Source organism: Mytilus galloprovincialis, chromosome 10, assembly GCF_965363235.1.
Source record: "Mytilus galloprovincialis chromosome 10, xbMytGall1.hap1.1, whole genome shotgun sequence".
NCBI classification, from domain to species: Eukaryota; Metazoa; Mollusca; class Bivalvia; order Mytilida; family Mytilidae; genus Mytilus; species Mytilus galloprovincialis.
In genome coordinates this window covers 26,162,471-26,234,559 of record NC_134847.1, presented here as the reverse complement: position 1 = coordinate 26,234,559, position 72,089 = coordinate 26,162,471, and the positions used below count along the sequence as shown (strand labels likewise).

Below are 72,089 nucleotides of genomic sequence, written 5' to 3'. Positions count from 1 at the left end.
TGTTGTTTATCAATTTGACCTATCTTATATTTTTGCATGCACGACGGTTGCCATTAGTGAAACAGGACCTATTTACCTCATTCGGAACAACTAAGTTAAACACGGTTTCAGATAAGTTCTTGTTGCTCAATCTTTAGTTCTTCTGTGTTTGATTAATTGATGTTTGTTTTACGCAGCCTTAGCCCAAAAATCTATTTTTCGCCGAGAGTTCTTTTGCGTTATGATTTGTTATTGTAATTTGTCGGGTTTTTTTACCATGGTGTTGTCTATTTCATAAGTTATGATATAAATAAGTTAAGTGTTAGCATGAGCAGAATATGTCTGAACTAAACGTATGATAAAGCGAAGTACCGTATAGAACTATGATATTCTCTACGTTTATTGCACTAGTGTCCTGAATGGCGCTTCAACATGGCACTCTCTCTTACTACACATTAAAAGTTAAATGCTTTAACATGAATTAAAGAATACCCCTGTTACAGAATTATTACTTGCTCAACCTCTTGCTGTATTGTACACTCGTTGACTTGTTATGAGGAAATTGACATGTTGTTGTTCCCGATTTGATACCAACTTTTTTTGTAATCTTGATAATTTTTTATGGGGGACAGAGTTCCATCTACTAATGCATCAAATGTCTAATTAAAAAGTAATGTTTTGTATTTCAGATGGACAAAAACAGGAGAAAAACCAGTGGCTGCTGGAAAAACAATTTCTGATGTCATGAATGATGGCTATGTCAACAAAAGGTATGGATTTGGTAAAGACCAAAAAATATGCTGGGATGCCTCTAAGAATATAATGAAAAATGCGGATCGGCACAAGCGAAGTTGTTAGAATATACTCTGAATTGCCTCTTTTGTATGCATGCATATTTTCATTAATGTCATTAAATATAACTTTCAAAATATAATCATCTTGTTGTTGATATATATATTATTTGATTAAAATATGTTTAAAACAAAGATATAGATGTTACTTAGATATCGTTTAAGGTAAAGCTAATGGGCATACACAGTTTTGCCAAAAATACCAAATCGGTTCATATCTATAATACTAAAATTACGAGGTCCAATTTTTCAGCCGTCATCACGTAAAAACGATGAATCAAAGAGTTCAACTTTATACATAGCTAATATAGGACAGTGGTGTAGATTAAAAATTACACCACTCCAGACCCTTTTGTTTTCCACATAATTAATATTGCCAATAATTAACAAGTTCCGGGTCGAATCCGATACCGATACCAATAGTATATTCACCTGTTACCTATTACCTTATCTGTACGTTCCGCATCTGACAGGCACACCACCAAACGGTGTATTTAGGATTTTGCTATATACAAGAGTCATAATCACAGGGTTGACACTACTAAATTCATTCATTGTCAAAATATTCCCTACTGTAGTATTTTAATCAGTAAGACTTTCAAAGATAACAATATGAATGACCGGCTGTTTTCCAAATAATTAATATTACCTACCAATCATTCAAAATTTCCAGTTCGACGGGTTCAAACAGAAAGACTTGAAAACAGAGAAAACTGTGTATCTTATAATCGGCATGACTTTATCAGATGACAATACCAATACTAAAATAAGGCTTAATTCAGTCACGGACCCGCGATATCACGGGTGTGTTCTAGTAAGTATTAAAATATATGAAATCAATATGATGATGCAAACAACACCTTTAAAAAATAGTACAAATATGTCAGATGTAATGTTATTGTATTATCATAAACACGTCAATATTCAAAAGATTATTTTTTAATTACTTAGGAAAACACCATCATCTAATGAAGCTTTTTCTCTTTATAACCCTTTTCTTATTGACTAACATGAGTTATGCGAACAATCGTGATAGTCAGAGAATATGATCTTAAACATTTAACTTTTACATTAAAGGAAGATGTATCAGCAAAATTTTTATCGTATTATGAAAACTATTTAACGGATGAAATGTTAGAAACGTCGCACGATACTGGTGTCACCTAACGTTACACATTCAAAGACGTAAGCCAAAATAAAAACGTTGAAATGCATGTTGTTTCTTTTTACAATAAATTTAATAGGATTGATTTTTTTTCCTTAGAAAGGATTTTTTTTTTTTCTTAGATAAAACATGTTAAGCTATAGTTTTATTAACAAATTAAAAATAAAAAAGTAACTTGAATTGAAACTATTTGTTTTATATACATTTTAATTATAAAGGCAATCGATTTCTTTTTTATGGATAAACTATGCACTGCAAATGCACTCATTTTTGTACTCCAGAATGTCAAGGCGAAAGGACTACGGCATATCTAGCATGGCAGTTCTGCACAAATATATGCAAGGGAATTAGCGGAAACAATAATTATAGCTGCTTTTTTTTCTATTAATTTGTATCATAGCGGATCCAACTATCATAGTCCGGAAAACACTTCAGTTCCGCGAGGAAATCTCTCTCCCCACCCCCTCCTCTATGAATCGGTAGAGCTTCGACATTAAAATATTTAATTTTAAAGTTTTCTTATTAAGCAACAAAATATAATAGCCGTTTTCCAAATCGTCTGTGAAAACCGCAATAATGACAATTAGACGTTCCGTTCTGTATATTTTATTAAATAACGTCAAAATCGTATGTGGGGACATTGTATCGGACATTTTAGTCTTATCTGATATCTCGTATATTAGTTTTAATTTATGGGAATTTAATATCAAAATAGAGATAATTTTTTGTACTTTTATCCATTATAAAAAAAATTTATGTAGCGAATGGCACTGTATTAAATAAACATCATGAAAAAACAGAAAACGTAACCCTACGTTTAATTTGGTTTGAAGGGGACAAAATGTCGGACATTGCTATTCAACTAGAATAAAAAGAATTTGTTTTAAAAATTCCTGATTATTGCATGAGGCGAAAGTATGATCTTTGTACAAAATACTAGTATAAGAATTGTTTACTTTCGACAAGGGGATTGCTCTGGAATTCCATTTTTTGGGACAATTTAAAAAAAAATTACGGCAACGTTTCGTGCATGGGACACATAATTTGTATCATCTTGATCCCTTTTTTTCATATTTCCGTCTTTTCGAGAGAAAAAAAATCGACATTACGTCATCGCCAATTATGAATTGCTTGTTCTAGACAAACTTTTATATCGTTTGGTCAAAAAAAATATATGTTTTTTACGGTATTCAGAATTTCACAAAACTAAAAGTGTAACGCGGGACAAGGAAATCATATTGCAAAATTAAGGTTTTATTGAGTTTTGATTAATGAAAATGGTCTGTTACATAGACAAAATTGCAATAATCTGAAAGAAGATTTTAAAAGTTTTAAAATGATATACTACACTTTATAATATCAATTTTTATGTTTAAAAATTAATAAGATGAATGTGTCTTGTCCGTGATTTCACCAAAGTAACACCAGTAGCGTGCGACGTTTCTTAGCATTTATGTCAATCCCTTGGTCTGTAATGGGACGTTTTTTGTTTGCAGTGCATTACCGTTATTTTTAACTGTGTGCAAATTGTGCACGTAATACATGCTGTTATTGTTATGATTGTTATGCTATGTTGTGTTTATGTTATTCTGTCTTATTATAGATTGTGTCGCATAATTTACAAAATAGAGTGCCAAAGTAAAATAAAAATTGTGTATCTTATCTGATGTTATCTTATATATTCTCATCAATGTTTTCTTATTCTAAGTCATCGCTAAAATCCCCAAAGAACTAGTAGCTATCCCCATCTCGATACAATATACTAAAGACAATGGATAGGCTACGGATTCGAAAACTACTTGAATGATTTATTGTGAAATTTAATCCCTTACTATAGTTAGGTGAAAATAATAAAATTGAGAATGGAAATGGGGAATGTGTCAAAGAGACAACAACCCGACCATAGAGCAGACAACAGCCAAAGGCCACCAATGGGTCTTTAATGCAGCGAGAAACTCCCACTCCCGGAGTCCTTCAGATGGCCCCTAAACAAATATGTATACTAGTTCAGTGATAATGGACGTCATTCTAAACTCCGATTTAAACACAAGAAACTAAAATTAAAAATGAATATTTGCTATTCTGACACAGAGCGGACGTCATGATTACACATGACCTGCACTTCATTGTCTTACATAAATGGTTTATTATAAAGAACATGTTGGGTTGACGTTTACCAGGAATCTTAAACAAGATACTCTAATGTCACAATTTTCAAAGTTTCGATCAGCATGCAATATTGTCCAAATAAAATAATTAAATATAAACGGTACCAATTATTCTGCACAAGATGGGGTTTAGCTGTCTATAAATCAGGTTTAATCCACCATTTCCTACATAAGAAAATGCAAGTCAGGAATGTGACCGTTGTTTGCTATTTGTTTAATGTGCTTGAGCTTTTGATTTTGCCTTTTAATACGAACTCTATGTTTTGAACTACTTGGAGTTCGTTACTTTTAAAAAAATTGTTTCGTTGCTTTTCCTATATATATGAACATTAGCAAGCACGATAGAAGTAAAACAAACAGTTTAGTTTCTGACATATGCAGCTTGGTCCGATAAAAACCACTTAAACTTATGGAAAAATAATATTCTCACATTCAAGATTGTTCGTTGTCCCCAGGCGACTCATGCAACATCAGCATAATTATCTTTACATGATTTACAACACAAAACTTTTATTGAAGAATGTTTTGTATTGCTAACAATTAGGTAAACCATTTAGAACTACCACTTAAAACACATGCACATCAATAAAAAGCAGTTAGATACAATTTTCTTTAAATGTCAAAATAACATTGAATTTTTTTACATTTGATAAGGATGCTGGCTGGCACATTCTTCATGTCTTCATATTGCATTATTCAATGAGATACTAATATACAAACATATACCTCCTCCCTGAAAAGTATAGTTCGAAACAAGGAAAACGATACGGGTTACTAAATCAGATTTTAATCAGGATGACATCTCATTTTCGTATTTTTCATAATACACTTTTTTAATTATTTTCCTATAAAGAACATCCCAATGATCAGAGCCATCTTTGTTTTTCATAATTACTATTGATTGTAATTTGAATCATGAGACAACTTTATATTAGTGTTGTCAACGGTTAACCGGTCGAACGACCGAATACCGAATACCAAAATCACTAACCGGTTAACCGGACTTTTTATTCAATTTTGGTAGATTTGATATAAATTTGTATTGAAATCATTAAATAGTTATGTTTAATTTAAAAATTGTCGTCGTGGTAATTAATTAGACGGATCAATTGTCCAGTATATTGATTGCTATTGTTAATCCTAAAAACATAAAATTAATCAGAACTTGTCACTCAGCTCGGGGAAGGATCTTAAAGAAACATATAATTAGAATGCATGTTTTTTTAACGGTAACTTTAAATCAGTAATGCGATTAAATTACTTCATTAGTTCGTTTTTGATCTTATTTGTGTAGACCTACATCTAAATGTGCAACCTCCGTCGTGCAAGGCTTAGTCTTACTTCAAACGAAATGCTAACTCAAAAATTGTGAAATGCAAACCAATGTGAGTGTACTCAATGTTTACATGATAGAACGAGTAAAATGCTTAAAGAAACAAGTAAACAAAGCAAAGAAACAGGTCGTACGGAGACCTATAGTTGTTAATTTCTGTGTCATTTTGGTCTCTTGTCGAGAATTGTCTCATTGGCAATCATACCACATCTTCTTTTTTATAATTAATCATTTCAAATTGAAACACTCCACATTATTTTCGTAGACAACAAGAAAAAAAGGAAAGTATAATCGGTTTCAGACATATTCAATTCTACGAGATCAAGAAGTTTTTTGGTTTGTTTTTTTGCAATCTGAAGTTGGTACAGACGCTATAGTTCAAATGGTGTATTTGATTTATTTAAAGTCAAACTTCGCCAGGAATCCTCAAAGACAAACCTTATAATTCCAAAGGAATTCTAAAAGCGTAAATTTATGACTTGGATGAAAGGTTGTCAAATTGACACTCATACCACATCTTATATCTATTTGTAGGGTATTATTGATAAGCCTTTCAAACCCCAATTTAAATTATACCGGTTAACCGGTTAATCGGTCGAACGATTATCCGAGTAACCGGTTAGGCAAAAGTGTACGATTTGACAACACTACTTTATATAACACATTTTATTAAATTTAGAGCAGTCATCTGATCTACGGGTTATCGTTTATCCAATTCAACATTAATGCAGTATGCTTGATTTCGGATTTCAATTTAAAGTTTCTTTCTTGGCGTGACCCACCGACGCGCCTGATACTGCAAATCAATATGTTCATGTGTTTCTATTTGTTTCAAAGCTTTTTGTATATCAGTAATGGGTTCAAGAGTTTTGAATATCGGTATATGTTACTGTTCATTCTTACTTGAATCTGATGTTGTGTGTTGCTAAATACATTCATATGTTGAGTACCACTTATCTATGACTAGAATTTGCTTCATCAGTTTTTTTAGTAGCAGTTTATCTGCTTCCGTGTCTAGGTTGCTAACATCGTAAATTGTCACCAGTAGTCGTGTGTATTTCATTGTAATTTTTCGCTAATTTTGTCAATTCATTGTCTACACTCCAAAAGACAAGATTGTTTGTAATTTGTCATTAGATTTTGTTTGCAGTCAAGTCTATTAAAAAGTGTTCGTTTGGATCCTGAACAAGAAGTTCAAGCAAGAAATCAGTCCTTTTTTATGTTTTTTGTCATATTGTAAAGCTATTATCGAGCTTGTCAGTCAATGCCAGTCAATAGATATAGGAAGATTTGGTGTGAGTGCCAATGAGACAACTCTCCATCCAAATAACAATTTAAAAAAGTAAAGCATTATAGGTCAATGTACGGCCTTCAACACGGAACCTTGGCTCACACCGAACAACAAGCTATAAAGGGCCCCAAAATTACTAGTGTAAAACCATTCAAAGGGGAAAACCAACGGTCTAATCTATATAAAATAAAAAAAAAGAGAAACACGTATAAATTACATAAACAAACGACAACAACTGTACATCAGATTCCTGACTTAGAACAGGTGCAAACATTTGCAGCGGGATTCAACGTTTTAATGGATCCAAACCTTCTCCCTTTTTCTGAAACAATAGCATAACATCACAACATAGAAAAACACACGATAAAATATCAATTGGCAGGTTTAACTCAATCAAAAAACGTACATTAATACACTATAAACGAATAAATTTGATCTGTGATATCTGAATGCAAATGCACAGTTAATCAAATATTAGGGACAAACATTCAAAGCCAAAAAGCAAACTAATAAGTCCAAACAAAGCCATGTCAAGACAGATAACAGTTTGTTAAAAAAAATTGTGAGCTGTGAGATCATAAGTGCGCGTAAGGGTTCAGATCATGATCCCATTTGACAATGCCCCATTAATTATTTATGTTACTGTCCGTTCAAAGAAGTTGGGTTTTTTTGGTGATTGTAAGATTGAAAGTTTAAAATATGACCACTTCGGGCTTTTTAACATTCGGCCTTTCGGCTCAATAACTGTTTTTTTTTCTTTCAAATTTTATCAGCTTGTCTCAGGTCATTTCTATAAATTTGTTATTCCATACTTTTTATAAATTACTCTACGATACATTGTTTATTTCATTCTTGAAGGACATACGGTGACCTATACAGTTGTTCACATCCTTGTTCTTTATCCAATGAAAACTTTCAAATAAATACCAAATTATGCCGTTCCTCAATGTATATGCTTATAGTTATAAAAAAATAAGTATACAATGTAAAGAATTAAGTATTTGAAGTGTTTTGAAGATGAGCAATTATCCATTACTTAATAAGGCTCTCAACTAACCCCTTTTACCAAGTACCTTGTATTTAAATTATGCACAAAACGCGCTTTTTGTTATACATTTATTGTTAACGAGCTGTTCCTTTTTTTTTGTTATGACTTTCAAAATAGAAATTTAACAACGGTAAGATAACTTTAACAAGATAATTATAATAAATAGTTTTAAAACGTTAGGCAGAAATTTCTCCGTAGTAGTCCGTTTTAGAAAAACAAGTAGTAGTAATGTTTGATGTAAAAGATAGGATATTGAAAATAAATTTATGTCAGAACATCAAAAAACACTTCCTTAGAGACCGGTGCTAGGGTATAAAATGGAGACGATCTATGAAATATGGATATGTTTGAATTTAAGGCAGGGTTTCGGTCTATAGAGGATGAATATTACTCTTGATAAATCAACTCATCATAGAAACCAGGATTAAATTTTGTATTTACGCCAGACGCGTATTTCTTCTTCAAAAGACTTATCAGTGACGCTCGAATCCCTAAAAGTTAAAAAGGTCCCAAAATTTAGGAAGTTAAAGTGCATTGGGGACCAAAATTCTTTAAAGTTTTGCCAAATACAGCTAAGGTAATCTATTCCTAAGGTAGAAAAACCGTAGTATTTCAAAAAATCAAAAGTTTTGTAAACAGTTAATTTATAAATATGAACATATCAATGATAATTCATGTCAGCTTAGAAGTGCTGACTACTGGGCTGGTGATACCCTCGGGGAATTACATTTGTAAAACTCCATCAGCAGTGGCATCGACCCAGTGGTTGCAAATAAACTCATCATAGATATCAGGATTAAATTTTGATAAGATTGGTTCCGCACATTTCGTTGCTATCACTGTGCCAATAAACTTATTATAGATATTAGAATTGAAATTATGTATTTCAGACGCGCGTTTTGTCAACTAAAGAACCATGAATGACGCACACATGATAAAAGTTAAAATACTGTATCTACTGCTGCATCCATGTCATTTGGTCTGTTGTTGTCAATTGCTTCTAGGCAATCACGCCACATCTTCATATCGTTTATATAATTCGGATGTACTGCATATATGTAACCATTTCTATACATTACGGCAGAAGAAGTGTACATGTGTTCAAAAGTCATAAATCGATTGAGAGTAAACGTATCCGTGTGACAAACCAAAATTGGGAGAGAAACACATCAATTATTAGAGGTCAACAACGGAAGACCAAAAACACTGAAGTTCAACAAAAACAAATGCCAAAGGAACATACTAAGGAACGAACAGTTTTACAAAACAAAAAACAATGGTGGTTTCGTGGCTAGCTTAACCTCCCACTTATATATATATAAAAATGTGAAAAAAATACTGTTGAAATGACAAAAAGTATGTCGTACAGAAACTTGATTACTTTAAAACAATCTTATAAATATGGTGTATTTATCTTAGTTAACTTGTTTGAAGTAAACATCTATGGAAACTACAATGATCAGCGCATGCATTTTTCAACTTTTTTTTTTTGGTGGCGGAATCTATATCGCTATGAAAATTAAACACATCTAATGGAATGATACCAAATTATAAGTTCGCTCATTTTTTGTACCTTGATCTATATTTTATCTAAATTATTTTATGAGAAATGGGCATAAGAAAACTACTGATAACTCAAATTTATAAAAATTACAATCCATTCTATAATTAACACAAAAAAAATGTAATTTCTCATAAAAGTACTTCACAAACGACAAGTTGTAAACACTTATGAGTTATGAATAATATCCGGTTCGCTAAACTTCCTCATTGTAAACGCCGAATACCTCCCAAAGTTGAACAATTTTCCAAAAATGGTTTCTTCAATCATATTTTGACACCTGTATTTGAAGTGTCCCCCCCTGATGTATATATAAAGATAAGTTTTTCGAAGACGGTTCAACAACCGACACATTACAATTATATGAGTTGAAGGTAAGTGCATGAATTTTATTTATTTCCATACATATAACAAAGAAGATGTGGTATGATTACTAAAATTGAAGATATCAAAGTAAACATAATGTGGGGACAATTGTTTTAGAATATTTAGCAACTTTACAAAAAAATGCAAATGCAAAGGAACATGCATGAACTGCAAACATGATGATGTAAAAAATATTACGTAACTTGTATCACCTTGGGCGAGAGTACCAAAATAGGATTCAGATATACAATTAAACAAATATATATTTTCAATTGTTCGTTTGTTCATTTTATCTATCTAATTGTAATAATAACAATTTGTAAAACTTAAAATAAAGATTGTGATAGATGTTTGTTTAAATTTAACCCATATGATCCAATAACATGTATAATCAGCTCGTACTGGACCATACGCGTATACTCATACGATCCGACCGTACACGTATGGTCGGACCGTACGAGTAAACGTATACGGTCCGGAAAATTTAGTAAATTTCATAGGGGGTTCATGACGCGTTAATGGTGACGTCATCTATTAACGGCTGTTGTGTTTCATTGTTTATTTTTCAACAAAACGCAGCAGAAAAGGTATAGCGTGCGATAAATTCGTTATACACGGTAAACTACTGACCCCGTACGAACCATAGAGGGTGAATAAAATCAATAGGGGATTCGGCCTCCGGCCTCACCTCCTATGTGAGACCGTAGGCAGAATCCCCTATGGATTTTACTAATTCTCTATGGATCCGTAGGGGGTCGGTAGCAAACTATACAGCTTATAATATGGTCTGGAACATATATATCACTTAACTGTTTAACTGAGTACTTAAGAGACAGTGTTAGTAACTATCAAGTTTTGTCCTTATTATGACCGGCAAGTGAAAACAATTATTTTCTTTTAATGTTTTAATATGTGGTAGCATACATGATTGGTAATTCATATACATGTTACTGAATTTGTATATCCACTGTTTCCATGGTAACGGATACACAATATTGTTGAAAAATGTGAAATGTTACAGTATTGTGTTTTTATTTTGATATAGATTACAAATGAAATACATTTTGCGCAGACTGATTGAATGTGACATTTTCCTAGTGATAAATAGCCCAAAAATATATGTTAATTTGTTGTTTGTTAAATAAAATGGTCCTTTTTGATTCGTAATCAGATTTTTTTCTTGACTTCTGTGAAATGATTTAACTCAAATACGCAACACAGTTGTGTAAATATTTAATATGTACTCCAAAATAAATGATTTGGACTAATCAGTTCAAAAATAAAAATTGGTAGCCAGCAACTAGAAAAGACATACATAGTAGTAAAAGTGCATGTATTGAAGATGATTATCTCCCCTGATTGAACTCTTCGCCTTGAAATAAACTTAATGCACAGGAAGTTGACAAGAGTGTCATTGTCAATAGTCTGTTTCCCGGCCGTTATTGAAATGTCACAGAAAGATGGGAATATATTTCGTAAAGTTGTCACATCTTCAATTATATGAATTTCATATCATACACCATCAAACTATCCTAGCTGATAAAGTCAGTTTACATGATTTAAACATAAAATATAAAACATATTATGCTAACTTTATAACTATGTTGCAAATTTAACGTGTGGAATTTTTCCTCGTCTGAAAAGACAGTCAATATTATTATTATTCCATGCAATCACTCTTTGTGGTCACACATATTACATGTATAGAGTGTTCCAGTCAATGTCCTGTGAAATCAAATGTCATAAGTTTTCATCTCTAAAAACACTTTTTACGTCATTATTTCGAATACAAAAACATAATAAAAAATGTCACTGTGAAGGAAAGTAATTTTGAATTATCTTATTTTCTGAAAGGTATATATACAAGTAAATTGTCATTTTTAATGATAGGCTCACATCAAATAAGGAGTATTTACCTATAAATGTAAGTTTGATGTTATAACACATGCATATTATTTGTATATCTATATCTAATGAAAATAATTATAGACATAAAGCATACATATAATTTCATAATCAGATTAGCATTATTTTTGCTTAATTATCGCTACCCAAACTTGTAGTTTATGATTCACATTATTGTTTTCTTCTATGCACTTCTTTAGAATGACTGCAGCTTTGATTTAGTAAAAAATATTAAATCATATCATACTTTTGAAAAAAAAGTAGCTATATCAATTAAACGAGACAAAACATAAACGTCTATTTTGTTCTTGTTCCCGTCATATTTTATTTTTATTTTTCAGAATAAAGAAATTTTGCCACAGGAACTTATCATGCGCTGCAGTCGTATTTTAGTTATTCTGATACTGGTTTCTATCAGTGATGCATGGTTTTTCCGTCGTAATAAAAGTGTATGTATAAATTAAGATGTATAGGTTGCATTTCTGTAAATATTGACAATGAAATTTCCCATAGGAACTCCTTTTACAGCTAAAACTGTACGACTTTTACTATGAAGTCTTGAAAAAATCTTATCCTAGAATTGAAAGTTCATATGCACCACAATTTTTTTCAAAGGATAACAAATAGGGCTGTGCGGCATATTTTCAACGTTTATGTGCCCTGAACTTCTCAGAGTTTAAACTAACACTAATTTTCTTAACTACCCCTACCTCGAATGAAAGGTTACCACAGATGTCAATGTTAACAATATACACATGTTTATTTACTGGTAACTTTCCCAAGTTGTGACTCTGTGAGATGGAACACAGATAGCATAACTGGGAACCAGTATGTAAACAAAATTAATTTTCGATGAATATTCAATATATTGAAAAGAGGCGTGTTTTGAGAAACAGCTGTATTTCAGAGTGCATCCTATAAAAGGGGGAAATAATTTACTGTACGCAATAATCAATTTAGTTAATACTACAGACAACAACACAATAAAAGTGTGTGAAAGGCATCTGATGGTTTTTGACGAAGTGATCATGGTAAATATTTTTTGATGATATATATGTTCGTTTTGGCAGGTGACAGTAACTCTGTATACTAAATTATCATGCAGAAAATCTGGCCAAACAAACAATTTCCTATATCTAGTTATAGGTAAATCTGGATGTAACGATATCTGTTATTCTTTTTTTTATTATAAAACATATACTTAAACAATAAACTCATCATAGAAACGAGGATTGGCATTTTATATTTGCGCCAGACGGGCGTTTCGTCTACAAAAAACTCATCATCGACGCTCGAATCAAAAATATTTAAAGTACGAATTTGAAGAGCATTACTGAACAAAAATTCCTCCAACTTTTGCTAAATACAGCTAATGTAATCTATGAGGTAGAAAAGCCTTTAAGTAAGTATTTCGGAAATATAAAAAAAACACAACATCATCGAAAAACATTATTACTGTTTTTAACAACAAATACAATCTTATTTTTAGAAATCTAGTGGATCAGGAGGATCAAATGTTAAAAGGGTAAGTAAATGTTAATAATGCGACACAATATATTTTTAGAATGATAAAAGCTAAATTCTATCTATGTAATAAGGGTAAACATTACAAAATGTAACATCATGTATGGCCTGTTATCGCTAAGACTATTATACGTAAAAGAGTATAATAGTTATCATCGGTCGTGGTTTCAATTATTTTTGAAACACAAAAGCCGAATTTTGTCTGTCTCTTATGAAAAGGTTATTTGTTTTGTGCATCTTAAGCCAATTTATAAGACAATCGGCAAAGCTAAACACTACATCAAGAGTTCAATTATTGCTCCCAATTAAATTTTCAAGGGGTCTAAAACTGACTACAGGTAGTTTACATACTCAAGGTGTTTATTTTAAAACTGATATTTGCAGGGGGAATATCTACAGAGTAATCAGTGATTCAGTACTAGTTTTATTTTAAAGATGCACTATGCATGTACATTTTCAATCAAGTAACTGTACTTCATTGCTAAAACCTCAGTCAGGTTGACTTTGGACAGGTCGTTCTGTTTAGGCACTTTAGATTACAAACTTTCGAACGAAGTTTTTTTGTAATTTAACTTTTAGTTTTCAACAGTGCCTGTTTTAGAAATAACTCAGAGACATTACCGCGCGCACGAAAATCGGTATAGTATTCCTCTGCGGAAATACATATACATGTCAAAGTTAAACAGAAAACAAAACATCTGGAAACCCAGTTTTTAGTTCAACGATATCGTACTGTTTTTCTCAATGTAAGAGTTTTTATTATTTTTTATTCAAATTGAATTTTTATTTACAGCTCCCCCATGATATGAACAAGAAAAGTCTAACAAAACTGTACAATAGCAAAGTCACGAAAGTTGAAAGTGTTTCAAGGTATGTTATCTATTAAAGTAAAGAAATGGACATTATACCTTTTCTAGTAATTGTGTAACACAACACATGGTTATTTGGAATAGTAGTTTATTCAAGCCCGTCTGGACCAGTGTCCATAACGGACGGTCTCTCCTATACAGTCAAATACACAAGTATATATACAGAATATAAACAGTGTCAAGGTTTCTATTAATTTGACCATTATAGTCTTAAATCAAAAGATACAGGGATAGATATCTATTAGGTTGTCTCTAATTGACATGTTTTGACATGTTTTGACCAACCTGGAGATTGATGGTCAAAGAATGCACGTATTTCTCGTGTTTTAACTAATTGCTAGATGTCACCACCTGGTCCGCATGTAAACATGTTATATATATATGCAACCCATCGGTCAATTAAACAACCCTTTACAAGGTCATGTTTTTCTTAATAGATATTCTCCTATTTTTATTTTATTTAATTTAATAAACATTTTTGAGAATATATAATCCTAAATATAAATATAAATATATATAATATATATTTATATATATATTTTAAGCCATCATATTGTCACAACTGTCATTATACCAAACAACAGAATGAAACCAGTGAATTTGTTTAGATAACAGCCCTTTTTTTAAGTCTATACCGTACTACTAAAATGCTTATAAGTAGGTTTTGATGTTTTTTTACTATACGGTATTTATAAAGTACCTGTCATTACCGAAACCTTTTGTCATGTGTTGCTAGATGAAATTGAATGTATCTTCAGCTCATATATAAATTAGATTTGTATTGCCAGTCAGACGATTATCCATCAAAGGTCAAATCAAAGACAAAGGATTTTCAAACGACCTTGACTTTCATAGTCTTGTATAGTCGGAAAGGTCAAATGAAGCGGACATTACAGGCAACAGCATAACCTTCAATAATGGAGAAAAGCCTGACTGGTCTTTTTGTTTTCATTTGCCACGCAGGCGACATTATGCTTTCTATCGAGCAACCATTTTTTCAGCAGCATTAAAAATTACAACAGGTCGTCCTTGTCGACAGTGCTTGCTTATTTTTTCATGATAGATATGTTAAGAGAACGATAACATTGATCACAAAAACAACCTTTTGATAAATACAGCTATACTTGTAGCTCTACGGAACATGATATCAACAAATCCGATTTTTGCTACAAAATAAAATGCGTGAGACCTAAAAGGACAAATTTAGAAATGTTGTTCGATCCATGGACGCCATGTTTGGAGCATTACTTATTGATTGAACCTTATACTTTGTTATTCAATTTGCTGAAAGTTGAATCAGATACAACACTGAAACTGATTCTTTGTTCAATATAAACTCCATTTATTGACTATTTGTTAACGTAGTTATATGACTTATATATATTTTCAGTAAAACTAATGTAATCATTTTTTCCAGACCATTGAGCGGATTTTTTGGGAAAATTGGAATAAAACATACTGGAGTTGTAGCTACTACTAAAAATGGTGGCAAGTTTCTGGTCCACAAAGGTTCTGGTTATGGGAAGTCTTCAAGTACAATTGTTGTCAACGCCAAACATATGTCAAACAAGTAAGAATCTGTATTCTGTATTTATCATATGTAATTTGCTTATTTTTAAGGAATGTGTTTTACTACCAACATTATTGTTTTGATTATCGGTATTATTTTGATTTATTCATGTCGCTTATCGATCTGTCTATTGTTACAATTCCGAATTCTACCTATCTCCGTATCTGTATACGTAACAAGGATGGTGCCTGTAGTGGAACAGAACCTGCTTACACTTTCAGTGCACCGCGAGTTCACTTCTGGTATTTAATGGTCACGTATTGCTATTTTTTTGTTTTATATGCGTAATATTTGGTAACTGTTGTTTGTCTATTTGTTGTTTTCCTTGTAGTCTTGTTAGTTGTTGATTAGCTTTTATTTGATTTATTGATCAATCACTGTACCTTGGTATTTCCTTTCTATTTCACCCACGTCTCTTTATATTTCATATACTGATTCCTAATATAGTGCATTATAAACATTTATATTTTGACTGAAAAACAAAACTTATTAGATTTTGGTGAAATATTTTATGTGCTGATTTTTATTGATGTTGCTGCTTAATGGCGTTAATTCATCTCTCATTATGTGTAATAATTTATTGTTTACTTTTTGTGCACAATAAACACAAACCAAAAAAACTCGCGGCAGATATAGAAGACTGTTGTATACAATGATCTACGAAACAACATATCTTTTAACATGTTAATTATTGTATATACCATACATTTATGAGGGTCTGGTGTGGTTTACAGATATTTGTTATCCCGCTAACCACATATTTAAAAAATTGATACACAATCATATTACACGTTCAATCTCCTGCATAATAGTACACCCTTTCATTGATTATGAATGAAATGCTATGTTGTTGTTTCAGATTTAATACAAACTATTTTGATTTTCGTAACCTGACAAAGATCCATCGACGGATGTACCAATTTTACTGCAACACATTCAATAATAATGCTTTGTATTTCAGATGGAAAAAAACAGGAGAAAAAACAGTATCTGGTGGAAAAACAATTTCAGATGTCATGAAGGATGGCTATGTCAACAAAAAGTATGGATTACTTCCAAACCGAAAAATATGTTGGGGTGCTTCTAAGAATATAATGAAAAATGCGGATCGACAAAAGCGAAGTTGTTAAATATCAATTGAATTGGTTCTTTTTTTGTGTGCATGATAACTATTCTATATTAAAATCTTTTTAAACATGTAAAAATAATTATTTAAATAAGTACTCCAAAATCATTTTAGCTAAGATGTGCTTTATACAAAGATGTAGAGGTAACTTAAGTATATGTTTATAATCCTGGTATCTATGATGAGTTTATTTAGGTAAATCTAATGTTCATATGCTGTTTGTCAGATGCCATGTTTAGAAATACCAGGTGAAGTCAAGTATATAAATATATGAAAAAAAACATGGTGATATAAGCTACAGAAAATATGCAAGATCAATTTTTTTTTTATTATATCATTAAAACTTCGATATTCATAGAATTTTTATTTTTTAATTATGCAGGAAAACATCCTCATCTAATGAAGCTTTTTCTTTTTATAACCATTTTCTTATTGACTAGAATGAGTTATTCGAACAATCGTGACAGTCAAAGAATATGATCTTAATGATCTTAAACATTTAACTTTTACATTAAAGGAAGGTATATGAGCTTAGTTTTATCATATTATGGAAACTATTGGCGGAGGAAATGTTAGCATTTACGTCAAACCCTTGGTCTTTAATGGGACGTTTTTTTGTTTGAGTCGTTATTCTTTACTGTGTGTAAATTATGCACGTAAAGCATGCTGTTATTGTAATGATTGTTATGCTATGTTATGTTTATGCTATTTTTCTAGTCTTATTATATATTGTGTCGCATAATTTACAAAATAGAGTGCCAAAATAAAATAAAATATTTGTATCTGATCTGATGTTATCTAAAAGAGGGACGAAAGATACAAAAGGGACAGTCAAACTCATAAATCTAAAACAAAATGACAACGCCATGGCTAAAAATGAAAAAGACAAACAGAAAAACAATAGTACACATGACACAACATAGAAAACTAAAGAATAAACAACACGAACCCCACCAAAAACTAGGGGTGATCTCAGGTGCTCCGGAAGGGTAAGCAGATCCTGCTCCACATGTGGCACCATTCTCATCATTTTTATCTTATTCTAAGTCATCGCTAAAATCACCGAAGACCTAGTAGCTATCCCCATCTCGATACAATATACTGAAGACAATGACAGGCTATGGATTCGAAAACTACTTTTAAATTTATTGTGCAATTTAATCCCTTACTATAGCAAGGTGAATATAATGAATTTGCTATTCTGACACAGTGTGGACGACATAATTACATGACCCGCACTTTATTGGCTTATATAAATAGTTTATTATAAAGACGATGTTGGGTTGACGTTTACCAGGAATCTGAAACAAGATACTCTTGTGTCAGAACTTTCAAAGTTTCGATCAGCATACAATATTGTCAAAATCGAATAAGTATATATAAACGGTACCAATGTTTCTGCACAAGATGCGAATTTCGACGATCAATGTCACTATTTTAGATGCATTCACTTCTGTTTTGATCACATATTGGTGTCAATATAATGGAATTATATGCGAGTGTCATGCAAATGAGGTGTTTAGCTATCTATAAATCAGGTTTAATCCACCATTTTCTACATTAGAAAATGCAAGTCAGGAATATGACCGTTGTTTGCCTTTCGTTTAATATGTTCAAACTTTTGATTTTGCCTTTTGATACGAACTCTACGTTTTGAATTACTTGGAGTTTGGTACTTTTTAAAAAAAATCGTTGCTTTTCATATATGAACATCAGAAAGTGCAAGCACGAAAAAGTAAAACAAACAGTTTAGTTTCTGAGATATGCAGCTTTGGCCGATAAAATTAAAACCACTTAAACTTATTGAAAAATAATATTCTCACAATTCAAGATTGTTTGTTGTCCCCAGCCGTCTCAAGCCGCCTCAGCATAATTATCCTTACATGATTTACAACACAAAATTATTATTTAAGAATGTTTTGTATTGCGAACAATTAGGTTAACAATTTAAAACTACCACACAATACACATGTACATCAATAAAAAGCAGTTAGATACAATTTTCTATAAATTTCAAAATAACAATGCAATTTTTTACATTTGATAAGAAATACTGGAACGTTCTTCATGTATTCATATTTCATTAGATACTAATTGCAAAAGTAGTACAAACATCTAATTCTCCCTGAAAAGAATGGTTCAAAACAAGGAAAAAATTACGGGTTACTAAATCTGATTTTTAGTGTAATTTTGATTGACCTCTCATTTTCGTATTATTTCATTATTTTCGTATATAGAACATCCAAATAATCAGAGCCATCTTTGATTTTCATAATTAATAATGATGGTCGTTTCAATCATGATACAACTTTATATAACACATTTTCTTAAATCTTTAAAATATTAGAGAAGTCATCTTATCTATGGGTTTTCCGATTTTTTTAAATTCCCCATCGATACAGTATGCTTGTTTTTGGATTCCCATATAAAGTTCATTTGTAGCAATAGACGCGTGATCCATCTGTTTATTTATTGTAACCCTGTCGTGTAATGTTGTGATTTTAATGTTATAATTAACCCTGCCATTAAAGCGGGAGGTTTGGCATGCCATAAAGCCAGGTTCAACCCACCTTTTTTCACAAAATGCCCTGTACCAAGTCAGGAAAATGGCCATTGATATATTATAGTCCGTTTCTCTGTGTGTTACGTTTCGGTGATGTGTCTCTGTTGTGTCGTAGTTCTCTTATATTTGATACATTTCCCTCAGTTTTAGTTTGTAACCCGGACTTGTTTTTTTCTCTATCGATTTATGAATTTTGAACAGCGGTATACTACTGTTGCCTTTATCCATCGACGCGCCTGGTACTGTACTTCTATGTGTTCATGTGTTTCCATTGGTTTCAAATCTTGATTTGTATATTAAAAATGGATTCCAGAGTTTTGAATATCGGTATATTACTGTTCATTCTTACTTGTAACTTATGTTTATGTGTTGCTAAATACATTCACATGTTAAGTACCACTTATCTATAGATATAGGAAAATGTGGTATGAGTGCCAATGAGACAAATCTCCAGAATTTGCTTCATCAGATTGTATTAGTAGCAGTTAATCTGCTTCCGTGTCTATTTAACGTCATAAATTGTCACCAGCAGTCGTGTGTTTTTCGTTTTAAATTTTTTCGCTGACTTTGTCACTTCTGTGTTTAAACTCCAAAATACAATATTGCTTGTAATCTGTCATCATATTTTGTTTGCAGTCACGTGTATTAAAACATTGTTCGTTTGGATCCTGAACATTTAAATTTTTGCAAGAAGTGAGTCATTTAATGTTTTCGTCATTTGGTAAGTGTTTTTCTCATGCTTATTAGCGAGCTTGTCAGTCAATGTCTTTTTAACTGAAATAACAGTTCGTCCAAAATCATTTTGAGCTGTGAGTTCATAAGTGCGCGTAAGGGTTCAGATCATGATCCCATTTGACAATGCCCCATTAATTATTTATGTTACTGTCCGTTCAAAGGAGTTTTTTTTCGGTGATTGTAAGATTGAAAGTTGAAAAAATATGATCACTTCGGGCTTTTTTTAGCATCCGGCCTTTCGGTTCAATAACTGATTTTTTTCCATTTAAATATAATCAGCTCGTCTCAGGTCATATCTTTCAATTTGTTATTCCGTGCTTTTATAAAGTACTCTACGATATGTTGTTTATTTCATTCTTGAAAGACGTACGGTGACCTATACAGTTGTTCACATCCTTGTTCTTTATCCAATGAAAACTTTCAAATAAATACCAAATTATGCCGTTACTCAATGTGTATGCTTCAAAGTTATTAAAATTAAGTATACAATGTAAAGAATTAAGTGTTTGAAAATGTTTTTAAGATGAGCAATTATCCATTACTTAATTAGGCTCTCAACTAACAACTTTTACGAAGAACCTTGTATTGAAGTTACTATACGGATCATGTGAATAGAAACCAATTTATGTAGACAAAGACATCCTGGTTTGTTATAACCTAAATTAGAGCAAGACTATCTTTAGATTTCACCAGACCTTATAACGGTCAAAAAGCGTTTTTTGTTATATATTTATTGTTAACGAGCTTTCTTTTTTTTTGTTATGACTTTCAAAATAGAAATTTAAAAACGGTAAGCTAATTTAAACAAGAGATTTAGTTACTAGTATCCTTAAATTTAATAGATAAAGTGTTTTGTGGGTTTTCAATCGTTAGACAGAAAAACTTAGAAATTCTCCGTGGTGGTAGTTCTGTTTGATGTAAAAGATAGGACATGGAAAATACATTTATGTCACAGAACATAAAAAAGCCACTTCCTAAAAGACCGGGGTAGGGTATAAAATGGAGACAATCTATAAAAATATGGATAAATTTGAATATAAGGCAGGGTTTAGGTCTACGGAGGATGAATATTACTCTTGATAAATAAACTCATCATAGATATCAGATTAAATTTTGTATTTACGCCAGACGCGTGTTTCGTCTACAAAAGACTCATCAGTGACGCTCGAATCCCAAAAAGTTAAAAAGGCCCAAAAAAGTACGAAGTTGAAGAGCATTGAGGACCAAAATTCCTAAAAGTTTTGACAAATACAGCTAAGGTAATCTATTCCTTAGGTAAAAAAAAGCCTTAGTATTCAAAAAATTAAAAAGATTTGTAAACAGTTATTTATTAATCAATGATAATTGTTGTCAGTACAAAAGTGCTGACTACTGGGCTGGTGATACCCTCGGGGAATCAAATCTCCACCAGCAGTGGCATCGACCCAGTGGTTGTAAATAAACTCATCATAGATATCAGGATTAAATTTTGGTCACATTTCGTTGCTATTACTGTGCCAATAAACGTATAGATATTAGAATGGATCTTATGTATTTCAGACGCGTTTTGTCCACTAAAAATAAAGTACGAATTTGAAGAGCACTTAGGATCTCTGCTGTATGTCCTCGGGGGAATTGCTAGCCGAGTTTTTTTTTGTCATAGCACGATAACAGAGATACTGGTTGTTAGAAATGTAGTAATATATGAATTAAGGAAATGAATATTTCTCGTGTCTGAATAACGTCTCGTAGTTTTTCATAATCTTTTTTTTTTCTGTTTGTTTAAACTTATCCTCAACGATTTTATTTTGAAAAATATTTCCAAATATCGTTGACTCAAGCATTAATACTCAAAAGACATTAATTATTGAAATGCGTAAAATCTGGTACAGCTAATTTGGTACCGTTAATGTCATTTTGATTGCTGGGAACACAATCTCACTGGTATTTGTTTTTTTTAACATAGATCAAGAGGTAGTCATTTCTTGTTTGAATTGTTTATATTTTTTAATGTCGGGCATTTTTATAGCCTTCTATGCGGTATACATTTTTCCTCGTGACTAAAGGATCTACTGCTGGCATCTAACGTCATTTGGTGACAGGTCGGTGGTTGAAAATAGCTTCTAGGCCATCATACCACATCTTTATATCGTTTATATAATTCGGATGTACTGCATATATGTAATCATTTCTATATAACGGTGAAAGTAGTGTAGTGTACCGATGTTCAAAAGTCATAAATCGATTGAGAGTAAACCAAAAATGGGAGAGAAACACATCAACTATAGGAGGACAACAACGGAAGATCAGAAACACTGTTTTAACAAAAACAAATGCCAATGGAACGAACTATTATTATGTCGTACAGAAACTTGATTACTTCAAAACTTTCTTATAAATATGGTGTATACATCTTAGTTAACTTGTTTGAAGTAAACATCTATGGAAACTTCAATTCACTACAATGATCAGTGCACGAATTTTTCAACTTTTTTTTGGTGGCGGAATCAATATGAAAATTAAACTTTTTCCAATCAAATAATTACGAATTATAAGTTCGCTCATTTTTTGTAATTTGCTCTATATTTTTTATCTAAATATTTTTTTGAGAAATGGACATCAGGAAACTACTGATAGCTCAAATTTATAAAAATTACAATCCATTCTTTAATTAACACACTTAGGGATAAGGAGAGCAGGTGAATATGGTAAATTAAAAAAAGAATTATTTCTCGTAAAAAACTGCCCAAACGACAAGTTGTAAACACGTAATGAGTTCTTTGGTATTGAAATAATGTCCGTTTTGCTGAACTTCCTCATTGTAAACGCCGAATTCCTCCCAAAGTTGAACAATTTTCCATAAATGGTTTCTTCAATCATATTGACACGTGTATTTGAAGTGTTTCCCCCTGATGTATATATAAAGATATGTTTTTCGAAGACGCATCAACAACCGACACATTATAATTATACGAGTTGAAAGTAAGAGCATGAATTGTATTTATTTCCATATATACATTTGTATATGTATAGTTTTAATTTTATGTATTCAGTTGTGGTTGCTTCATTTTTTTTTCTCTGTTACTTAGTTTTTTGTTTGTATTTTGTAATTATGATTTCGCAGCATTACAAATTTTTATAAGAATATTTTACAATTTCCTATAATTGTTTTTGGAATAAGACAGTCACAAACTTACGAAAAGAAAAGTGAAGTATGGACCGAACGATATGGAGTTTATAGGGACATAATACCAAAAATGTTGGGGTTTTTTTTTTGGCTCAAGACAAGTTAAGGAGGTGGGGATAAATATCACGCTAAGAATAAACAAAAGATGGTTGCGAAGGTTTTTTTTTTAAAGTTTTTGTATCCTTTCGTGATTGAGCTAACAGCTATAAAATCTCACTCTCAAAATGCCTAATTTTTATACACCATATTGTTTATTAAATATTAATTATAATACACAACAAATTAGTTTAGATTATTTTGATTTGTTTTTCAGAACAAAGCAAATCAATCCAAGTTATAAGGTGCACGCTCCTATTAGTTTTGCTTGTAATGGTTTGTAAAACTGATGCCTGTTTTAGAAGCGGCGTATGCATGATTTTGTAAAGTATGATACAATACTATTTTCACACTTTTTAGCCTGCAAATATTATCGGTAACACAGATATTCAATGTACTATTTTTTCGGCAAGTCAGATAGATAAATCTGTTTGCATCTTTTACTTTTCCAAAGCTTTCTGGTCAAAAATTAATTTATTTCACGTTTTGACCATGCAATAGGTCACGTTTTTGGCGAATATGAACATGGAATTTAAAATATCAATGAATCAAGTCGTGTGTAAAGCTTTTATCCCTAAACAAAATTTCAAATATAGCAATTTTAATAAAAACTACGTTTGTCATATGTAAGGTTTCCTGAAGTAAAAGACCCTTTCTTTTTTACAACTGTTTTATAAACGGTTGCATTGTTCAATCAACTTTTTTATGCTCAAGTGTACAGCTGCCGGAGACCTCTTTTTCAAACGTGTTTGTATATTAAGATACGCAGTTATTGTACCATTGCTTATCCTGGGAACAACGTTTTTGTGTAGCCGAAATATGAAACTTCTGTTGAAAATGTCAATAAGTGAAGAAAGCTACAGATTGAATAAACATTTTGCATTCTTTATCACTGAATGATATAAGAACTAAAGATACTAGTAGCCATAGGTTTATTAAGATAGCAGAAAAAATTAAGGTTTAAAAATGTCAAAAAAAGTTTCACTTTCTCTTTTATTATGAACTTACCGATGCAGAAAATACATTACAATCAATCTTATAAATCCGAGGCCACGTTACCAACTTACCATCTACAACAACAGAATTTAAACAGCAAATAGCAATTAAGTTTGAATAAGTAAAGTTAATAAAAGACTGACAGTGCATCCTTCCCGAACATAACTTTAATTATGTATATTGTACAAATGTGGTTTGGAACACAAAATCATAATGTAATCGATTTAACTCTAACTGGAGATCATGATACTACAAAACTATTTTGGGCCGGTTCGTTTCTGGCATCCAATGTATACCCAATGCATACGAAGCAACAGGTTTACGTTCGTTTCTAAAAAAAAACAGTATATACCGGAAAACATCGTTTTAATTTGACCGACGATTCATTTCCAAGATTTATACTTGTGGTTACATTTGACTGAGAAAACCAATATTTTGGGGATACGAGATTTTAATATTCTTAAAAAAAAGCTCACAAATGTCATATATATATACCAAAGACCTACAAATTTAAAACTTCCAATCATTTTCAAAGAATCAGTACTGCGATGGTATATAACGAAATAAAATCCACACAAAAATAGCTAGCCGGCTACCTGAGATCAATTTGAATGGGAATATCGTTGTAATCTACAATAAATATGAAAAGGTTGGGTATGCATGTACCTTGGATGTAACACACAACCCCTCGCTTACATATACATATAGAAAAAATGCAATAAAGTAACTCGAGGAACTATATTTCGTTTCAAAACACGTCAAAACCACAAAACACACATGTGGTGGCACAATAGCGCTGCAATCGACCACTACGTATAAGTTTGTTCGTATTTTCTTTCGTTTGAACCGGTGTATGTCGACCAAGTGGTCGGTGTACACCTAATAGGTAAAAAAAAACAATCCACATCTTTGTCTCCATAAGACTCAAACTTCCGGAATCTCTGCGATACAAAACAGGGCTGATCTTAAACAGTACTTCGTCAGCGTGACCCCTTTCGGCTGACTAAGTAGTTTCTACTGAAGGGAGTCAATTCTTTCGAATAAGAACACGGAGTTTAAAATATCAAAGAATCAAGTCGAGTGTCAAGGTGTTTGCTCCCCCCAAAAAAAATCAAATCTTGCAATATTTATAAAAAAAAAACTACAATTGCTTGGTATTTGTAAGGTTTTCTGAAGAAGAAAACACTTTCTTCTATTTGACTACTGTATTAAAATGATAGCATGGGCGATTTCACCTTTTCATGCTTACGTGTACAGCTGTCTTTGACCTCTTTTTCAAACGTTTTTCCATATAAAGATACGCAATTGTTGTATCATTGCTTAATCTGGCAAAAAAAGTTTTCGTGTATCAGAAATATGAAACTTATGTTGAAAATGTCAATCAGTTAAGAAGGCTGCATCATTTTTAATAATTATCACTGCATTATAAAAGACCTCAAGGCCCTGTGGTCTTATGTTTATGAAGAAAATGTGTACCGGAAGGGTAAGCAGATTCTGTTCCATATGAGACTTACGTTGCGTTGTTCATGGTTGGCGAAGAAAAGTTGAACAGTGAAATTTTGTGATTCCACAATCAAGAAAAAAGGATGTGATTGTGGCTACGATAATTAGAACATATTATTCACATATGCTACCATTTAATTTCAGGGGTCATCAAGCTCGGGGTCCGGATAGGCAGGTAATACAATATAATTAGTTTTGACAATTAAGAATGAAAAGAGTGAAAAAGGGGAACGAAAATCGCAATTATGTTAAAAATACTTTTCATTGCAAGTGTAAGCCTGAAGTAGCCATTCCGTAATGCACGATCTCTAAGCATTCTAGCGATAAAATCCTTTCAAAATCAGGTTGAAACAATCGTTTTCTCAATTTTCCAATTATTTTGGGGGATTTTCTTAAATGAATGGTTAGGGTTAACTTTAACAACATTTTGCAAGTAAAAAGTCTAAGTTGTAGTTATATTGGAGAGAAAACCGTTATCATCCACAAAAAGAAGTGATGCTAAAAACAAATAAAACAAAGTTGTCAACATTACAACCGAAAAAATAATAGTTAAATGATAATGGCTTTATTTCAAATTACATGCATTCCTTTATTTCGATGTGTAACAATCAGAATATCTTCCCTTTTTTTCTGAATAATTCTATGAGATTTACACAAGATGGTTTGGAGGATACATCAATGAGACACCAAACCAAAAGAAGCAAAACATCCAAAATAATGCATCACAAGGAAACTTACGGACTTTACCAACAGACTAGTGTCAAAACAATAGATCTGAATCACCCTGAATTTAATAAAAAATATATCATTTTGACACCTATTCGTGTTTATTGTGTGTACATATGTTCGAGAAATAAATAGTAAACCATGATAACTGTGCCAGTAGTCAGCCCGTCTGGCTAAACCACGTGTAGTTGGTTGGTGCGAGACCACAATTGTCGTCCCTTATTTAGTCCCTAGTGTTGACAGTGAGTTACTTGCTAAATTTTTGTATTTCCCTTCCAAATTTAGTTATCCATGTTTTATGCCTCAAATTGCAAGTAGGGGGTGAAATTACACTGTAAAAAATGTGGGTCCAGAGTTTTAAAGGAAAGTAGTGATTTGGTCCAGCTGAAAAGGGTTAAAAATTAGTACTTCGGAAGCTGTCAAAAGATTTCAAGACCCCCTTAACATAAAATCGTTCATATTTTAAGTTAGAGCCGATGCAGTTTTCTATAATTTTGATATAAGTTGTTCCAAAAGTAGTACAACACACTGTAAAAAAATTAATGAGAAAGCGCAGGTGGGATTTTTTAAATTTTTATTTATGTTCTAAAGGAAATGCACTACGAAATAATTGTGGTCTCGGACCGGTTGTAGTTTGTCTTGGTTTTTAGGGTCTATAAGAATCGCATTGTAAGTCGAATGTTGTTTCGGCAATTCATTTATTGGTCTTTTCATTAAGGAATGACTGATATAAATTTTTTTAGTTGAATATTACAAATCTAAAACAATTGATAATATAATCAATTTTGTGCAATTTATAAATTTTTAAAGACCCAAACAACAACTATACATAGTTTTACGTAGAAAGTTAAATCATAAGATACTGAACTCCTAGATAAATTCAAAACAAAAGTCCCTAATCAAATGTCAAAATCAAAAGCTCAAAGACATCAAACGAATGGATAACAACTGTGATACTCCTGACTTGGTACAGGCATTAAATTTAAAACTAGCTAACCTCTCACTTCGCATCAAATTCCATTATATTGACAACGATGTGTGAAAAAAACACCAGACATAATAGTCAAAAATGTCACAAATAGGGTTACATCCGTCAACTTTGTGTTATAATCCTAATCACTATAAAAACAAACAAATATGTATCAAAGAAGCACAACATGACATATAGACAAATCACATCGGCAAAAATAAAAGACAAGAATGAAAAATTTATAATAGCACAATAACACAATGACGGGATGTAAAAGTACAGAGCCATGTCATATGTATCAAAGAGACACATCATGGCTTATAGACACATCACATTAGCAAAACAGAAATACAAGAATACAAAAACAAATAAAACTAGTACAATGACAGGATGTATAAGTACAGTGTCACGTCATTCGTTTAAAAAATGCATATAAGCAAAGCATATTAACAAATAAGACAAAAATACAAAAGGAATCCATTGTGATTTGGTTGACCGTTATTGAACTATATCTATGTCGTAGCCACTTATAACAATAAAGAATAAGAATATGAGTTATCAATGTTGAAAAGTTATAGTTTTAATACACACCCAGGCATACATTTCTGATAGGAAGTTTCGGTTTTAAATCCCTTTCAACTTTTTTACCAATCTAAAAAAAACAAGAGCATTCTATGAAAATAAAAGACAGTTATCTTGCAGTACTGATTTATTTTATGTTAATTTCAGTTTTTAACAGTATCTTTCAATCATGTTCCACATTCCGTTTGCTGCTGTTTGACAGTTTGGACCTGTCAACCTGTAATCAGAATGTATTCTTGCTGCCCTGAGGAAGTCATTCACTATCTTTTTACAAGCGCCAACACCTCTTGATTTGGTTCGAGTCCACGTTCTGTTAAAACATAAATAATGAATTAACAAAAGTACAAAGAGATTTTCTAAGATTCTAATTAATTTTGAAACGCAAAACACTCTAAAAAAATAAATACTGGTAAATCTATTGAAGACTTAGCCTCATTATTTTTGTAAATCGAAAATCGATACAATTCTAAAATTTATAAATAGTGACGACGACTTAGGTGTATTGTTAATGTGCGTATTGTTATGCGTTTACTTTACTACATTGGTTAGAGGTATAGGGGGAGGGTTGAGATCTCACAAACATGTTTAACCCCGCCGCATTTTTGCGCCTGTCCCAAGTCAGGAGCCTCTGGCCTTTGTTAGTCTTGTATTATTTTAATTTTAGTTTCTTGTGTACAATTTGGAAATTAGTATGGCGTTCATTACCACTGGACTAGTATATATTTGTTTAGGGGCCAGCTGAAGGACGCCTCCGGGTGCGGGAATTTTTCGCTACATTGAAGACCTGTTGGTGACCCTCTGCTGTTGTTTTTTATTTGGGCGGGTTGTTGTCTCTTTGACACATTCCCCATTTCCATTCTCAATTTCATTCTCAATTTTATTAAATGTGTTTTATGAATTTATTTCAATCTTAATCATCAATTTCTTGGTCTGTTGAAACCTTTAAGATTTTTTCTCAGTACCGTTTTGTTTTTATAAAGGGACGTTACACCACTACTTATCGTGTATGAAATAAGCCCCACCTCCCTTCTAACCTAATATGAAATATAAAGGGACGTAACACCCTTACTAACCGTGTATGAAATAATCCCCGCCTCCCTACTAACCTATTACGAAATATACAAGGTCTCTACGAGGGCGCTTTTAACCAATCATATTCTTAGAAATGTATAGGAGGTAAGATAAAATGTGATTCCCGCCTCAGGGTGCAGAATTTCTTGCTGTGTTGAAGACCCATAAGTGGTCTTGGGATGATTTCTACTCCTTGGTCGGGTTGTTGTCTCTTTGACACATTCCCCGTTTCCATCAGAGGCGGATCCAGGGGGTGGTCACCCGGTGCCGGTGACCACCCCCTGAGTTTGCAAAAATGGTGCACCTTGAACATTTTGAAAAGTAAATTCCTGGATCCGCCCCTGTCCATTCTCACTTTTATTCTCTTCTCATTGACGTTCATACAATGTCTCTTTTTTTTAATTAATGTGTATTTTTTAATTACTTTTTGTATGGAAAATTATAGTCAGTTATTTGTATTGAGTTCAGCACTATTTTTATCTACAACATTTCATTTGACTATGAGACAGTATGCAAAAAAAAGCATAAATCTCCTACTAAAAAAATAGGTATCCGGTTTATACACAATGTCTATAATAAATAGTTTTTAAAGGAATCAGGTTTAAAATTTGATTTAATAGCACTCGCCTGCTGTCCATATTTTGTGCGTCTGTGATAACGGTGTCCCATTTATCGCCATAGTTACTTCCTTTATGTATTAGCCAACGATTTCTTCCAACAACATATCGATCGATGGTGACTACTACACCTGCATGATGGAGATGATAATCCCAGTCTCTCTTCCCAAACCACCTGCTAGATCTAGACGAAGACCGTCGGCGCCAAAACCACCCTCCACTAGAAGAGCCAGATGACGGTTTAGACGAACCCGAAGAACTGGAACCAAGTGGTCTACAGTAAACACAAACATAAGCTATAATTACTCTGTATTAACATGAATATTTGAACTCAGATTAAGTGATTGTTTGATTAATTAGATATACGAAGATGTGGTATAGTGCCAATGATACAACTCTCCATCCTATATATCTTTATTCCTATAAAGCCAATGCATTACATCGGTACAGATATAACAAATACAAACAATAGATATTTACAATATGTACAAAACAAGTGAGAGAGGTTACATTAGTCACATCAAAGTAACAATTTGTAAAGGTAAATCATTATAGGTCAAAGTGCGGTCTTCAACACGGACCCTTGACTCACACCGAACAGCGAATAATATTTGTCATGTCTAATAAATCATATATTATATACAGGTGTCACATGTGGAGTTAGATCTGCTTACCATTCCGGAGCACCTGATATCACTCAAGTGTTTGGTGGATTTTGTGTTGCTCTGTCTATCAGTTGTCTCTTTTTCTATGTTGTGTTTCGTGAACTGTTGTTTTGGTTTTTTTGGTTGCTTTTTAAAGCCATGGCGTTGTCAGTTTATTTTCGACTAATACGTTTGAATGTCCCTTGTGTATCTTTCGTCACTCTTTTGTGACGAAGGCTTATAGATATCACTTAACGTGTGGTTCAAAAAATCAAACAACAGTCGTTCATTTTAGTTATACTTGGGTTTAATGCGAAATAACTTTAACAAATATAATGTTTAATACTTGGACTGTGTGTTATAAAAAGCAGCATAGCACATACTGAAATATGAACAAAGCTCTTTCGAAACAGAAACAATTCAAGTTGATAAGTCTGTAACAAAATTAAATTTTGATTTTGTATGAGGTTGCTCAAATATAAATGATTCAGTAAAACAATACTGTTGTCTTTATCATATCTTAATTCTACAATAAACAAGAATGTGTCCAAAGTACACGGATGCCCCACTTGCACTATCATTTTCCATGTTCAATGGACCGTGAAAATGGGTAAAAAATATAATTAGGCATTAAAATTAAAAAGATCATATCATAGGAAACATTTGTACTAAGTTTCAAGTTGATTGATCTTCAACTTCATCAAAAACTACCTTGACCAAAAACTTTAACCTGAAACTCGCACTTTCATTTTCTATGTTCAGTGGACGGTGAAATAGGGGTCAAAAGTTTTATTTGTCTTTAAAATTAGAAAGATTATATCATAAGGAACCTATGTACTAAGTTTCAAGTTGATTGGACTTCAGCTTCATCAAAAACTACCTCGACCAAAAACTTTAACCTGAAGCGGGACAGACGGACGAACGGACAGACGAACGGACGCACAGACCAGAAAACATAATGCCCCTCTACTATCGTAGGTGGGGCATAAAAAACAAATGAATATAAAAAACATACCTGGTAAAGTATTCAGCACTTAGTACTTTTGAATTGTACAACCGAGTTAAGCACGCTTGAGTAGAACAATCTGCACTTTCTACAATAGAATGAAGACAATTGACAAACAGTAAGAGAAAACAATTCTTTCAAAACCATTGTTACGGCCCAGAATGATCGGTTAATATGCAATGGATTACTTGTTATTAGGAACTGGGTGTGTTTGATAACGTATAATATTGTAAAAAAATAACGTTTCCAAGAATATGTATCGTTTTAGCCAACTACGTTTCAAAGTTTTCAATGTCATTTTTATGAAAAATCCAATACTCACAATATGGTACAAACATTCGAATACATCTAAAATTACACAAAATGTCAATAAACGTGTCACTAAATTCATAATATAGAAAACATTGATGAAAAAAATTAAAGTTGTTTGTAAGAAAGTTTATAGTTTGATTTTATTAAAGTACACCAAACTTTACATATTAAAACTTTATACCAAAACTAAGAACTAGTGACTGATATAAAATAAAAATTAAAAAAAATATCAATTAGGTAAGTCAAAAAAGCTTTTGATAATTCAAGGACCCCCATTCAAACACTCATGTAAGCAATAATACAAAATGTACTTCATTCAGTATTACCGTCATATAATTACTCTATACATATATAAATCTAACATGTCCGATCTTTCTTTCTAAGTGTCTTTTTTATCTTAACTTTTCCGTATACTAATAGTATGTATCGAATATTACTTTCAGCTAGATTTTCAAAGACAAATTTTGATTTTCTTTTGGAGTCTGTTTTTTTTTTTTTTTTTTATTTTATTTTAACTTTTTCCGTATAATACGTATCAAAGTTTGATGCTCTTAGATATTCAAGGAAAACTTTTGAAGAATGACTTTAAGAAATAGCGTGACGGCTTACATTACCGACTTTGTACCTGGTCAGCTGACAAAGATGTAAAATGGGGTAAATGATAAAACATTGTTGATCGGTATAAATAAAGAAATAGTTTGACAAATAATTGACGTAGAAATGTTAAAAAACATTTTACACAGGTATTGAAGGATCATAGGTCCTAACCGTTAAACAGGTTATTTACAAAAAAATGTGTATTGTATATCCGGTTACTGTTTAAGATATTGAACAAAGACGTGGAAATTGGAACTCGAAACTAACATTTCACAGAAAAATAACTTTTCCTTGTAATATTTGTAAAACAGGGATTGAAAATGGATGTAAGTATTTGTAATTCAGTAATTATTTTACGGTCAGCCACTGTATTAATGTTACATATATAACAAATTGTATATATGAAAAGGCAAAAAGGCATCGATGATACACCCGGTTTTTTTTATTTATGCCTCGGTCACACCGTCCATTTTTAATTCGAATTGATTCGATTTAGCTTAATCGCATTTTCCAATTCACATAAATTCCTGACCGGTTCATACGTACATTTAATTCGAATTGAATTCGATCGAATGCGAATCGAATTCGCTAATCGCGTTCACACACTCTTCTTTTTTTAATTCGAATTGATTCGAATTGGCTAATTCGCATTATCCAATTTGCATTAGAAATACGTTTTTATAATGCAAATTAAAATTTATCGTCGTTCGGATAGTAAAGCGAATTTGACGCGCATTGCAATTCGTATTAGAATTAACGTTCGGACGTAAAACGTTTCGAATACGAATTAAACTAATTCAACACTATGTGCTATTGCATGGCGGTCAGTTTTTATTGGTAGAGTAAGCTGGAGTACGCGGAGACAACCACTACTTCGGTAAGAAAAATAACAATCCTAGTAAGTTAAAATTGGAGTCACTATCACGTGCGGATTCGAACTCCCAGCACCAGTGTTGACAGGCTAGTGATACAGTAGTTCAACCAATAAGATCATTCGACCACAGAGACCCTACTTAACATCATAAAGGGACTCCCATCCTGACCCTCATGAAACCAATGATACAAAATGTAATTTACTCAGTCTTCACATATAAATACTCTATTTCTTTCATTTGAAATGCCTTTTTTTTTTTTTTAAATTTTCCGTATTTGTTTGACTTTAACAATAACGTGACGGCTAACATAACCGAATTTGTACCAGGCTTTTGGTCGCTAGCATTCTGGTCCTTATCGTGATTCGTGTTGGTCTCTAGAATTGGTTGCTAGTTTTCTGTTCCTTATCTTTATCATTATCAATTTTGGTCTCTAGAATTGGATGCTAACGGGTGTGTTCGCTAGACAGTGGCAGATTCAGAGTTGGGCTGTAGACATCAAATGTCTCCTATAATTGATTTTATTTTTTTTCCGCATAAAGTCGTATAAAAAATTGTCGACTCGCTAGGCCTGATTGTATTTCTTCATTTTTTATTGAAATACCCCCTCCTTTTAAATAGTCTTGGTGTGTTGTTGCTATGTATATATACCTGAATGAGATGGTCACTACATTAATTAACTTCGCACGACTATTTGTTGCTGCATATAATAAGAAAATGAAATTTACTAAATGCTTCAAATTCAAGATTCAATTAACCTTTCTCTCATCATCCATTGATTCTAATCCTATGGTGTTGGTATGTGCATATATATGCAACACGTCTAGTCATAATGGACGCTTAATCCGATGCCTCTTTTTAAGAGAGTGACACACTCTTTGTACGTTAAGAACCCTTGCAACTCTTCGAGGGGTCCGTAGGTGGCCTGTTACAAGGCAAAATTTCTATCCCTATCCAATATACCCTCATTTTCCAGTGGCAGTCCTAATTTCACAGACTATCATCCCGGATGGCCTCTATTATTACAAGACCTACCTTTTGTATTTATTGTTAACTTGTTCTCGTCCAGAACATGCATGAAATATTTGCCACTGGACGTAAAGCAACCAATAATCAATCAATAAATGTTGATAAGTTTACTGATATCAATAACATAATATTACTTCACTATTTACCTCAGTAGAATATTCTGAAAGGTTGCCGATGATTGTCTTATGAATTTAATTTTTTTTTAAAACCCGAGCATAGTAGTACATGTATGCAGCTTGTCCAGTTCTCAAATAAAAAAAATTTAGTCAACACTTCTGACGCTCAGTCTAATTATACCAGTAGGTCATGTACTAATAAGTATAAACCTATACATACAAGTCGAAATTTTTTAAATAACTTTTTTGTGTTAACAAATACTTCCCTTTAATTTGAATAGTTCAACGATAAATGTGTTTTACATATTTAATAGCCAAGGTAGATGTAAAACGAGGAAGAAATATACACTAACCTACTTCGGTTATCGATTTCATTGAAATTGTATATGTTCTGGTGATAAATCAACACTGCGTAAGTTACCTTTAGTTCTTCACAAACGATAGTAAATAATATTTAATTTTAGTTATTGTTTTCCATATTTTCTTTAAATTGAAATAAATTCATGTTAAAGCTGGCAAAAAGTATTTAAAATGATTTTATCATCTTTATCTTCCTAAAATACTAAGTAAGAGGCGATATTTTTGTGAAGGTATGGGGATGAATTTTGAACGGTTTGACAATTCATTTTCGTCTGTTGTTACTCATACTACATAGCACTATATATAGCTAATTCTTATTTTCTCTTTTGTACACAATTTGCAGAATATTCATTTTTATATGCTGTCTTTCGATACGAAATTTAGCATACGAATATTGTTATAACGGGGTATTAGGCAACAAGACAATACCATACCAACGATCAATAAAAACATTTAACGAACTCGACATCATTCAAGTATAAACAAAAAAGGAAGATGCAACTCAGGATTGCCAATGAGACAACTCTCTACAAGAGACCAAATGTTGTATTCTTGTTATATGTAACAACTATAGTTCAACCAACGGCCTTCCACCATGAATAAAACCCATACCGCATAGCAAGCTTTAAAAAGCCATACAATGAAAAATGTAGTCTTCGTTTACAGAATTCTGCCAAATAAGCTTGCGTCAGTCATCCTCACACTTGCTGTTTAATCGGAGAACTCAAAATAATTATGTCTTTAGGTGTCTCAGAAATTTCCGGCATACAATTACATCAATTAGAGTAAAACACATTTTGAAATTTGATTGTCCAAAAGACTTTTTAAGTCGTCACTTGTATTAACTTACAAGTGTATCAACTTTTTCAATGATAATGGACTTAATTGTCTTTCTACTTTTTTATTATTTTTTTTTTTTTGGGGGGGGGGGGGCTTAAATTATTCTGTTTTCCTTCCTTTTCCTTTCTTTCTCTTTTTCATAATTGTTTGAAATTTTTGTTGTTTAATTGGTTGGTTGATTGTTTTCTTTGCATCTTTCACATGCAGTTCCTGAAACGTACGCATGTCATCTTCGGAGCAAATCAGTTAGCTTAATTGCACAGTAATTAACTTATAACTTATTTTCAGCCTATGCCATTTGTCAAACGCAAGTCGGATCCAGTCCGAATAAGCCAGGTGGAGCTTCACAAAGATAACAATATCCGAGATGAACTCGAATGCATATCTAACCACACCCTCTGTGGAATAATACAACAACTCAGTAACCTTAACCATCATGCCTCGGACATGTTTGACGACCTTTTTACAGAGACTTTACATGTCGTCAATAGATCAAACAAACTTAAAGACAAACTCAACGAAATGAAAGAAAAATATAAGAAGTGGAATAAGAAAAAGATTGGAGGTAAGAAAAATTGATACAGGATTGCATATTGCTTCTATGACAGTCCTGTTCTATTTCAAATATACTGTTTATATATATATATAGATATGAGAAGATGTAGTATAAGTGCCAATATAACAACTCTCGATCCAAGTCACAATTTGTAAAAGTAAACCATGATAGGTCAAAGTACGGTCTTCATGAAGCCTTGCAGGCCCCAAAAAGGACTAGTGTAAAACCAATCAAACGGGAAAAACCAACGGTCTAATCTATATATGGGAAACGAGGAACACTTAAAATGAACCACATCAACAAACGACAGAAAGAGAGGCGTATCGTTTAGTGCATCGGACTACTAACACCACAAAGGTTCCTGTTTCCATTTACGAGTACGGTCTTGAGAAGCGTTGATAGTCTGTCGGAAGGGGACCCGTTTTGAGAGAGAGCCATGTCTTTTGCACGTAAAAGAGACACCATTGTAGATTTCGAAAAAGAGCAGGCTAATGCCGCTACGAGGTAGCGCTTGCACCTGCAAATAGGAATTAATATACATGTAACTTGTTTCCCAATTCACTAAAATAAATATGTTTGAACTAAGCAAACAACAAGTACTTAAAATCAGATTCCTGGCTTATGACAGGTGCAAACAAATGCAGCATAGTTAAACGTTTATGTATATATCTTATTTATCATTTACTTGATTATTCTTTTATCATTCATGACCTGTTTTTACATGAAATATAGTTAGACAAATATATTGGAAATAGATCTATAGTGTATAAGGTTTATTTTACTTACTCCGGTATCACGTACCCTGTGTTATCTATTGATTAGTTTTGTCGTCAGTTTTTAATTTAACATTTTCCGTCCTTGTTTCGTTTTTTAATATGTACATTCCATTAAAGATCTCAATTTTAAACTTCGAAACATTATAAAAAGATATTTCACACTTAGCGATGTTCTCCTTTTTCTTTTATCAAAATTTTTAAAGATATTTCACACTTAGTGTTGTACTCCTTTTTTATATTTTATCTTGACAACAGGTTCTTTGAATGACAATGAAAATGAAAATGCGCTTTCGCAGCATTTTGATCAGCAAATCTTTAGTGTGCAAAGTAGACCCAATGCCATAGTGTCCATGTACAAGGCAGCCAACCTCCCTCCGGCCATTTCAAAGACTGACCAATTCAGGTATAATAAAAATGAAGCAACATGCTAAGCTACAATGTCATAAAAGAGATCGTAAAGTTCCCCTGCAGCCAATTTAAGAAGGCAAAATTCAACATAGACAGAAGATAGCGTAATGAAAGAAGATCTTGCTGGGGTTAACAGAATCGAAAATAAATGACACAAACAAAACGATTAATGAAACATGGGGTGTTAGAATATAAAGAGAACATAATAGTAAGGGGCTGAAATGAAGAATAAAAAAAAGATGGCATAAAATCAGGAATATTGAGCAGTGACGGAACCACCAACAAGACTCTCAGACAATGTCTATTTTTCCAGAATAAATAATTGAATAAATAAACAAAAGTGACTTTTTCATACACCAAACAATCCTTCAATAGTTGGCATCTTCCACTTTTTAAATGGACATTTTTTCGTCTCTACAAATTTAATAGCTTCTGAACGACATGTATTGATTTACATTCATTTTTTCTTAATATGAACTGTAGAGAAGATGGGAAAAGTGGATTAAAACTGTATACCAACCCAGACTTTTTCTTTGCCCATTGGTCTTCACAAATGGAGAAAAAGGAAACAGATTATAGCCACCGAAAGATAAAGGTATCAATTTTGTTTTAATAATTAGGCAGCAGTCATTTCGCGCCAATTGTTATTTTTGAGATTTCATTTTCATCAAATATTATTTTTGAAAGTATAAATTGGACCTATGTACATGTATACGGAATTCCTTTGATGAACACAAGTCAAACCAAACAATTACAGATTTATTTTAGGACCCTTAGAAGTAGAACTCATGTAAGAAATGGGACTATTGTTGCAAAATTATGTGGATGGTTTTATTTATTTTTTTATTTATAATAGAAAATACCAAAATCTAAAATAAAATTTTAAAAAACATTTGCATTACTTAAATTTTAAAGTTAAATTAAAACAAACAAACGAAAAAAAACTGTTGTTAATGCATACACATTTTAACGAAAAAAAGTAGACATCAAGTCAGAAAGAAAAATTCAAGCAAACAGGAAAAATAAAGCCATCTAAAAAGAATGGGTTATGATTAATATAATACTAGTTTGCATACCGATCTTGGTTGTCATAAAAAGATATCAAAAATGCTGAAATTTTATTATAGAGAGCAGAAAGAAAAAATCGTCGACAGGATAAAGGAGGAGGTCCGAGACAAGTTAGGAGAATACAAGATAAAATGAGAGACAAAGCAAAAGGTGCAGAATTTAGCACACAGTTTGTTCAACCAAGTCATGGGAAACGTAAGAAGGAGAAAAAGAAAAAGATGGAAGGAATTTCTAGTAAACAATGGGAAAAACAACATCCTAACCAGAAACTTGAAAATGTTCAGGAAAAGGACGAAATGGAAGAATCAGCGAAAATACATGATAGGGTAATTTTTATAGATTTATTTGCATACACAATTACACAATTACACATTATTTTTATTGAGTCAAGGCAGTTGTTGAAGCTTAATTCCTTTTAACTGGTGTATTTTGAAAACATAAGATTGAGCGAGCAACACGAATTCGACAAAATCGAAGGTGAATTTATGTTCTCTATCGGTTGCACCCGTTCTGTGGTTCTTGGCAAGAACAACTATGATTGATAAAGTCGTCTTCGGTTACATCATAAAGATAAAACACTAAACGGCTATGACAACATAATTTAAAGTTCATATTGTTGATACCAGATTTTGGAACGGTAATATTTTACTAAAACCTAAAATCTCAGACAAAATATAACTTTAATTTGTGGTATAAAATTCTGTAATTGTAGGATGAAAATGGAAAGGTTGACCCAGATTCTAGTATACAGGCAGAATTGCCCAAAGAAAATGATGCACCGCCACCTGTACCTATGCGTAAACACAGCGTCATTTCCAATCACACTAATTCGGCATTACCACCACCGCCTGACGATCGATACAGTGATTTACCGCCGCCACCTCCTGATCCGCCTGTTGTTATGACGAATGGACCTATACAAAGTGTTGCATTTCCACCTGCTCCTCACGAATTTTATCACTCAGCAATTGACGAGCGTGAATCATTTTACCCTTTGCCTCCACCGCCCGATGAGTCGGACAGTAATGAAGGAAGGGACAGCATAATTGAACCTCCTCCTCCACTAGAAATAAATCCACAACTGCTACGAGCCTCTCAGAAGCTCAGAGCCAATAGAATAAGTACATTTGTCTTTCCATCAGCCGTGGAAAATGGCAACAATATTAACAGCAGAAAAAATATCCCACCTACTCCTGTTATTCAAAACACTGACAAAGCTTCCGTTCCAAATGCACCGCCACCACCGCCACCTCCGCCACCTCCGGGAATAGCTCTTCCACCAAATACGTCGACGACAACGTCGACGACAACGTCTACATCTGTTAGTGTTGAAACTACGTCTGCAACAGGGATGTTTTCGGAAAACTCATTACTTGCAAGTTAGTAGTTTACACATATTCAGTATAGATTTTATCTTTATAATTGGCGGGAAAATAGCAATAGCAAATAATGACAAGCATACATTTTGTACGTTGTTGAAAACGAATTTTGTGTGCTATTAAATGGAAACGTTTTTGAAAAAGAGTGGCGAAATATACCAAAGAGACATTCAAACTTATAAGTCGAAAATAAACTGACAACGTCGTGGCTAAATAAAAAAGAAATGTCCAACAACAGTCCACAATACAAAACATATAGAAAAAGAAAAGACTAAGTAACACGAACCCTACCAAAAGAAAAGGAGAGATGCCAGGTGCTCCGGAAGAGATGGCAAATCTTTCTTCACAGGAAGCATCTGTCATGTTGCTTTTATGAATACGAACCCTATGATAAGTCTTATTTGGTAGGTCACATTCGGGAAACAGTGGACGGGATTGCAGTAATGACCATTGGAGCATATCTGTGTCGTTATCTGTGAAACAGATATTCCATAATGGTCAACCAACTCGTGATTAAAAAAAACATTGTAGTTTAAGTTCTTATATATGAAGGTCTGTCTAGATATGGTTTACAGAATAGGTAATATATAGCAAAAAGTGCTAAATAAATTGTAAAAAAAAAATAAGAATAGAGAAACATTGCCCAAATATACTGAGAGTTTAGAGAGTATTGGCTTGCCGAAATATATAGAGTTTAGAAAGTATTGGCTTGCTGAAATATATAGAGTTTAGAGAATATTGGCTTGCTGAAATATATAGAGTTAAGAGAGTATTGGCTGGCTGAAATATATAGAGTTTAGAGAGTATTGGCTTGCTGAAATATATAGGGTTTAGAGAGTATTGGCTTGCCGAAATATATAGAGTTTAGAGAGTATTGGCTTGCTGAAATATATAGAGTTTAGAGAGTATTGGTTTGCTGAGATATATAAAGTTTAGAGAGTATTGGCTTGCTGAAATATATAGAGTTTAGAGAGTATTGGCTTGCTGAAATATATAGAGTTTAGAGAGTATTGGCTTGCTGAAATATTAACAAAAGAGAAGAATAATCGAAATAATGATGAATAGGGAAAGATGGTAAAAAAAAGTTAAAGACAACGAAATAGAAGCTCCCCTAAAGACCCTCATATATTGAAAACTACATGTATTTTTTTACCATATCATATCATTCAGCTATATATCAATACATTAATTAATAAGTTTATAAAATATAAAATGCATTTCACAATTTCAGTGAAAAAGAATTTGAAACAGTCAAAAGACAGAAAAACACCAACAGAGTCAGTCAAATCTAGTTCGAATCATATGGATGTTACCACCATAATGAACAGAGCTTTAGAGAATCGCCGAAAGTTTACAGAAGACAGTTCAAGTGATGGCGATGACTCCGAATTTTCTGACAGCGATTGTGAATGGGATGAATAATTCTAATTGAAGCTACATGTAGTAGTGTAGTGACGTAATTGCTGCAATAAAGTTTGAAACATATATATAGTTGATATAGTCATTTTGAAAAGGGAAGATTGACCTTTTTCTTTAAAACGCATTTGCAAGAATTCAAAAGAAAAGTGTATTCGCAATTTTATATTGGACCAGTTGTTAGGGGGCGGGGCCCTAAAATAAAAATCAGTCGCTTTGTTGCAACCGAAAATAATCATAACTTCGGAATAACAGGCTGGAACCAGACAATCGGTCCTGCTAGAAAATTTGAACTTTAAAATTGTTAATTTACTATCTCGATTGGATGACTTGTATCAATGTAATAATCTATATGTATATTTCGACATCTTTTTACGATCTTGGTTATATTTCTAAATTCTTCCTTGACCCTTGAAAAAGCTAAATTGTTGTTCCGGTAATGACAATATATCAAGGGTATTGTGCATATTCATTAAATTTTAATCAAAGGTCAACATGGTTAAAGTGTTCATTTCCGATATAACTTAATTAATTTATAAAAAAAAATGTATGATGTCAATAGTGTATTTTACACGGAGAGTTGATAAAGTGCATACAGAGTATATAATAAGAAGAATTATATTAATTTATTCAGAATTGATAAGAAATTATAATATCAATGTGTAGATATGGAATATATATGATTATTGCTTATACAATGCATCATCAAAAAATATTATACAACCGCAAAAACATATCGCACATTAAAGCACATGCGCAACAGAGCTATACATTGTATATTTACTCGATGGAAACGTGACTTACAGAAATAGTCAGGAAACTACAAACACATTTTATCTGTACGTGCTTCCACAATACATACAGTACGAACATAACTACTCAAATAATCTATCTTTAGGTTATTTCCCCACAAAACGCCCCCCCCCCCCAAAAAAAAACCAACAAATAAATGTAGTGCGAAATTGCTTTGACGTCTGACGTAATTTTGAAATTTTTGGGACCACGGGACGTCCTATCAAAACAGCCTCAAATAACTAAGTGTATGATATAGCTGCATGGGGATTATTTTCTTCAGGAAACAATACAATATTATAGACTCAAGAAATTCAATCCATATTTGTCTATATTCTTGTTCCTTCTGAAACAACATGCTCTAACTTACCGGGACACTACAAGCATTATATATCTATAGAATATTTTCATGCATAGAAGCTTCTTATTCCATGTACCTACAATATAGTATTTCGGCAGGGAGCAAGACAAAACAAAAAAATCTCAGGCAGCTACACCTTTGCGATGTTTATAGATAACTTCCTAGTTCGTAGCACATATTTCTGAGACTACGAACCTAAACAAAAAGAAATGATTTCCTAAAGTATGTGGTATATACCAGCGTGTTGTTGTCCCTGTTATCTTAGGAAATAATTGATAGATATCTCAGCTTCCGCTGTTTTTTGTCGAAATATTGCGTAGGTTCGTTTGTTTGTTTTACATCCGCAAGATATAATAGATATCTGCTTTTGCTGCATTTTTTTCATAAGGAAATAATGTTCACAAACCACCTGTGAACCGGAGATTGTATTTGTTCCTTTGGAGTATACGTAATTTATTTCTTAGAAAATGCTTCCGTTCTAAAAAGTCTTTTTTTTTCAATTTTTTTGAATACCCGTCTTTGTTACCCTGTTACTTTAGGTTTTCTACATCGTCTTCTGAATATTGTAATTCTTAAGACTCCTGAATTAGATTTATATTTCATCACATTAAAAACATTAAAACACAAATGAATAACAATCAATAACAAACATGTTTTATTTCTTAGTCCCATGTAAAGGCAAATCAAGAGCGTATGAGCGTTGCGGAAAGCGAGGCTGTTTTGACACCCAATCCAACCCACACCCACATCCAACTTTTTGCAAAAAATGTTGAAAATGAGAGAGAACACAGACTCACTTCTAGACTTTGAGATGTAATTTTCTTTCTTTCTTTCTTTCTTTCTTTTTTTCTTTCTTTCTTTCTTTCTTTCTTTTTTTCTTTCTTTTTCTTTCTTTTTCTTTCTATATCTCTCTCTCTCAACTCAATTGTTTCTTATATGTAACTACCAGTCCATTTCCTTTCAATATTTATTTTACACATATGATTTGCAATTGGTTTGTTCTTTTATTACGCTTCTTATCGCATAGGAAACCTTATCACATAAATAGGATTTAAGGCTTGTAATATGTGACAACCAGTCTGGTCAAGGAATCCTGAATATATACATTAAGAATTATTTTCACACGAAAATTCATCACGTGCATTCAATTTTGCTCCGTCTGGTAAACCCAAATTTATAAACGCAGAATTTGGATCATTGGAAGGAAATTGAGCCCTGCTACACACAAGTCTTTTCTTGTCGTTGCTAAGATTATAGTTTATACACATCAGAGCACTCCGGCTTTGTTTAATTGTAGAGCAACTGACAATGAGAGCTCAAAGCTACCGGACATTTTAACTTCGAACTTCAGATCTTGTGTATTGTAAGATAAACTATCACATTTCGCATCCACAAAAGGAATATATGAAGAATTAACCAACGAGTTTAGTTTTATTTGATCCAGCTTCAAAACGCAAAGTTCGGAATGAGTTTCTGATGTAGTATCTCTTGGCCTGTTCATGACATAACATACACTAAATGAGATGCAGACACAAAGAATCACAATAAATATGAAAGTTCGTACTTTATTCATTATAGCCAGTTTTTTCCGATATACTGAAACAGCTGGACTGTTATCGCTAGATATTCGGTTTGAAGAGAAAGACAGCATTTTCTGTTGTAATAGTTCTTGCATCGAATTGACTTTGGTTTTATCTAGTATGTTTTTGTTCTTGAGTTTCAATTGTATATCCAAGCAACACCGTTGGACGTTTTATAAAAAAAGATTATGTCTGATCACAAAAATTAATGATTGAGTAAAAGGTCATAGAGTTTTCAAAATTTCATTTTTTTGGGCAAATCACTTTTACCGGGAAATATCAATTACTTTAATTTTGCATATATGGGTCAATTGCGAACAAAAGAAAAAATATATAAGTTGTATAATTATCATATTTAAAATAATATTATTTAACACATGACATGGGTAAAATCTCTTTGTTCTTACTGTGCTATAATCTGAATAATACACAGCTAAGGTGTGCATTAACTACCTCAGATATACTGTACAGTTCAAATCTATTTTTACCTTTAGGGGCGTTTCCTGGATTCTGAAAGAGGGTGTGACATGTATTCTATAAAATTAAAAAATATCAACGATTGTAGCGATCCTAAAAACGTAGTTTATAACCCCTCCCCTCCCCCCCCCCCCAAAAAAACCAACAACAACAAACAAAAACAAACGAATCCGCCATCTGACTTGAAGTTACAAAAAATTTGAAAAATTAAACACTTTGTACAAACATCGTCGTTTCAAAATAAGAAAAAAATGATGGATTGATTGCTGATGTTTTAACGTCACTGTTAAGCACAACATTTCGGTTATTTCGTGGCGCCCAGTTTTTATTGGTAGAGGGAGCCGGAGTGCCCGGAGAAAACCACACACATTTGATAGGAAATCTGACAGTCCTAATCAATAAATATTGGAGTCGAAAACCCCAGCACGGGCGGAGTTCGCCCTCAAACCCTCAGTGTTGACTGTCTAGTGATTACTGTAGAAGAACTACTTGGACTTCTTTGCAAACGAGTCCCCTGATGAAAAAAGAAAGGTTTCTCCTTCCTTTTTTATTATCTAAACTGGGACATGAAATATTTATTTTATTTTGTGTACACAGTGTAAATTTTAAATCAGTGTTTCAAAGTCAGAACAGATATTAAATAACGAATTTTTTTGTAGTTTCTGCCAAAAAAGAAATCATGCACTTAAGAATATTCAAATAAATGAAATCTGATTTGAATAATTTTTACACTCAATGAATTTCATTACGAATTTTGGAATATTTTGGTATCGAACTTAAATTTGGGGTCGGGGGAGAGGGAGGGGGAGGGGTTAAAGATTGGATAGCGAATCGTTGTTTCTGTTTATTTCACATTTTAAAATTATGTACTAAAATTTTCCTCGTTTCATCTTTCTCTAAGCATATCATTAAGGAAAGAAAAGCAATTAATTTTTACTCCATAACACCGATTTGAAAGTACAATATGTCAAAGTATTAATCGTCACTGATTGCAAGAAAAAAAATTACGAATAAATTTAACAGAAACCATACAAAAATTTTACAATTAAATCGCAAATAATGTAAAAATTGAGGAAGAAGCCTAAATATAAAAAAAAAAAATAATTTAAAACTTACCAACCTCTTACTTCATGAAGGCTCATCATGTTTCCCCCTTTCTTTACTCTACAAGAAACTTTTGATTCAGGAGCCGTGGATTGCGACACATCGTTTGCATATTGCCAAAACGTTCACGTTAATTGATGGCGTCATGTGTTAAAACAGTTATTGGCCAATCAAATCGGTATATTGGATTTAATCTGCACGCTCGTGTGACCCTTTAACCCGAACTCCTACGTCGTACGGGTTAATCAGGGTCACCCAAGCTGTGCAGATTAAATCCAATATACCGACTTGCTTTGTCAATAACTATAACATATATATATATATATATATATATATATATATATATATATATATATATATATATATATATATATATATATATATATATATATATATATCTGTCGTTGAAATCGCTAAAATAAACCGGGAGTTAATTAAAAGAGGGACGAAGATACCAGAGGGACAGTCAAACTCATAAATCGAAAATAAACTGACAACGCCATGGCTAAAAATGAAAACGACAAACAGACAAACAATAGTACACATGACACAACATAGAAATCTAAAGAATAAACAACACGAACAGTTCCTTGTATCAAGGTTATGGCACTGTGTCTAAACCACACCGGCAAAATTTGCTCGGACTCGATGGTATCTAACATCCGGCACAATGACGGAACACCAATAGACAAAAGAAAGGTAGGTTTCTCCTTATTTTTTTATTCTTTTTATGATATCGAAGAATATATATACATATACAACTATTTTCTATTGTGAGATGTAATATTTTCTACAACCGTTCTATATTAACGGAGAAATAAGTCAAAATGCATGTCAAAATGACGAATTGAGTGAACCTTGCCTCGAAATTGTTTAATTTCTCGTTAAATTGTTCACATTGTACGGAAAGAAAGGTACGGGGAGATAGATATTGACACGGAGATTGCAAATTTAGTTATTATGAGCATCTCAATAATTGTATTTCTGTGTATGGAACGAAAGAAAAGGGTAATGTCAAATTAAAATAAACCGGTTTCGTCAATGTTGTTACTACACAATCACCCGGTTTCGTCTATATATATCACCCGGTTTTTTTTGGGGGTTTTTTTAACAAACAATTTATGAAAAGAAACTTTGGCACGGATCTGAAAATTGTCTTTCGAGAAATTAAATATTGTAAAGTAAACTTGGCGTGTTAAAATCTATTTTAAACGGGCACTTTTGGACATAGTTAATTATGATAATTAATACACATTTTCCTAATGAAAGCTGTATCCCTTATTTCACTTAACTTTAAAGTAATTTTAAATGGAATATTCTGAAAAGCTGGCATTACAATAAGTGCAATGATACAGTAAAGCAACATTCATCAGTACCCTGAAACAAAAACAAAGTTTATAAATGGCCGATCATGTTGGTTTTCAGACCAGATACCCAAATAATTCGTATGGCAAAGTTTAATCCAATTTGTTAAAGAGGGGAATTTTGTACCATAATTGGCAATAATTAGCTGCGCCATGACCGCATGATACGCCCGTCGTTTTATGTGTGAAGTAATATGCAATAATCAGAAATAGTGTCTGAGATTGGGAGCACCATGTGAAAACCGCTATTCTTTTTTACGAAAAACTCAATAACTCCAAAATAAAAGTTTGAATAATCACCAAAAAGTATAGAGATCTTAAGATTAATATTAATAAGAAGTGAGTAAAATTTAAACAATAATCATAAACAGGTTTTGAGATACGTCGCTATAAGTGATCCCCCCCCTTTTTTTGTTTTACCAAAAAAAAAAATTCAATCACTCTAAATCAAAATCTTAAACATCACCAAAAAGTAAACAGAAGTTTAAAATATTTATATAACTAAGAAGTGTATAAAGTTTAAAGCCGTTATAATACTTCGTTTTTGAGATATGGCGCGACATGTTAAAAAAACCCACATTCCTGTTTCACTTACATTTTCTGTAACTCAAAAAGATTTAATTCTGAATTAAGAAATTCTTCGGCAAAACTAAGTTTCCCTGTAGAATGTTTGAATTGATTTAAGTAAAATCAGGAAATCCTTAAAATTTGAGATGTTTTATGAATCCAAAATAAGTCTCTTCATAAGAGGTCCCAATCAATTGCATGCCAAGACAGCTTCAAATACGAATTGAGAATATAAAGGCATTCATGTAGGAAACAAAATATAAAGATATAATAGATGAAATAAATGCATCCAGAATTCCAGATTATAAAGCAAACTGAGTGCATAAATTTATAATGCGATAGGTTTGTGCAATTTGCATAAATCATCCGGTTAGTAGAAATTAGGATTTGCCAAAGGGTTATAATCGAGAAAATTATGTACATTCCCAAGTAATAAATAAAATAGTCGAGCTTTAAAATAACTATTCAAATAGAAGCTGTAAATATATATTTTCAACTGGCTTCTTCTATTCACAGTCAATTATTTCAATTCAAAAGCAAACACAAATTCAGCAACAATCTTTTGGTGACCCGGTCTTAGGTTCATGTATTGCTTTTCTTTTTTTAAAGAAAGCCACTTGTTTACCTTCACAACACATTAGAATAAAGGGGTAAATTTTCTAAAACAAATATAACAATGTAAATGTTATGAAATAGTTTTCGGTCAGAGTTTCTCAAGAGGCTGTAGACACATGTTTCCCATTCTTCCCATTTTTTGATCTGGGCGTCATTGATGGTTCTTTATATATATGTAGACGAAACGCGCGTCTGGTGTATCAAGTTATAAGCCTGGTGCCTGTGATAACTATGTCAATAATGTCTTGCTTTTGTGCTGATATATGTTTATACATTTTGTATACGAAATAAAGGTTATTCCCAACGATGTCACATACTTTAGATTGTCTCACTACTTGATGATATAAGTTTTGTATTTGGTGGCTGATCTTAATGCATCTCAATCATATGTTTTCTAGTTATGTTTTGAAATATCGGGATAAACAATGTGCTATTAATTCGGATTAAAAGTGATAAACATAGCTACGATAAAATGGTTGTTACATTGAAAGGGATCTAAATTTTGATTGTTTTAAGTACAAAATCGGCTGATCTTGATATAGTTATCAAATTGAACTACATGACCGTACAAGCCAGTTTTATAAATGGTAAAGATATCACCCGAAAATTATGCCACACTTTTAGGAAAAGGACCGTCCGGAAAACTTTGGTTAGTAGAATTAAACCATTATATTTTGTCTACTTATTATAGTCCAGTTAAGCTTATGTTTATGTGGCATAATTAATCAAATAGTTCCAAGCAAGATCTTTAGTGTCAAGATGAGCATATAGGAGGATTAAAAATGCTGAATATAAAGTATTTATATAGGAACTGAAACATACACGGATAAGAAGATTGAATAGCTTAAATTAAAGATGCGGCTTGAATCTCTTTAATTTTGTTAAGCAAATACATTTTCATAAAACTAAGAAATATTTGACTTCTAAATAATTTTTGGCAGGAGTTTTAATTCTGACTCAAGTGTTAATTATCAAAATTGCGCCAAATTTGGAGCACAATAAGCTTCTGATATTCATGTCATGTCAAGATTTTCAACAAAAAAATGATTTATACCTAATATTTTACAGTGTAACGGAAGGATATAATCATTGAAATCTATTAATATTGAACTGATAGAGAAATATTTAAACACATTACTGCCCTTCAATACAAGCAAGTTCTTTGAATCTAAAACGAAAACAACATTATTTGAGAAAAACTTTAACTTGACAAACAAAAACACTCTTGTTCTACAAAATACACAAGAAACAAAGCTGTGGTGATTCAAGTATAGAATTTTCCAACGAACTTCGTGAACTAAAGGTGAAGATGAATAACAGTTACCAGTAGTCAGCACTTCTGTGTTGACTTGAGTTATCATTGATATGTTCATAATCATAAATTAACTGTTAGCAAAATTTAGAATTTTTGAACTACTAAGGCTTTTCCACCTCAGGAATAGATTACCTTAGCTGTATTTGGCAAAACTTTTAGGAATTTTTGGTCTTCAATGCTCTTCAACTTCGTACTTTATTTGGCCTTTTAACAATTTTTGATACGAGCGTCACTGATGAGTCTTTAGTAGACGAAACGCGTGTATGGCGTATACACAAAATTTCAATCTAGTTTATTTATAGACGGATTTCAAACGAGGAACAAGGTCTTCTTACCTGTCTGGAGCACCTGAGACCACCTATGTGTTATGGGAGATTCGCGTTATCCAGTCTTTATACCACATCTTCTTATATCTATTTAGTTTTGTATACTGTGTTTTACATATATACTAGTGTTTGTCTTTTGATCGTATTTCGTTTCCTGTCATGGTGTTGTCAGTTTGTCATATATAGACATATGAGTTTGAATATCGCTTTGATATATCGTGCCTCTCTTTGTTACTGTACACATGTGTTCTTTTTTTTTTTTTTTTTCTTTTTTTTTAATGAGTCCGTTGATTTTCTCGTTTGAATTGTTTTACATTATGTAAGTCGGGGTCTTTTATATTTTGGTGACCTGTATTATCGTTACCACTTACATCATTTGGTCTGTGTTGGATAGTTGTCTCATTGACAAATCCACTTATTTTATACTAATCGAGTAGTGAACTATATTTGTATTTTCATGAAGTAAACAATAAGATAACTTCTCATTTTTAATTTGAACACTGTATTACAAGAGCATTTTAAAACCTTATGTAAATTTCTTATTTTAACTTAATACTTTAACAAGGAGAGTGAAATAAAGAACGTCTACATTGTTTACTGTTCTATCTCTTTTAAATGAAGGTATGTTTATAGAAAGATGAATATATATCCTAATTACACCTTATGTAAGAATCCTGGGTATTGATTGGTTGATAGCCAGTGTATTTTTCACCAATTTTCTGTTATCAAATGAATATCGTTCATTTTTTAATGCCGCCGGGGTATTTGCAAAAAGGAAATGCCTTTTTCACCCTCTCTGCCGTGGTATTTGCCAAACAATACTCTATCCGATTGGACGATTGTAACGTCAAGATCATAAATGCGTTTTTCAACGTTAACATTCGGCTCGTGAAATTTTACATTCTCTCGACTGGTATTTTTCGCAAATACCCCTCCTTAACATGATATATCTGTTCAATATATCATATTTCGCTATCTTAGGTTCATATTGGCCTTTCTAATGAGCTAAATAATTGGTATGGTAAAGTATGAAAAATGTTTAATAGAATACATTACTTTCATATTTTTCTGGTTAATTCTTTTGCAGACTGAATCAGATTTCCATTCTAACAATGAGTTTACCAAAAGGAATTTAAATTTTGTATTTGTTCCTATTTTCGCCTCGATGATTTTTCAAAAGTATGTTTAAGTGGTTTCCTTTGCTAATCATGCATACAAAAGATGTTTTCCTGGAACGCCTTCATTTTATTTAATATAAATTACTGGAATGTTAAAACAATCAATTTGAAAGATGTTGTTTTAGATAGAACTCATTTTATTTAGAAAAATAGTATTCACCCTTCAGAGTTCAAATATCTACATTATGTTGAACCTGAACACTATTCCGGCTTTTATAAATAAAATATGTTCCAATTATTTTTGGTATAAAACCTTAAAAATTAAATGAAAGAATTTGTACTTTAAAAAATGATTTTAACAAAAATAAACATTTAATAGATAAAATAAAATGATTGTAATGAATTCGAAATTATGAGGAAAATCGTGTAAAAGTTTTAAGGTATTTTTATGAACCTAAACATGCATACTTTTTTTCTGAAAAATTCAATTAAAAGTATCTTGAATTTGAAATGCTTACAATAATGGCAGAAAAAAACACTAATGGATGCTTCTTTCACTACTGAAAAATCGACTGTAGAAAACACACGAGTAATTTCAAAAACCTCATAACATGAATGAACTTTCCTCTTCTGGTACAACGGTATACGTTACCAAAGATGCATGTGTTTGTTGATTTTATTTTATGAATTGATGTTAAGAAGGAAATATGTTTGAGGATACCCCCTGTATTGGTGAATATTTCGTGCATGTTCAGGACAAAAACAAATCACAATAAAAACGAAAGGTATGTTTTGTAATATTGGGGTCCGGGATGAAATGCCTTTGGAAAATGAGAGTATATGGGATAGGGACAAAAGTTTATCTGACAACAGGCCACGAATGTACATTCATAGAGCTGTTGTTAAGGTTCTCAATGTGAAGAGAGCGTGGCACTCTCTCCACATGCACGAGGCACCGGATTTAACGTTTACTGTCTTACCTGGCGTGACTTGGAAAGTATACCGTTATTTAAAAGCGATGTCGGTGACCCCTATTATTTTCACATCATTGAAATTGAAATTAACAGAGCTTAAATTTATCATTTTACGGAATTTTGAGGGAAAAAAACACAATTTGATTTTTTTTAAATATTTCTAACACATTTGAGCACTTTTAATATACATTCTATATCTATCAGAGTTTTGAGGGATTTTTTTCTCTCATTCTACATTTTCTTTGTTTATGCAGGTGACAAATAAGGTTTAAAAATTTCATCAAAATCTGCAAAATATACATTAAGAATGTTGTTTATTTTCACACGAAATTCATCACGTGCATTCATTTTTGCTCCGTCTGGTAACCCCAAATTAATAACTGCAGAATTTGAATCATTGGAAGGAAATTGAGCCCTGCTACACACATTTCTTTTCTTTTCGTTGTAGCTAAACTTATAATCTATACACATCAGAGTATTCCGGCCAACACGATTGTTTAATCGTAGAGTAACTGACATTGAGATTTGAAAGCTACCGGACATTTTAACTTCGAACTTCAGATCTCGTGTATTGTAAGATAAACTATCACATTTCGCATCCACAAATGGAATATATGAAGAATTAACCAACGAGTTTAGTTTTGTTTGATCCAGCTTGAAAACCCAAAGTTCTGAATGAGTTTCTGATGTGGTATCTCTTGGCCTGTTCATGACATAACATACACTAAATGAGATGCAGACACAAAGAATCACAATAAATATGAAAGTTCGTACTTTCTTCATTATAGCCAGTTTTTTCCGATATACTGAAACAGCTGGACTGTTATCGCTAGATATGCGGTTTGAAGAGGAAGACTGCATTTTCTGTTGTCATAGTTTTTACTCTGGTTTTATCTATGTTTTTGTTCTTGAGTTTCAATTGTAGATCCGAGCTACACCGTTGGACGTTTTATAAAAAAAAATTATGTCTGATCACATAAATTAATGATTGAGAGAAAGGTCATAGAGTTTTCAAAATATCATTTTTTTGGCAAATCACTTTTACCGGGAAATATCAATTACTTTAATTTTGCATATATGGGTCAATTGCGAACAAAAGAAAATATATAAGTTGTATAATTATCATATTTAAAATAATATTATATATATATCTGTCGTTGAAATCGCTAAAATAAATCCGGGAGTCAATTAAAAGAGGGACGAAAGATACCAGAGGGACAGTCAAACTCATAAATCGAAAATAAACTGACAACGTCATGGCTAAAAATGAAAACGACAAACAGACACATGACACAACATAGAAATCTAAAGAATAAACAACACGAACAGTTCCTTGTATCAAGGTTATGATGTTCATGTATATATGACAGCATGCAATATATTTTTGTACAAGTATGATTAAATCAAAAAACAATGAATATGAAAAATGAACAGCCTACATGAGAAATAATGTGAGAGAAATAGAGAGACCAGAGAGAGAGGAGGTGGTGGGAAATGCAACACACTGTCATTATGGGTGGGGGGGATGGGATGTGTTTAACTGATCTTCACGAAAATCACAACCGATTGAATGCCATTGACCTGTCTTATTATCGGCATGTTTTTACAATTTGTAAAATTTTATAATACGTTAACAATTATTTAACAATTTTATTCTGAAAATGTGATGGCGGTCAATGACTAAATCGATCGTCCGGTGCTGTTTTAAGCTCCCGGAATACCACAGTTGTTATCAAACAATTCGTTTCTGTGTTTGTTGGCGTTTATTTTTGTTGCATCAAACTTTTAAGTGTTTGTTGTTTCGTTGTTTTCCTCTTATTATTGATGTGTTTCCCTCAGTTTTAGTTCTTAACACGAATTTGTTTTCTCTCAATTGATTTATAACTTTTGAACAGCGGTATAGTATTTTATTGATTTACAGAAAAAAAACTTGAAGCTTATAACAGCACTACCAGACGATCAATATAGTGATTAATCGCCATCACCTCATGATCCGCCTGTTGCTATGAATCTTGGTGGAATAGACTAAAAAGTCGATGCTGCTAGAGCATTTCAATTTAAAGTTTCGTTATATATATATATATATATATATATATCAATGAATAATCTATGAAAGTGGACTGTGTATATCAGCATCTTTAAGTGTGTCATCTTTCATGATTCATAATTTCATGATTTCATAGTTTTGAACAATGCAAGGGAACGTGGATATAATATGGTTATACCTACATGGAAAAAGAAAAATGGTGTTTATATTCCATATTTTATTAATTCTTGTCCAAATAAACTCGCCCATCGAATATGGTCTGGATGGGGTTTACAGAGTAGAGAGGTCTGGATGGGGTTTACAGAATAGAGAGGTCTGCATGGGGTTTACAGAATAGAGAGGTCTGGATGGGGTTTACAGAATAGAGAGGTCTGCATGGGGTTTACAGACTAGAGAGGTCTGGATGGGGTTTACAGAATAGAGAGGTCTGCATGGGGTTTACAGACTAGAGAGATGGGGTTTACAGAATAGAGAGGTCTGGATGGGGTTTACAGAATAGAGAGGTCTGGATGGGGTTTACAGAATAGAGAGGTCTGGATGGGGTTTACAGAATAGAGAGGTCTGGATGGGGTTTACAGAATAGAGAGGTCTGGATGGGGTTTACAGAATAGAGAGGTCTGGATGGGGTTTACAGAATAGAGAGGTCTGCATGGGGTTTTCAGAATAGAGAGGTCTGGATGGGGTTTACAGAATAGAGAGGTCTGGATGGGGTTTACAGAATAGAGAGGTCTGCATGGGGTTTACAGAATAGAGAGGTCTGGATGGGGTTTACAGAATAGAGAGGTCTGGATGGGGTTTACAGAATAGAGAGGTCTGGATGGGGTTTACAGAATAGAGAGGTCTGGATGGGATTTACAGAATAGAGAGGTCTGGATGGGGTTTACAGAATAGAGAGGTCTGCATGGGGTTTACAGAATAGAGAGGTCTGGATGGGGTTTACTGAATAGAGAGGTCTGCATGGGGTTTACAGACTATAGAGGTCTGGATGGGGTTTACAGAATAAAGAGGCCTGGATGGGGTTTACAGAATAGAGAGGTCTGGATGGGGTTTACAGACTAGAGAGGTCTGGATGGGGTTTACAGAATAGAGAGGTCTGGATGGGTTTACAGAATAGAGAGGTCTGGATGGGGTTTACAGAATAGAGAGGTCTGGATGGGGTTTACAGAATAGAGAATATGTGCAGAATAAAGAACGATAAAAAATACAGAATCGAGAAAATTCAACCACAGAAATAGAGAATAAAGAAAACATTGGGGTGATTAAGAATGGAATGATCAAATACCTATGAATAGAGAAATATTGAAATCTCTTGTCAAACAAAAACTTGTTGATCAGTTTATACAACAATGGTTTTCTGTAATTAATAATTCTTCCAGAGGAGAATTCTATGGTAAATTCAAAAGTATATTTGAATTAGAACCCTATCTACTTCGATTGGGAAATACTGATAGATTGTATATGGCTAAATTTAGATGCTCAAATCTTAAATTCCCAATTGAAACGGGAAGATGGGAAAATATTTTAAAAGAAAATAGGATATGTCATCTATGTAATCAAAATATTGGCGACGAATATCACTATTTGTGTGTTTGTTCACATCCTAGTGTATCACTTCTTAGACAAAATCTTGTACCTAATTATTACCTACAATATCCTTCAAGGCAAAAATTAATCGGTTTACTTTCATTTTGCAACATAAAGGTGTATAGGAAAGTATGTACTTTCCTTAGAAAGATTACTTATTTTTTGTAGATGCAATTTTTATACATTTATATATATTTATGTACTCACAATCACTGAACAATAAGAAAGAATTCTGTATATATGTAATCCTCTAAACTCAATAGGTAATATATATAATGTTTATGTCTCAATGTCATGAAAATCACGTGCTATTATCGTACACTACTCTGCTGTCGATTTATATGTATACTTTATTATGTTTTGACCTCTTGTACACGTTTGTGTCTGAGGAAATAAAATATTTTGTTGTTGTTGTAAGAATAAAAAACAGATAAGAAAATTACCAAATTGCTACAATATGGATTAGTTTTTGCATCATCAGCCTCTCATATTTTTATTTGTATTTTGAGTATACATGTATTATAATATGCCATTATACCGATATAACTTTAATTTCAAGAATGTACCTAAACTCTCGAAAAATTCAAATGGCTTATTAATGGTGATATATTTTTGATTGCATAAACAATTACATTTAAATCAAACTTTGTCATGTTTCAAGTACTGGTATTCATTTCCTGTGTTACTAAATCAATTCAAATAGAAGTTTATAATAACTACAGTGTATATGAGGGTCTAGATAGGCGGTTCTTTAATTTCAATCTTTTAATTTTTCGCTTTTGATTATTTATTTTGCCCGACATTCTCTTTTCATTGTTTATTTTGCTAATTAATCTTTAATCTTAATTCAAAAGCTGTTTGCCAATGATTCAGTATTCCGTATACCCTATCCTGATTCTCTTATATGATATATATTTGTTTTTTCGTCGAGAACGCTGAATTACATTCTGTCCCTTTGGAATTATCCGCCTCTTTTTGATAACAAATTTACCTTCGGTTTCAAGTTTAAATTGATAACGTCAAGGAACTACATACATGGATATTCAATGTGAAAATACGTATACAAAGAATATACAAACAACTACTTTTATTATGTCCAAATACAATAATGCTGGAAATAATTCCTATTTATCAGAATTTCATGTCTTTTCAAATTGCGATAACCTGTAAAATATCAATATTTTTTCTGGAAGTTTTTAAGAAATTATCTCCTAATTATTTACCTAGAGTGATAAAGAACAAGGAAAATTTGGTATTAATCTTCAACTATAAAATATTTTCTGTTTCCGTTAGATATTTTTATATCGTCGAGTTTCAATGTTACGGTCACTGATACGAAATTTTGTGAGTAACGGTCTTTCGAATATTCCGAGAGAATGAAATTTTGTCGTCAAATTCAACATTCGATTACGCAACTTTCAGATACTTTGTTTGTAGCAAATATCAGCAGTGAAAACATTTGAGAGTGGACTCTTGGTAAGGTGCAAGTATATGTATTATTGACAAACAAAATTATTAAATCAGGACGAGATTGTGTGAATTTGAAATACAGGAGGGTATACAAACCCATTATGAACCCGTTCAAAATTTAGATTGTCTCAACTTACAGATGTTACAAGATACCGGTAGGTGCCAGGAGCCGTCTTAAACTTGCATAGACGTGATAGTTGTGTTCCTTGGTGATAGTCCAACTGTGACTTTGAGAAGAACAATAACAATAACCGAGATAATCCTTTACTTTCTGTGTTTGTTGCTGCGTATCATTCGTCTCAACTCGGCCGATTCCGTACCGGAGAGTAGCGGATTCTACCGAGGATTGCCGAATGGCTGCGTATGTGTTGATCTAGTGTCCCGGATGTATCCTTTAATACTTATATTAAACGGCTCCTTTGAGTCACTTGATGCATCGCTTCGTGTTCTCTAATCATATAATGAAGAAGTCTTTGGATTCACCAGAACTATAAAAAAAAATCATCTGTTATATAAGAAGTTAAAATCATAGATAAAATCAAAATGAAATAACACAAATACGAAACTCCAAAAAAAAAATCAAAACGGAGTCCTTTATCAACTTTGCGAGATCGAAAAATAAAACACACAAAACTTATGAAATACAACTATTATATTCATGACTTGGTACAGGATTTTCCTTGTGTAGTAAACTGTGAATTAAACCTGTTAGAATAGCTAGCTTCCTTGTCTCCTCCGGAGCACCTGAGATCACCCCTAGTTTGGTGGGGTTCGTGTTGCTTATTCTTTAGTTTTCTATGTTGTGTCATGTGTTCTATCGTTTGTCTGTTTGCCTTCTTTCATTTTTAGCAAGGCGTTGTCAGTTTATTTTCGTCCCTCTTTTGTATAACTGCCACTTGGAATTCCATTAAATAGACATATAAAAATACGTATTAAAAATATATTCAAATCGAACTCCAGCACGATTAAATTGATTTTAAAAAATAATCAAATTAAATAACATATACAAGCCAGATTTAGATAGTATAACCCTTACCACAGAAGATTGTAAAAAGGGTAAGCTACCCCTTTCGGAAAAATGTCATCCTGCAAAAATAAAAACCTGTTTATATCAAATTTATATACCATTTAATTTTTTCTATTTCTAGTCCAGTTAAGAACATGAACATTAATTTAACTAGAAGAATGTATGCATTTATCTATTATAATTAACCAGATAAGGTCAAGTGAAATCCCTTTGGTCAAGATAATCATATGCTCGGTATTGAGTATTAGATTTTAAATCCTTGATAACATACATGTGTACGAAGATCAATACAACTTAATATATTGAACAGGTATGACATTATTGTAGAGCAAATAATTTTATTGCGCTAACTTTCAATATCAAAACTATTTTAATTTGTATAACATGTATTTTGTAATATGGGTTGCTAATAAGAACACTTACAAAACAATTTTACAAGAAGTTCTGCCAAATGTAAACTCTTTAGCAATTATCTCCTGGAAAGAACCAAGAAAGACACATTCCCTTTAAATCCTTAGTACAGCTGAATACAACAAAAAATAAAACCACTGTTCGCCTAAAATTGATTAACTGTTTTCTTTTCTTTACTGAATACTTTCGATTCAAAAACAACAAATACATTTAAATCGAAAAGTATAATACTTGATATCTGATGCTTACCATTTTTTTAAGTTATGTTTTATATTTATAGTGAAGTATTCAAGCGATTTGCCTTTCTGATCGACTGTAATTTTGCATGTTGTGGCAGGTTGTTGTTCGTGTTAAAATCATATTCTTTATGAATAGAAACTGTTCAGTTGTATGAGTTTCAAAATTCTACAATTCGTTCGACTAAGATATTTTCAATTTTTATCAAAACATTCAAAAGTAAGTGTAAAATGAGCTTCTCAGTATATTAATCTAAAAGCTTGTTTGTGCATCCATACATGATACTGCATATATATATAAATGTAGTTCACCTGTTAGATGAATAAATAAGTAAAAATACTTACAAATATTAAACTGCATATATACTCACTTCGTTTGATTTTATCACCTGACTGTTTACATACCGAAACATTATGTAAATTCACTTATTCTAAATGGTACAGATACTTCCCGATTTAAAAAGGGTTTATTGATTCGAGAAAGTTTTTAAAAAAACGTAATTGTAAAAGCTATAAATTACAGTCAGGTACATGTATATTTTACTAATATACTAGGAAGTGTGTGAAAACATTACCTGTACCACGTCTTCCTTATTATATACTACGTCTTATTGTTCATGCATTGATGTTAAATCACTCTGGGTAAGTTACATTTATATTTTATTAGTATACTGCCGCTCTGCATATTGTGTTGTGTTCGTGAGTGCAGTGTCTTTCCGTTCGTGCGTCTGTCCTATGTACTTGCATCGTACTTTAAAACCATTTTCTCCATTTCAAAGAACTAACATAAGCATGTAATATTGCAAGTACAAAACTAAAAGTACTGCGAGCAATTTGACTGTCCCTTTAGTATCTTTCGTCCCTCTTTTAACAGATTGATTCCGCGGCACCTTGCAGTTCATGCTTAGAAGGGAAATCCAACTTCAGGTAACAGTGTAAAAAAACTATTGCGATCAAAACATGCAAAAAAATATACAATGACATATATGTATATGCATAACATGGTGAAGAATATTAAACATTTTCATAAAATTCTGATTGATTAAGTACGTGGTCGTTCGCTATGTTCGTGTCTGTGGTGACGTTTTGAATTCCAATATACGTAATGTATTTATTGTTGGTAAATTATTGAGTCAAGAATTTCTTTCCACAAATTACTTTACCTTTATTAAATTCTTCAATAAATACAAATATTTGATTTGGAACTTGGGCTGTACCTGTAGATAACTTATTACAAACGGGATGGCAAAATTTGTACGGTGATATTGTTTACTGAACCCGCAAATTTAGATACAATCTTATAAAACTAATCGATCCTTCAAATAAAATTATTCTAAAAGTCTATCATTTCGACATCATTAAATCTTTCAATATCGGTTTAATTGTTATTAATATTGATTATGGTATCGGTTTATTAAAACTAAACAAATGCCATACAAGTGAGGGGTTTAGGTAGCTATAAAACTAGGTTTAGTCTATATAAGGAAATGCCTTAATTTTCCTTGGAGTTCGTTATTTTAGTTTTTTGATTTACACACATATCTACATTCCCATTCTACAACATGTCGATATTTATATGTTAGCATTGCACAAGGCAATAAATAAAGCAATTGCAAAGTCCATGCATCGAAAAGTAACAAACGAACAGATGGACAGACAGACGAACACATCCTCCTTAAATCATTATATATAAACTACTTTAGAAAGCGGGTTTATAACAAAAGTATAAACTTCGGTTCCCTTTCACCCTTTCAATGTGCATTAAAATGAAGCAATAATTAAAAAATATGGATTATCGAATCTCCCAATATTCCTTTTTTTTTTTATTTTACTGTAGACATTTGTCTATAAGTAATAAGTCTGACTGTTTTATATATGAAAGACTTTCCTAATTACAAACTTCCTTTTTCTAACGTTTAAGTGGTCACTCTATATATACTAACACGTGTTAGAATACGGTTTCATTTTTCAATTAAGTGTATCAGATGTAAGTAAATCTATATGAATCATACTCTGGTTTTACAAACCATAAGTTTTAATATCTCGATCTCGTCAAATTTAATCTCTATAAAGGTATATGTAGGATAAGACGGAAGAGTAATGTAAGTACTATACGTATTGTAAGAATCTATAGGGAGAATTAAAATATTTTTTTAAAAGATACATGTACTATGTTTGATTTTACATATTAAAACAGTGGACGATCAATTTGTATGTGTTTTTTCTATAGTGATGGCACCCAGCTATAAGTAGTATATGCTTAATTAAATATAGTAATAGAGCAACATGAATATCAAACTCGCTTTGCGACATGTACGAGCTATTTAAACCGAATGTAAAGAGGTTTCGAAAATAAGCGAAATTATATCAATCCCGTGCAAACGATTCAATTTTTAGATTATATGGTGTAGCTCGGTGGGCGAAAGAAACCCAAATTCTTCCACACTTATGCAGTAGCGCTCTTGTAATTTTCATAATTATATACAATGACAAAAAGTTAAGTCAAACCTTAGCAAAGATTTAAACCTATAAGCATAAGGGTGATACACTAATAATGTCAACTGAATGCTTTCCTCACATTATAACCTGGAATTTTCATTAAAAAACAAATATTAGAATGAAATTCAAAACAGTGTGGCTGTGGCCATTGATTGACACATTAAATTCATCCATTAACTGGGACAATTTACGTGAACGTTTGTCTGTAACGATCACTGTTCACGACGTACCTACGATAGACATTTAAACTGTGGGGTCACCAAAGGTTTCTTAATGCCTTTAATTATAAAATAATTCGAAAAATTAATCAGGAACCTTTATGTTTTGATTTATATAATTGATATAAATCAAAACATCGTGTTATTTCTGATTAATTTTTCGAATTACTTTATTAAGGTGTTGAGAACCTTTGGTGACCCCATAGTTAAGTGTCTTTAAAAAGTACATAGTGAGCAGTGGTCGTTACATACAAACGTTCACCTAAATTGTCCCAGTCAATGGGTGAATTTAATGTGTCAATCAATGGCCACAGCCACACTGTTTTGAATTTCATTCTAAATCCATTTAGATATTAAGTGAAGAATCATTGTTTCAGTCAATGCCTTTTATACAACGAAAGACCGTTCCTGTCCGCCTTAGCCAAGTTCAGCTTACCAAAGATGTTGCTATAGGGGATGAACACAATTGTATAGCTAACCATACCCTCTGTGGAATAATACAACAGCTTAGTAGCTTGAGTCACAATGCCTCGAACATGTTTGAAGACCTGCTTACAGAAACAATGAATGTCATCACTAGATCAAACAGACTTAAAAACAAAATCAGCGAAATGAAAGAAAAATGTAAATTGCTTGTAAAGGAAAAGACTACAGGTATGTAACTATACTACTGCTAGGTTGCTGTTTACATAATCGAATACTTGTACAGTTATCCAAAAAATATAAAAGGACACCATCGAATCAAAATCACCAAATCAAATTAATTATCAAAATAAATTATTCACTTCTTTGAAAGCAAATACAAAGTGTTGTTCTTTGAAAGCACATGAATCATTTGTTTGATGTTAGGCAAAAGGTTGTTTAACTCTTTAGGTGTACAAGTGTATTACATGAAAGTGACTACTATAGATGAATCATTAGCATATGGTTTAATCTCTAAACTATAAATTAAGTTATCTCTACACATTGAATTGTTGATTCTCTATACATTTGAATTTCAATTTAAACTATGAAACTTTTCATTACTAATAGTACATATTTGTCAACAGAATCTTTGCATGCAGTGAATATTGAAAATGAAAAGGCATTACCGCAGCATTTTGATCAACAAATTCTGAGTTCAGAAAGCAGAACTAACGCTATAAGAATAATCTACGAGGCGGCTAAACCTCCGCCTGCTATTACAAAGATGAACCAATTCAGGTAACAGTGTACACATTTCAAGTTCATTTTTCCTTGAGGTCCTGCACATTCTAAATGACTGGACCAAGCTCAATTGTTCATAATAATGACGGTTTGAACTGATTTACGTGTTCACTAGGATTCGGGAAGAAGGAATACAGGGGACCTTTGTCAGAAATCTTCAGGCTAAATGTTACCTTAAACTGTTTGACTTTAAATGACACATGAAATTTAACCATGCAATTTAGATAAAAGAACATTTACCTATTTAGACCTTTAACCACCTCGAATTCGCTATCTTTTACTAGCTGTAAGAGTAAGATATGCGCTTGTGATATAATACTATTTCCGTCTACGAAGTCATTGTAACAAATATGAGCAAGCGAATACGAAGAACATTATACAGCAAATTGTATTGACAGAACATCTATTGTCTTCGCTAAAGAGACAGACTGGTTACCTTCCTTTTAAGATACACAATAGAAAATATTACCCTTTAAAAGAAGCGTTTTATATTGGTGCCCCATACCTTCGATATTCCGTCAAACTTCGTTGTTCAATAAATTCACTGTCCTTTTTCAGGGAAGATGGTTCTAATGGATTGAAAAAGTATACAGATCCAACGTTTTTCTTTATGCATTGGTTTTCAGAGATGCAGAAAAAGGAACCCGATAACCGAGAGCATAAAATGAAGGTTGGTACTTCTATAAATTAGGTCTAAATAAAGTATGATACTAGTACATGTAGAATTAGACGCAAGTGAGCAAGAATTATCCGAAAAATAGCTACTTCAAGCAATTATATTTCTTCCTACTTCAAGTGGTTACGTTTAACTTTGTGGCTGTTGTTGCAATGCGCAGATTGTATTATTGTGTTTTATACTTTTACGAAAAATAATGTTATAATAGTAAAATACTGGTTTTTTTTCGTTTTTCGTTTTTCCCAGGGCGTTGTCAGTTTGTTTTTGAATTATGAGTTTGAATGTGTCTCTGGTATCCCTCGCCGATCTTTTTTTTTTTGTACGAAATATATGTAAAATATGAAAACTTAATACGCCATGGAAATATACGTATTTGCACTTCTTTTTGTTAAGAGAGCAGAAAGAAAAACCAGGCGACAAAACGGTTCTGCACCAAGGCAAATAAAGAGAACACGGGATATGATGAAAGAAAAAGCAAAACGTGAGGAATTCAGCTCAAAGGGTGTTCAACCAAGTCACGGGAAATGTAAGAAGAATAAAAAGAAAAATATGGAAGGTTTTTCAAATTCACAGTGGGAAGAACGACATCCTGACCAAGTTCCTACAAATGCAAGAGAAAAAGACATAAGAGACACAAATGGCACAGAACACGATAAAGTATTTATAGTTTGCTTAACTCTATTTTGTACAATTTAAAATTTTCATATATAAAAAAGAAGATGTGGTATGATTGCCAATAAGACAACTATCCACAAAAGACCAAAATGACACAGACATTAACAACTATAGGTCACCATGCGGCCTTCAACAATGAGCAAAGCCCATACCGCACAGTGAGCTATAAAAGGCCCCGATAAGACAATGTAAAACAATTCAAACGAGAAAACCAACGGCCTTATTTATGTAAAAAAAAATGAACGAAACACAAATATGTAACACATAAACAAACGACAACCACTGAATTACAGGCTCCTGACTTGGGACGTACCAGTTGAAAAGCATGCAGGGTGTTAGAATAATTGTTTAATATATGTAATGAAACAAGTTTAGATTATCTGACGGTAAATAAAAGCATCTTTTTTATTTAGCAGCTCCTCCAATTTCCAACTCCGATAAAAAAATAAATAGTTATTGAACATGTAGGCACCTACCGTTTATCTTTTGTGATAGTTTTATTTGAGGTTTTCAGGGGGGGGGGGGGGGGGAATCTGGGATGAAACACTAAAATTTAGAAATGAAAAACAAATAATTTGTTTTTAGAAAATATACAGGAACAAGACTTTTAATTATACATGTTGGTATTGTTTGTAACTAGCTTTCAGTGGAAACAAACTTTGTTCTTTCCATTCCCTTTTGAAACATTAAATTATTTCTAGACATGAAGAATAATAATACAATTAATTTAAAATAAAAAAAAACGTCCTCCACCCCAAAATAATCATTTTAATTGAACATCATTTAAGTCACCTTCTTTTCTATTTTAGATGCAAAATGAAACACCAGAACCACTTGCCATTAACAATGATACGGATCACATTTACCCCAGTGCAGATGAAACAATACCACCAGTTCCTTTGCGTAAACACATTGAAACATGCCATAATACACAATCTGTTTTACCGGCACCGCCAGATGAAAGATATAGCCAATTACCTCCTCCACCACCGCCTCCAGACGACAGATATAGCCAATTACCACCGCCGCCGCCATCACCGCCACCAATTCTAACAGAAAATGATCCACAAATTTATCCCAGAAACAGCGTGGCTATGCCGCCCGCTCCTCATGATTTTTATCAAACCTCTGCTATTGAAGATCGAGACTCTATGTTCCCTTTACCACCGCCACCAGACGTTTCAGGATTGGATAATGACGAAGCAATGGACAGTTTTATGGAGCCACCTCTTCCACTTGAAATAACTTCAACCAAGATCAGACCATCAAATAAGCTCAAAGCAAAGAGGATAAGTACATTTGTCATGACATCCGGCATGGAAACGTGCGACAATATAGATGGGCGGCGATATACCAAACTCATAGATTATCCGGGAGTTTTTAATGCACCGCCTCCACCACCACCGCCTCCTGTACCAGGATTACCTCTTCAGCCTGTTGAATCCCTTACGAATAATGCACCTACTACTACTGAATCTCTACCCGCAGCAGGAGTGTTCACAGAAAATTCTCTACTCGCAAGTATGTTTTAATGGTACCTGATATTTTAGATTTAGAAAGGCTTCGTATTTTGATTGCTGTTTGGTTTTTTTAGTCATAGCAGTTTATTTTCGACATATGAGTTTGCCTATCTTATTTTAGTGTCTTTTGCATCTCTTTTAAATGTGCTTAAATTAATATTTTAACTGCCAAATTAATCCATTTTAGTTAAAAAGAACCTAAAACAGGCGAAAGAAAGAAAGACACCAGCACAGTCAGTAAAAACACAGACAAACCAACTTGATGTAAACACAATAATGAACCTAGCACTAGAGGGCCACAGAAAGTTTATCGAGGACAGTTCAAGTGACGAGGACGATAGCGATTTTTCTGATAGTGATAGTGACTGGGATTAGTACCGAAAGGTTGCGAATAAACTAAAATCATTAAAACTGAGGACTTAGTATAGTTCAGTTCAGTTACAAATACAAGTGTTTGGAAACAAGTTACAGACGGATGACGAATCTAAAGAATTCAGTTGAATCTGAAATTTCGAGTCCGTGATGATTTGTTTTACATTCTTGAATACTGAAGATGCTTTTGTATACAAAGAAAATTATATCATTGCTTATTACCGATACAATGTCTGATAATAGTTAAAGTATAGAGAACAATGGAAAAAATAGATACGAGGGGAATGTCCTTAAGGATGTACGTAGGTCAGATTTACGATTTTTTCAGACTCCTTGGTTTTTTTCCTACGATACAGGGTAACATAATTTGCTCTATAACACTCACTCTTCTTTTTCTATGAGACTTCAATAGCTTGATCATAAAAGGACATTGACCAAAATTTTAGCAGATTCTAGTTTTCATTTCTTTCGATTTGAGACCAAAATAATACCAATGCAACTATATAAGGTAAAAGTCCGATTCAGCCTTTTCTAGCCGGTTTTTGAAAATTAAATATCTCGGAAAGGAGCTCAATAGTATCAATTTTATATTCTAATTTTTTTATTTTTTTTATTTACCAAAGTACATCCTTAAACATGCATGTTAAATGATTAGGAATGATAGTGCAGAATCTAACCATATCCAGGCACTAATACTGTTATATATTATGTGCGAGTGTCGATCAAACCATGAAAGTAATATTTAAATATAACTTCCATGATCAAAATAACTTTAAAAATAAATCACTACTGTCAGATAATTATCACAAGTGGGAAGTTTTCGCAAATTTGATGATAATGGTAAAGTTGCGGAATTTCTATAGCTACCACGCGTAAATTTTAAACGAAAATAAAACTTCGCGACCAGCTTTAATCGTCGAATTTTCGAAAATAAACCATTTTATAGTAAATTAATGTAAATAAATGGTATATACTTTATTACATATTATATGTTTTTACAAGTATAATTAAAGAATAAAATGAATATGAAAACTGATCTGCAACCACAATTGAGAGAGAGAGAGATGTTCATATATGGGGGAAATCTGTTTGACTGACCACCACGGATTGATTTTATATAATGATAAGATGTGTAAAGATGGCATTTTAAAAAGATCTACAGTAGAACCCACTGTTCAGTCATGACAAGTATTTTTGCAACTGTCAGAATGTCTTAAAAATCGACTAAACCTGCCCCGACCCATGTTGATGTCAAGTTAACTCGAGTAGGTTCAAAGGGTCAAACTCGGGGGATTCGGTTGTCAATCGAGTAAACTCGATAGACTTTGAGTTGGATGAATCGACGTGTCTTAGTGAGTCAATATAAACTAGAAATAATGTTTAATCTTAAAGGTTCTTTTAAATAACATTTTTCTAATGACAGGAATGCTGATTATCAATTTTAAGAATTTAATTCACCAAAATGATTCGTGTAATCAAGCTTTTTATGCCCCTTTTGCCGTAGCGGAGGGAACATTAAGTTTTACCCTTGTCCGTCTGTCTGTCTCTACGTACGTCCCAAACATTGGTTTCTGTTCTCTAACTTAAGATTGCTTGAACCAAATGTTGTCAAACTTATACAAAATGCTTATTACCACAAAACTCAGATCAAGTTTGAATTTTGGTGAAGTCGCTTTTAACGTTCTAGAGTTATGCCTTTACAAATGGAAAAAATGCTGATTATACACAATTATTATTAATACAAAACACAGATCAAGTTTGAATTTCAGTAGCGTCACTTTTACCGTTCTAAATCTGTGCCTCTTTACAAATTGAAAAGTTGCTAATTTTTTTTATTCCTTTCTTTAACGTTAGTTTGTCTCAACCTACTTGTTATAAAACTTATTACTACAAAACACAGATCAAGTTTTAATTTTGATGGCTTCACTTTAAATGATCCAAAATTCTGTACCTTTGAAATTGCAAATATTTTAGGTACTATTCTCTCAGTAACTTGAGTTCATTCAAATGTTACCAATGGAGAGAAAATGCAAAAAAATAGTTTCAGTTCTCTAACTTAAGTTTGTCCCAACCATTTCCCCAAACAAGCATATCGAAACCTTTACACAATACTTATCACCACAAACCTTCGATCTGACATGTACAAATTTGACTAGCGTCACTTTTGTCGTTCTGGAGTAATGTTCCTTTATAATGTTGTATGCAGCGGGGGCATCGTCTGTGTTCATAGGAACACATTCTACATTAATTTATTCTTTAAAGGACTGGCAAAACTGTCTTACAGGATCCAATGTTCACAAGTACTACTTAAAAATCTAAAACTTTTGAGATCAAATAAGGGAACTGGCTGAACAGTTGAAACAAACGAGACTCAAATTAAAAGGACAATTGCTCATCAAGGTATAAACCAAACAAAAAGGCCATCATATATAATTAGACAATATATGTATAGTGTTTTGAAATAAGAAATTTATTTGTATGAGGCTTAGAAACGGGGGAGATGCGAGGTTGTACTGAGCATTTTCCAGTTTCGTGCTGAATACAAATAAATTTCATATTTCAAGACACTATACATATACTGTCTTTACACTGAAATCGATAAAAAATGAAAAAATAAAAAATAAAAAAATAGGTAACAAACATTTAAAAAAAAGTGTTTGGAATTTCCCTCATGGGGTACCCTGTTGGGGTATTTCCCTATGAGTGTAGTCCAGGCGGTAATACATTGATATTTTTAAATAAACATGGTATATAAATTACCAATTTGAAGACATAACAAGTTTAAATTCATAAAAGTTTGACCATTTTTACTACACGTTGTCATGGTTGTGACGTGACCGTCGTTGTTGATGAAATACAGTGGTTCCGGTAAGTAGGCGGGGCTTATAGGTTAGTTTAGACTGGTTCCCGATAGCAATATTAAAGTAAAATAGCTGATTGCAGTATAATAAAATTGAGAATGGAAATGGGGAATGTGCCAAAGAGACAACAACCCGACCATAGAAAAAAACAACAGCAGAAGGTCACCAACAGGTCTTCAATGCAGCGAGAAATTCCCGCACCTGGAGGCGCCCCTCAGCTGGCCCCCAAACAAATATATACTAGTGCAGTGATAATGAACGCCATACTAATTTCCAAATTGTACGCAAGAAACTAAAATTAAAATAATACAAGACTAACAAAGGCCAGAGGCTCCTGACTTGTATAAATATATATATATATGAGGCTCAGGTGGTCGCGTGGTCTAGCGTGATGGTTACAGTGCAGGCGATTTGGTGTCACGATATATATATCTCAGTAGCATGGGTTCGAATCCCGGCGAGGGAAGAACAAAAAATTTACGAAAGCAAATTAACAGATCTAACATTGTTGGTTTGATGTTTAGACGTGTTGTATATTTTCGTTTGTTTTGGTCTTCCCTCGACAGTGGCGGATCCAGCCATTTTAAAAGGGGGGTTCCCAACCCAGAGTAAAGGAGGGGGGGTCCAACTATATGCTCCCATTCAAATGCATTAATCGGCCAAAAAAGGGGGGGTTCAAACCCCCGGACCCCCCCCCCCCCACCCCCCCTGGATCCGCCACTGCTCGTCTAAACTAGTGATTGTAATACATGAGGGTTTGGATGGGTTTAAATTATTTAAAAAGAATAATGCCCTTAAAAATGAAGATTAGAGAATAACGGGCAAAAAAATGAAGATTAGAGAAGAAAGGGTTGAAAATTAAATGTTTACAGAATAACAGCCCCCCCCCCCCCTTTCCCCCACCCAGACCCTCATACATGGCTGTGTACATTCTGTATATCCAACTCGTCTGAAAATCAACCCAACAAAGTTAGATCTATAGCTCGAGCTCGACATAGTTTTTTTTTTTATATAAGGCAACCATTTGATATTCGGGGGGGGGGGGGGGAGATTTAAAAAAAAATAACTGAGCCTTGATGATAAAAACATAAATGGTTTGTTCTGTGGCAGTTTGAAAATAAATTACCTGAATTGCAATGTATTGAAAATAAATACATGTAACTCAGCAGGTCTAATCGAAAGTATGAGATGGCACCAGATTCTACATAAATTCATCTTTTTCCCCAAAAAAAATCGTGAAACTCTTTGATTGCCCTTCTGTATTTTGCTAGTGTTTTCATTTTGTAATTTAATGATTTTGTTATGAACTGAACTTGATCACGAGTTTAAAAAAAAAACAGCAGCCACAGACTTAGGTTGGTTTCCTCCGTAAAACATTCAGTATGCCTTCGGAATATACAAATAATTTCAATAACGGCCGGGAAACAGACTACCACAGACTTAACTATATATATGTGAATTACATTTTTGCTTTATCATGCATATTGGTCTTTTGGTGTTGTTCCTTTAAAGATAGAATCTTAAGTCTTGCACTGAATCTATACATTTTGCTTTGAGACCAGAATATTGTCAAAATATTATTAAAACAGAACTTGCATTTTTAGATTAAGAAAGGATCAGGGGAACATCCAGAAAGCATGATTTTGCATCATTTGTTCTATAGCTTCTTTGTCCTTCAGCAGTTCAGTCCAAAACCCTGAAAAAAATTTCACGCTTCATACAAAATGTACTTCGGCTCTTTACACCCCAACGAAGTCACAAAAAGAATAGGAATATAGAAGATTCATTTCTGCAGAGGATGATGATTAGTTCTGATTAAACGGTACATACTGACTTGACCATACATGTATTATTTATAATAAAAAAAAAATTCAAAAATTGTATGTTTTCGAATATTATAAATATAGTTGTGAAAATAAAAAAATCAGTCCCTTGTTTTAATGAAAATGAAAAATCTTGCTTCAATAGTGCAGAAAATAGATAATATGTCCTCTTAGTTTACAAAAATAAATAATCGATCCAAAACGAATCCCCCCTCCCCCCCCCCCCCTCCCCCTCAAATGGTTGTCCCCTAGATGTACAGTTGTGCATTTTCCAATCTTGAAAACAAAGAAAATAAGAATGAAAATAGGAAATTTATGAAAGTGACAACAACCCGACAAAGAGCACAAACCATCCCAAGGCCATCAATTGGTCTAGAGAAAATCCCGCACCCGGAGTCGGGCTTTAACTGGCCCTTGAACAAAAATGTGTGCAAATTTCGATTTTTCTAAAGTGTGATTGACTATTTTCCCGGTGCCGACACAATACGTCATGTGGCCACTGCCTTTAATTAAACACGACTTGAGTCACATAATCATAGGCTTCTTCCGTGTCCCGTCAATCATCTTCCGTTCAACCTACAATCATGCCTTCATATCCTCTATGGTGACGTTACAATGCAGTCGACGTTAGCGTGCAGTAACACCGAGCATTTCGGGATCGCGCAAAGCTCTATTGCATGAGATTAACGACGTTAACACCGAAGCATCAACAATGGGAGCTAATTGTGGAAAGACATGTAAATCAGGCAGAAAACAACAAAGAAAAGAGATAAGGTTTGTTCAGAGACTCAGACACGTATTCAATAAGAACCGAGTTGTACCCTTTCGTGAGCCGGGATCACGTTCTGTGTCAAGTGTTATAAGTAACACAACAGTTATAGCACGAGATAATAAGAATAAGAGCAGACGTCTCTCCAAGGAAGAAAAAAAGTGTCAAACGGCATTAATAAAGCCCTATATAGATCAAAATCCAACACCGCTTCTTGACAATGTTGTGTTCAACAACGATGACTTGCCTTCCGCCAGAGATAAATCGAATTGTTTACCCGACATTCGGGGAAAAGAAGGAGAAACAAAAGAGGCCAACAAAAAGCAGTCAATCAGTGGCATAAACACATATGCCAATTTTGAAAAAGACGTTGATGAACTGTTGTCTGGTTACAATGAAACACCGAACAGAAGACGAAGACCTAAAGCAGCAAAGGGTGTAAGAACCAGTATGACCATAATGTTGTCAACTAACTCAAACATGGATGTTAGGTTACCAGGAGAAGTCATTACATCATCAAACACACCAACTGTCTCAAGACCACAGTTGACAGCCCCTGAGATACCTACTAAAGAAACAGTATATTTGGACAGTTGGATTGAACATCAGATCAAGAAAGATAATTTGAAAAAATAAAATGTTATGTTTTATTCCATTTTTTGTCTAATAAGTTTGTATATAATATGAAAAAAAAACAATAAAATTGTATTGTTTATTTCCTTGCTTGTCTAAATTTGTGTGCTTATTTTTAAAATGCCACTTCGCAAGTTTTGCTATCGTGTATCTGGAAAAAATGTAACACTGCCCTAGTGATAGTGTGTCCGAATTATCGAGTTTGCTAGAACACATCCGTGATATCACGGGTCCGTGAATGAATTAAAGTATATATAAATATGCGTAAGCCTTATTTTAGTATTGGGATTGTCATCTGATAAAGTCATG

At 32.8% G+C, this 72,089-nt stretch overlaps 4 protein-coding genes and 1 long non-coding RNA gene across 9 annotated transcripts in view; 4 read left to right on the top strand and 1 right to left on the bottom strand.

The window, feature by feature from the left end:
* Window positions 1-913, top strand: part of LOC143047277 (uncharacterized) — a 7,225-nt gene extending 6,312 nt beyond the window's left edge. Inside the window, exon 6 of the mRNA XM_076220315.1 lies at window positions 669-913. Coding sequence (XP_076076430.1) covers window positions 669-837 — 169 coding nt within the window. The 3' untranslated portion in view covers window positions 838-913. The remainder of the gene's footprint in view (window positions 1-668) is intronic.
* Window positions 914-9,626: 8,713 nt separating this feature from the next.
* On the top strand, window positions 9,627-17,543 carry LOC143047276 (uncharacterized). 2 transcript variants are annotated; one of them, XM_076220313.1, is made up of 6 exons: window positions 9,627-9,770; window positions 12,009-12,116; window positions 13,157-13,192; window positions 13,985-14,061; window positions 15,478-15,630; window positions 16,592-17,543. In XM_076220313.1, the coding sequence occupies exons 2-6, from the start codon at window positions 12,039-12,041 to the stop codon at window positions 16,758-16,760; spliced, it is 513 nt and encodes a 170-aa protein (XP_076076428.1). In that variant the 5' UTR covers window positions 9,627-9,770; window positions 12,009-12,038; the 3' UTR covers window positions 16,761-17,543. The 2 variants fall into 2 exon arrangements, with proteins under 2 accessions (XP_076076428.1, XP_076076429.1); XM_076220314.1 differs by lacking the exon at window positions 13,157-13,192.
* A 10,659-nt stretch (window positions 17,544-28,202) lies between these two features.
* LOC143047274 (uncharacterized) lies at window positions 28,203-57,122 on the bottom strand. 2 transcript variants are annotated; one of them, XR_012969479.1, is made up of 4 exons: window positions 56,992-57,122; window positions 31,441-31,779; window positions 29,792-30,055; window positions 28,203-28,403 (listed from the first exon to the last, which is right to left on the bottom strand). It is a non-coding gene; the product is annotated as an uncharacterized LOC143047274 (long non-coding RNA). The 2 variants fall into 2 exon arrangements; XR_012969478.1 differs by lacking the exon at window positions 56,992-57,122 and having other exon boundaries at window positions 31,441-31,806.
* Window positions 32,434-41,229, top strand: LOC143047273 (uncharacterized). 2 transcript variants are annotated; one of them, XM_076220311.1, is made up of 7 exons: window positions 32,434-32,666; window positions 35,846-36,122; window positions 37,145-37,292; window positions 37,781-37,892; window positions 38,425-38,691; window positions 39,078-39,744; window positions 40,976-41,229. In XM_076220311.1, the coding sequence occupies exons 1-7, from the start codon at window positions 32,661-32,663 to the stop codon at window positions 41,164-41,166; spliced, it is 1,668 nt and encodes a 555-aa protein (XP_076076426.1). In that variant the 5' UTR covers window positions 32,434-32,660; the 3' UTR covers window positions 41,167-41,229. The 2 variants fall into 2 exon arrangements, with proteins under 2 accessions (XP_076076426.1, XP_076076427.1); XM_076220312.1 differs by lacking the exon at window positions 32,434-32,666 and adding an exon at window positions 34,623-34,769.
* Window positions 57,123-59,044: 1,922 nt separating the features above from the next.
* Window positions 59,045-66,672, top strand: LOC143047272 (uncharacterized). 2 transcript variants are annotated; one of them, XM_076220310.1, is made up of 7 exons: window positions 59,045-59,170; window positions 61,623-61,899; window positions 62,295-62,448; window positions 63,010-63,121; window positions 63,521-63,784; window positions 64,612-65,323; window positions 65,510-66,672. In XM_076220310.1, exons 2-7 carry the CDS (start codon window positions 61,626-61,628, stop codon window positions 65,695-65,697), a joined length of 1,704 nt encoding a protein of 567 aa, XP_076076425.1. In that variant the 5' UTR covers window positions 59,045-59,170; window positions 61,623-61,625; the 3' UTR covers window positions 65,698-66,672. The 2 variants fall into 2 exon arrangements, with proteins under 2 accessions (XP_076076425.1, XP_076076424.1); XM_076220309.1 differs by lacking the exon at window positions 59,045-59,170 and adding an exon at window positions 60,539-60,630.
* The last annotated feature ends 5,417 nt before the right edge of the window (window positions 66,673-72,089 follow it).

What these genes read in the sequence shown, in the direction of transcription:
- LOC143047272 (XM_076220310.1), top strand. Translation starts at nt 61,626, where the DNA reads ATGCCTTTTATACAACGAAAGACCGTTCCTGTCCGCCTTAGCCAAGTT. An exon ending in TGTAAAGGAAAAGACTACAG is followed by an intron (nt 61,900 to 62,294) that starts GTATGTAACTAT and finishes ATTTGTCAACAG; the next exon opens with AATCTTTGCATGCAGTGAAT. An exon ending in ACCGAGAGCATAAAATGAAG is followed by an intron (nt 63,122 to 63,520) that starts GTTGGTACTTCT and finishes CTTTTTGTTAAG; the next exon opens with AGAGCAGAAAGAAAAACCAG.
- LOC143047276 (XM_076220313.1), top strand. Translation starts at nt 12,039, where the DNA reads ATGCGCTGCAGTCGTATTTTAGTTATTCTGATACTGGTTTCTATCAGT. An exon ending in TTTTCCGTCGTAATAAAAGT is followed by an intron (nt 12,117 to 13,156) that starts GTATGTATAAAT and finishes TCTTATTTTTAG; the next exon opens with AAATCTAGTGGATCAGGAGG. An exon ending in AAAGTTGAAAGTGTTTCAAG is followed by an intron (nt 14,062 to 15,477) that starts GTATGTTATCTA and finishes CATTTTTTCCAG; the next exon opens with ACCATTGAGCGGATTTTTTG.
- LOC143047273 (XM_076220311.1), top strand. An exon ending in ATAGCCACCGAAAGATAAAG is followed by an intron (nt 37,893 to 38,424) that starts GTATCAATTTTG and finishes ATTTTATTATAG; the next exon opens with AGAGCAGAAAGAAAAAATCG. An exon ending in GGAAAACTCATTACTTGCAA is followed by an intron (nt 39,745 to 40,975) that starts GTTAGTAGTTTA and finishes TCACAATTTCAG; the next exon opens with TGAAAAAGAATTTGAAACAG.